Here is a 72,089-nt window from a genome sequence, read left to right on the forward strand (position 1 = left end):
AGAGTTCAGTGTCTGCGTGTTGTGTTGTCAATATCTGTCGAGCTATGGGCATTGCAAAGGATTGTGGGGTGTGTACGTGAGTATTTTATAGTGTTGTGGAAGTGTGCCAGGTGTGTGGGTTACAAACTTGCCAATGTGTGCATTTGTTGTTGAAGGGTCCCATTGCTGGCCGTGGCGGTCTGTACCGCCAGTGGTTGTTCGGCATTCACTGTCCGCCAAGCTGATTTGTGGATCATTATTTAGTGGGCAGAGGATTTGTCTGCATGGCGGTGGCGGGGTAGGGTGTACTGCCTTTCCGCCGTAGTTGGCGCTGGCGGTGGGAGGAGGTTGCAGGATTTTTGGAGGTTTGTCTTTTGGACAGCATTATTCGGCGGTGTGCAATCCACCGCCACTTGGGGTCTTCTGTTCACCGTCAGCATGCCGGTCGGCGGTGATTACCGCCAAGTTCATAATGAGGGCCTATGTCTTTTTTTAAGAAAGTCCTGCACAATCAGGTTGACTTATTGCACTAAACACAGGACCATACAATAGCCACCATCTTCCATTGCCTTGACTAAATCACTGACATTGTATGGCAACAAATCGAATTGTAAGACCTCTGGCTCGCAGCCATTCAAACACCTTACTTTTGAAGTCTTCCTAGATGTTTGCAGCTGTATTAGATTTCTCCATGGTTAACATGGCTACTGTTGCATGCAGACAAACCCCTTAGAAGATTCTTCAGTGCTGAGACCTGTAGATAGCTGTTGCCTAACCCCTGCAAAAGAGATCTATTGTGAAGTGATACACATGTAATCAGTTGCTTGACAACTGGTCCACATGCCTGTCGTCAGGTGGATAGTATGAACATCATTCTGCTGCAAAGCTTGTCCAACCAATTGCAGCACATAGTGATGGAGTGCTGGAACAGCAACTCTGGCAAAATAGGTCTGAATAGGACTGTCATTGTGGGCAGACGGCCACTACAAATTCTTAAAACCCCACTCCGTCCACAAAAATAAAAGGGAAGAGGTCCAGGGCCAACATTTTAGCCAGCTTCCCATTGCACAGACATGCTGTTGACTGGTTATGTTCATAGGGCCCGTCCTGCCTAAACATGCCTGTAATGGTAGCCTGAATTCTTTTCTTTTCTGGTGCGACTGACGCAGGTGAGTTCCGAGAGGTAGGAAGTGGTAGACTCAATGTGCATCTTGGGGCAGTCACTGTATGCTGTAGTGTCTCCTTTTGACTGTTCTGCTATTTTGAGGTTGCTGAGGCAGGTAATGCTGGTGCACTACTGGGGACAGGGCTGCTTTGTGTAACTCTGTCACCCTCTTCTTGCTCATTACTGTAGGAGGCTGGCCTCGCTTATAGTGGGTACCTTGTGGTACTTACACCCTGTGCCAGGTCCAATTATCCCTTATTAGTAGAATAGAGGTGTTTCTAGCAGCTTAGGCTGATATAAGGTAGCTATGGCAAAGCCGCTTAGGCTGAACTAGGAGACATGCAAAGCTCCTACTATACCACTTATATCATATAACACAATATCCTAAGAAAACACAATACTCAGAGTTACTAAAAATAAAGGTACTTTATTTTTATGACAATATGCCAAAAGTATGTCAGTGAGTACCCTCAGTTAGAAGGTAAGTAATATACACAAGTTATATGTACACAAACCCAAAACAGGTAAGTAATAGTAAGAAAATTAATGCAAACAGTGTAGAATTACAATAGGATGCAATAGGTGAACATAGGTCTAGGTGCAACACAAACCATATACTCCAAAAATGGAATGCGAATCACGAATTGACCCCAGACCTGTGGGAGCTTGTAGAGTGTTGCTGGGACTGTAAGAAAACAGTCAGGGTGTCCAAGATACCCCACCCCAAGACCCTGAAAAGTAGGAGTAAAGTACACCTACTACCCCAATAGGACACAAAAGTCGTGATAGGGGGATCCTGCAAGAACCACAAACATCTGCAAAGCACTGAAGACGGATTCCTGGCCCTGAGGACCTGCAAGGCAAGCGGACCAAGTCCAAGAGTCACGATAGTGTCCAGGGGGGGCAGGAGCCCAGGAAACCCCGGATGAAGGTGCAAGGAAGCTGCCTCCGGCTGGAAGAAGCTTAGGATTCTGCAACAACGAAGAGAGCTAGGAACTTCTCCTTTGGATGGAAGATGTCCCACGGTGTGCTGAAGGTTGCAGAAGTGTTCCCACGCAGAAATACCGCAAGCAAGCCTTGCTAGCTGCAAGGGTTGCAGTAGAGGTTTTTGGGTGCTGCTGGGGACCAGGAAGGACCAGGATAACGCCCCTTTGAGTAGACAGAGGAGGCGCTCAGCAACTCAGAGAGCCCTCACAGAAGCTGGCAGCACCCGCAGAAGTACCAGAGCAGGCACTTAGAAGATTTGTGAACCGGAGCTGGCTCAGAGTCACAAAGGAGGGTCCCACGATGTCAGAGTCCAGTTCAGAGGGTTGAGCACTGTAGGACAGAGTGCTGGGGACCCAGGCTAGGATGTGCATGAAGGAATCCTTGGAGAAGTGCACAGAAGCCGGAGCAGCTGCAAATCACGCAGTACACAGGTTTGCAGTCTAGCGTGGGGAGGCAAGAACTTACCTCCACCAAACTTGGGCTGAAGGATCACTGGACTGTGGGAGTCACTTTGGTAGAGTTCCCGTGTTCCAGGGATCACCCTCGTCAGTTTGAGAGGGGACCCAGAGGACCGGTGATGCAGTCTTTTGGTGCCTGCGTTAGCAGGGGGAAGATTCTGTCGACCCATGGGAGATTTCTTCTTGGCTTCCAGTGCAGGGTGAAGGCAGACAGCCCCCAGAGAATGCACCACCAGGAAACAGTCGAGAAAGCCGGCAGGATGAGGCGCTACAATGTTGCTGGTAATCATCTTGCTATTTTGATGCGGTTTTGCAGGCGTCCTGGAGCAGTCAACGGTCGATCCTTGGCGGAAGTCGAATAGGGAAGTGCAGAGGAACTCTGGTGAGCTCTTGCATTCGTTATCTGAAGAATACCCCAGAGGAGAGACCCTAAATAGCCAGAAAAGGAGGTTTGGCTACCAAGAAAGGAGGATTGGCTACCAAGAGAGGTAAGAGCCTATCAGAGGGGGTCTCTGACGTCACCTGCTGGCACTGGCCACTCAGAGCAGTCCAGTGTGCCCCCAACACCTCTGAATTCAAGATGGCAGAGGTCTGGGACTCACTGGAGGAGCTCTGGGCACCTCCCCTGGGAGGTACTGGTCAGGGGAGTGGTCACTCCCCTTTCCTTTGTCCAGTTTCGCGCCACAGCAGGGCTGGGGGATCCCTGAACCGGTGTAGACTGGCTTATGCAGAGATGGGCACCATCTGTGCCCATCAAAGCATTTCCAGAGGCTGGAGGAGGCTACTCCTCCCCAGCCCTTCACACCTATTTCCAAAGGGAGAGGGTGTAACACCATCTCTCAGAGAAAATCCTTTGTTCTTCCTTCCTGGGCTGAGGCTGCCCTGACCCCAGGAGGGCAGAATCCTGTCTGAGGGGTTGGCAGCAGCAGCAGCTGCAGTGGAAACCCCGTAAAGGCAGTTTTTCAGCACCCGGGTTCTGTGCTAGAGACCCGGGGGATCATGGAATTGTCCCCTCAATACCAAAATGGGGTGACAATTCCATGATCTTAGACATGTTACATGGCCATGTTCGGAGTTACCATTGTGACGCTATACATAGGTAGTGACCTATGTACAGTGCACGCGTGTAATGGTGTCCCCGCACTCACAAAGTCCGGGGAATTTGCCCTGAACGATGTGGGGGCACCTTGGCTAGAGCCAGGGTGCCCACACACTAAGTAACTTGGCACCCAACCTTCACTAAGTGAGGGTTAGACATATAGGTGACTTATAAGTTACTTATGTGCAGTGAAAAATGGCTGTGAAATAACGTGGACGTTATTTCACTCAGGCTGCAGTGGCAGGCCTGTGTAAGAATTGTCTGAGCTCCCTATGGGTGGCAAAAGAAATGCTGCAGCCCATAGGGATCTCCTGGAACCCTAATACCCTGGGTACCTAAGTACCATATACAAGGGAATTATATGGGTGTACCAGTGTGCCAATGAGAATTGGTAAAATTTGTCACTAGCCTGCAGTGACAATTTTAGAAAGCAGAGAGAGCATAAACACTGAGTTCCTGGTTAGCAGAGCCTCAGTGATACAGTTAGGCACCACACAGGGAACACATACAGGGCACATACTATGAACACTGGGGTCCTGCCTAGCAGGATTCCAGTGACACAAGTGACACAAGGGCTAAAACAACATACATACAGTGAAAAATGGGGGTAACATGCCAGGCAAGATGGTACTTTCCTACAATTACCTTCATCTCCCGCCATGAAAAAGCTGATTCACCATTCTCATCACCACCTGTAGCAATTTTTCTAAGGTGCTCCTCCCTCCGGATTTCATGATGTTTTTTTCAGATGGGCCATTTGGCCTCTAGTACCATAATGTGGACCAGGCTTACCTCGACAAACACTAGCATGGCAAATGGAGTATTGTGCAATGTTATCTTCCTGCTTGCTAATCATAAAGAAGTCCCAAGCTGGGGAGAAGAATATTTTTAGCGGGCCAACAAAGAACACATGTAGGCCTATGGACACTGACTAAACAAAATGCCCCCCGGCCACATGGGATGGAGAAGGAACAAAGACAAATTGTAGGATATGGCACATACACACACACACACACCCTGGCCATACAAAGAAGGCATGGTAACAATGAAAAAAACACTGCCATTAATTCAGCAATGCTGAAAACAAAAATGAAGTGAGCTATAAACATTTTACAACACACATCCTCCCAGGACATCAAATATTACCCCATCAAAAAACACTTTTTGCAGAAAGAAAGTTGAAATACACAAAAACCCACATTTTAATGACATCCCTGGCCTAAGGGATGTTTTAAAACAACATATACCACAGAAACAGCTGTTTTGTGTACAAGTACAGGCTGGATGGCCTATGGGCAGATTTGTCCACATAGTAAAATAAATGAATAGTACAAATTTAACAAACATGGAGAAAACGCACTGAACTGTGCAACCTTTTTCCTTTACAAATGATGAAAAAAAACTAGCCCCTTACCGAAACTCCAGGCCGCCACCACAACCACAATTAAACTAAAAAATCAAATAAAAGCACAAATAAATATGTGTGCATGCCCTCTATCAAATAAACAACACTCTTTTACAAAGGTTTTTCAACTTACTTGTGATATCCCAAAGTCCTTAAAATTCAATACTATATAAGTAGCAGGAATTCCACAGAGAGTGATCCTCCCACCCGAAAATCCAAGTGAAAAGTTCAGAGGAGATAGACAAAGCACTGGGAGGAGCCTGCTAGACAGGAAGAGGGTTGGAGTCTTGGGGGCTCTTCCTTACTGTTGAAAAAATAAATTATATAAAATAATACTGGATTGTGGCTGAAGCAGCCAAGATAGAGGCGTGTTTTAGTGCCACTCCCGCACCCTCCCTGAATATCCTACTTAATCCGACATCCTGGGTACCTCATCTAGCCCTTGGAGGTGATGCTGTATACCTCTGATGGAGATCAGTGGCAAGGCCCCCAGACTGGCACCTTTGATCGCCTGCGAGATGCTATGATATTGAGGGTGCACTCCATGACTAAAATGGCAGGTACCAGCAGAAGCACTTAAGGAGCCGTGCACTGATGAGGGACATCGGAGGTTCCCGGAGACCTTCTGCAGACTTTAGCCTCCTTTCCTCCCTCCCCTATTAAAATAAACTTTCTCCTTTGAAGGAAACACCTGCGGACAACACATTATTGAGCCTGCCTGCGATGTGACTGACACAGCTGCTGCTTATGTCCCTGATCAACCCATGGCCTGAAGGTGTTCTCTCCCCGCTGACTGGGGCTGTTGGACTAATTGGGGGGGCAGCCTCCAGCACCCTGCATTGGTCCCCATTGACTGTGCAGCCGCGCTCCATGGGCCGATTGGCTCGGGCCTTGCCCTGATGTGTCAGGCTGCCCCAGATAAGGCCACTTGATGTGTCAGGCTGCCCCAGATAAGGCCACCTAAAGACTGATTGGGGCTGCTGTGATGCCTACTAGCTCAAATTGCAGGCACTTACTCTGGGCCCCACTACTGAAGTGACATGAACTTTATTGTGGCCGTTGCTGCTGGGGCCACAGACAGTTAAAGAAGTGAGGAGATTTGGGACCGGTCTGGGGAGACCGTCACTTCTTTGTCCCAGACCGCGTTGTGTTCTTCCCAATGCGTGCACCTCCCTTAATTATTGTGGGCCCCAGTGCCACCAGATACTATATCTGTGACAGGACCTGGAACCCTGAAGTCGCAGCAATCCTGCAGCTGAAACTGCACACCCCTTGGCCGCTTCCCGCACTGCGGCCTATACACACTAAATAACTTTTACTAGCAGGTGAGGAACACAGGAATATACATTTACAGCCTATTCTTGGACCCTGCTCTGGTCACCAGGTGGGACCTATTTGTAACCCTGCTCGACCTGACCCTCCTCCTGGTGCTAAGCGGGATATGGTTGCGACATTGCAGAGCTGCAGCGAACCACTGGGAACACTTTTGTGAGCTTGCAGTAACCTTGTCATCCCTGAAATTTTGGGAATATCTGACGCTAATAGGCAGTGGCTATGGGAGGACCAATGACTCTTGGCCTGGGACTCTCGATACATGGCTGTGGCCACCCCTTCCACTGCTTTGCCCGACTGCTCATCCTGCCCTACCTAGGGCGAGCAGGTCGTGGATCAGCATTCACACACTCCTGTGAGCTGGTGTCTTCTGGCCTACAGCTAAGGAGAGGCTGCCTGTACCCCCTTGCCCATTTATTTCTGCCCTCTTCATCCTTGTGAGCTCCTGCGTGCTGCAGTGGATCCTACTTTGTCTTGAATTCTCTTCCCCTCCACCCCTGTGAAAGCATGGGTAAAGACAGACCCCCTGCCTCCATCTCTCAATCTAAAATAGATAGATTTACCATCAGTGCTCCTGAAATGGTTACAAAACTGTCTGATGGAGACCTCAATCTGGCGCCCCCTGCGTCCTCTGATGTACATCATCATCCAAACAATCCAGATGTCCTAGGAGGCCCTTGAATCCAAAATTGGTCTGGTTAAGGTTGCCAAACTGTGACACAATGTCAGATCAGTGGCAGGCCGAGTGATGGACGTCGAAGGCCATGTCTCTATGCTAGAAGATGAATTCTCCAACCTCAAGTCCTTCTCTGTTGATGAAGGTCCACAGCCTAGAGGCCAGAGCAGAAAACACAGAGAAACGGTCCTGGAGAAGTAACCTCTACCTGGTGGACTTCCCAGAGGGAGTCGAATCCCCCAGCTCACAACCTTTGTGGAGATGTGCCTTAGTTCCTAAATGCCTGAATGATCACTACTACCCTGCTTCATGCTTAAGGGGGTGCACTGCACAGTGTCACAGCAGACACCCCTGCCGGCCCATCCACGGCCATTCACCATTAAGCTCCCAAACTTTCAAGATTGAGACTCGGTACTCAGGGAGGCCAAAACTCACAATGAGCTCCTCCAACAATCCTCTCATATTATGATCTTTACAGACTACACCAACGCAACACAAGCCCAAAGTAAATCACTCAATGCTGGTAAACAGAAAGTCAGAGCGTTGTCCGTTCCCCATGCACTGCCCTTCCCCGTGAAACTCTGTGTTGTACACAATTCATGCTCATCATTCTTTGATATCCCTGAGGCTGCTTGGGAGTGTGCCACTGAACGATGAGGACTTTGTAAGCATGACCCCCCCCCAAAGGTAGACCTGCAACCTATAACCACGATTCCAAAACCAACTGGTGTTCGATCCCAGTCTTGACATCGTTCAAAATACAGAAACAGGAGGAGGGAGCAGGATAAGTCTCCAGCAACCTTGGTGACTGAACATTACAACTCTCAACCTCAATCTACAGATGGAACCACACCTCCACCTTCCCAGGCTTCAGCCGAGTGTGGGAGTGATGCATCTACAACTGATACAGCTCTCCTTTTGGGATCACCAACACTATAACTAACTTAAATACTTGCCAACAGACCATACCTTTGACTCAGGGTGCCCAATAAATATGTGCATCCTCTTAATGCAATGGTTGATGATGGGAAGATTATTCTTGAATGCCCCAATTTATGTGTTCATTTGTTATTGATGGGTGTTTTGTGGGCAAAAGATGTTTCTTGGTAGAACATGGGGTGGGGGAGGAGGGGACTGTTCTACTGGGTGTTATGTTTGTTTCTTGTTTGTTTTCATTAGTTTTTACTACAAAAGCATGCTCAACTGACCATCCTGTCTACTCCGTGACCCACCGCTATTGCTCCCATCAGATGTCTCCACTTGCTTGCCAACATTTCTAACATGGAGTTTACCCTTATCTTATGGATTGTAAATGGTCTGTTGGACTGCATTAAGCACACTACTGTTCTTAAATCCCTTCAGTGCCACGATCATGGGGTAGCTCTGTTGCAAGAGACCCATCTCCTCAGCCCTTGCTGCACCTTTCTCTGTAGTTTTGGATACAACCAAGTATTTCATTCCGGTTTCACCAGAGAATCTAGAGGTGTGGCGATACTGCATCATAAGTCCTTTTCTTTCGCGATCACCCAAATATTTCATGACCCACTCTGGGTGAGCCCCTTATAACTGAGGAGGTTCGGGGGGCTATCCTGGGCCTGAAACCTGTGAAACATCAGGGCCCAGATTGCCTTCCCCTTCAGTACTATTCATCCGTCTGCAGTATAATATCCCCTTACCTGCTTCAACTATATACAGAAGAACTACAAATAGGGTCGTTCCCATGGGAGTTTGATCTGGCGACTATCGCTGTCAATCCCAAGACCGACCAATTGAGCCACTGACTGCGGGGAGTACTGCCCGATTTCTTTAATTAATACCAATATTAAACTCTTCACAAAAATGTTAGTGCCAAGACTCCAGATGGTTTTTGGATCCCTAATCTTCCTAGACCAATGCGGTTTTATGCCAGGGCAAAGTACTCAAAGTACGCAATGCTGTATACGGAACCTACAGGTTTCTCTCGCTCTTATGGACAAATTCCATACAGATGCTGCCCAACTACTTGTTGATTTTGTAAAAGCATTCAACACAGTCGATTGGGAGTATCTGTGGAGAGTACTTTACAGAATGGGTTTGGTGCCCAATTCCTGAAAATTGTATCTCTCCTTTATTCTCACCCGACGATTAGTGGGGCGCTATCTGAATGATTTCCAAATGAACATGGAACCCGTCAGAGCTGCTCCCTCTCCCACCTCCTCTTTGCCCTCGCCATCAAGCCCCTAGCAAGATTGATCAGATGCAATGTGCATATGAGGGCTGGAGGTGGGAAGAAGGCCCTGAGGACAGAATTGCGCTATACGCAGGTGATATTCTCCTATATCTCACAAAGCCCAGTACCTCGGGCCCGTGGGCCTTAGAACTCCTTCAACTGTTTGAGGAAGCTTCTGGCTTCCGCCTCAACAAGGAGAAGTTACTAGTGATCCTGTTACAGGGAGACAGTGTATCGAGCACCTGGCAGATGGGTATCCCCATTTATGTATTAGTTTCAAATACCTGGAAATCCATATTACCACAATGTCCGAACAGGCCAACGTTCACAACCCACAGCCTCTTATGAATAAAACCAAGAGCAGTCTATTGACCTGGCTAAACCTTCTTCTTAATCTGCTGGGTAGGCTTGCCCTGATCAGAATGATGGTGCTGCCCTGGTTCTTATACACCCTTCAAAACTTCCCACATTACATTGTTGATACCTGGTTTTGTGATGGGCTCATTTCTCTGACAAGTTCGTCCTCCCAGGATTGCACACGCTAAATGCCACCGGTCGGTTTTTGATGATGGAATTGCTAAAGCGGATGTCCGCCTCTACTACTGGGCATCCCATCTTCTGGTTATAAATGACTGGCTGAAGGGTGGCTTGGATGATCCAATATATAGATTGGAGCTCAGTGGACTGGTCTAGCTGGGGGTGATACATTTTCTTCAAGGCCAACCACTTCCTCTGGCAATCCCAGAGGTTGACAAGCTAATATTCTTGCTATGGCAGGGGGGCCTCTATTTTATGGGTTGGGACCACCACATAACGGACCAGACCCCTCCTTGGCGAGGTCGCTTGTTAGAACAACTATCACGATTGGAGGGATTCCTCAAGTGGGACCTAATGGAGATTACTACACTTGCTGATGTATGGCGAGGGTCCACCATGTATTCATTCACTGACTTTCTATTCCAGTTCTCACTCTCTCATACACAATTCCATAAATACCTCGAAGTATGACACACTTTTAATTGCTACACTAAACACCTTCTGGACCTCCCAGAATTTAACCCTCTCAAAGCAAAGCTTTTGAGGGGGAGGATGGGGCCAGGTGGTATCTCTTAGCTATACCACACCCTAGTAAAGAATTCCCTGGAAATGCTGGAGTGACTCTGTTGGAAATGGGAGGCTTGGATTGGCGAGCTGGAGAAGATTGAGTGGCATGAAGCATGCATGACGCCCCAGGAACTAGTGATATCAGCTCTCTTGCATCAGATACAACTACACTACTTGCACCAAACGTACATGTTCCCCCAATGCCGATGTGTGGCTTGCATCCTTACTGATTCCACCTGCATGTGCTGCCATGCTCCCATAGTTGATTTCTTTCACATGGTATGGCAATGTCCGAAAAGTGACTAAACTTGGTCTAAAACTGAAAATACGTTCTTGGTCATCTTGGAAATTACAGTCCAGTTGACTCCCCAATTGGTGCTGCTGGGTGTGCTGGAGGATATGGGAGGCACTCGAGGAGATAGGGCCTTGGTGGGTATGGTGACCATTGTGGCCAAACAGGACATAACACATTCCTGGAAGTGCCCTGATCCCATGAAGTAACACCAGTGGCATGCTGTCATGGACTAGTGTGTCAGGCAGGAGAAACCAGTTTACAAGGCTTATGGGTGCCCCAAAAAACTCTCCAAAAGTTGGGGTAAATAGTGGAAATATTACAGTTTAACAGTTAAACTAGATGGTATAATCACTTTGGCTCAATGAACTGTGGGAGATAGAGGGGAGAGGTACTGGACTAGGGTCGGGGATTGTACTCATACACTGGAGTCCTGCTAATCCCATGTTTTCTATTGAATGCTTTCACGCCTTCTTTGTACCTTTTAGCTGAAAACTCAATAAAACCTGTTTATCAAAATGAATACTTTCCGCACTAAAAAGCAACCTGAATGGTCTATTGGAGTAGAATATTCACTCAAAACATATTTTTGAGTAGATTTAACTGCTTCTTAAGTAGCAAATCTGCTCAAGAAACAGCCATGGCTGCTGGCGCTCGCCATCATCAGGAAAATGGCACTGGAAGGCTCTGCGATGACTCAAAACAATGTGAGCGCACTGAAAATCTTGTGTACACTCGCTAGCGACCTGCAAATCTTGTTGAGCTCACCAGCACATGACAAAACAAGTCTTGCCTTGCCAAAACAAGCCTTGTGCACATGAATGGAAAAATAATTCTGCCACAAGTCAGGTGGTGGAAATAAGTGGGAAGACATGTATTGCAGAGTTTGCTGCTTCCATCAACTCTGCGAACAGAATTATAGTTCCACCTAGACCTATTCATTAGGCCATCCTGCCTCTTCTTGGTTTTCATCAATCTTGGCCCATCTGTCCCTGTTCCTTTCTGGTCCCTTTGACTCTGGTCACCTTGTCCTTATACTATCACAAACTCCTTTCTGCTAGTTTTAAAAGTCAGTCTCATCACCATTTATGTACCAATAATGTTCCAATGCTTAAACAACAAGATATCTTGTATTACTGCAACCCATTTATTGTTTTGTTTTCTTTAGCAATCATATCAATCTTGGACTTCACTATGTGACTCATTTGTTTGTGCTGACCCTGATGACTCATTTGTTTGTGCTGACCTTGATGAATCATTTGTTGTTTTCCTTTTACAACACATGAAAATACCATAACAAGCTTAAAGGCAACACCTTCTGTAATGGCTTTTGTATTTAAAGAGTGTGTGTCCTTTCATCCACGCTTGCTATTTGTGTTTGGTTTTTAAAGGAGCTGTCACATCAGGATCCAAACATATGAGAGATCTTCTGGATTCCAGAGAACTGTTCTAGTCTTCATGCAGATCAAAGCTGCATGTGTTTCCTGACACCACTCTCTATGACTCTGTGTGCTTTCAATTCTTGCTCCAACGAGGTACTGCCTTCTGGCACTCAAGCAAGAATCCTTCTGGGACAAAAAGCACTTTGATAAGGTGACAAGTTGAGGGTCATGTTTAGGACTGCACTAGAGGTTGGTGAAGGAAGATCAACCAACCACAGCATGAGAGACACATGCAAACTAACTCCTAGTTCCCCCTAGAGGAAATTTGCTTTTGGATATGCAGACTAGTTTTGGGAACTCAAAATGAACCTTGAAAAGAACTGTTACAGTTTTGTATTCAGGAATTTCAAGAACTTTGTATCATTTATCATAAGGAACTGTAATACTGGACATTGCTCTCTTCGGGGAACAACCAGTGAATTGTAAAAACTGTTGATTATGAAAATAGAGCTAAGACATGTTGGCTAACCTTTTTCTTTCTAGGTCTCCTTCTTTGCAGTAGCCATCCTAATTTCCTTCCCCCCATATGGCCACATCAATAGTATGGTGAAATATAAAACCAGGGTCTCATTTAGGAGGCCCCAGTGGCATACTGCATCACTGGAGAGTCATTTGTTTTGGACACTCTGTTGGTGCAGTGTGCCAACCCATATTTGCAAGCCCACACAAAGCCATCTTGCGTGGCTTTTCATGTCCTTATAAATATGGCCCCGTTTCACACATAACTCTGCATGAAAGGGGGTTCCATAGGTGTTGCTGTGGGTATTCCAACACAACACCCATGGAACCTGAAGGAATCTGACAAATTCCCAAAGTTGGGAATGTGTGAGATTTCTACACCACCTTAGGGGTGGCGTAAAAGTGACGCGATGGGGAGATATACCTTTATTTCTTCCTGTTTTTTCCTCTTTCTATGTGTGTTGCATTGTGCAGCACACATAGAAAGCGGAACATGCATCAGGGGATTGTTTCTGTACAGGAAGGTTTCCCTTCCTGCACAAAAACAATATCATCCCCACAACGCAGGCACCTTTGTACCACGGTGCAAGAGTGCCTGCATTGGTGCATTCAGCAATTTGTGTGCCAGTGCAGGGGGAGAGGACAGAAATTCACTGTATCATGCAGATTAGTGCATTTCTGCCCTTTCCTGGTGGTGCAAGGTGGCGCAGCAAGGCACTTGCTGTGCCACCCTGCACCACAGGCCTTGGAAATGAGGTCTGCAGAATGGGTGCTGCCAGAAGGGGGGGCATCTTGAGAGCATTGCTTCTGAGGAACTAGGCCTGACAGATTCTCCTCACCCTTAACCTCCTAGCCCAGGTACTGCAGGTCCTGATCCTGTTGCCCTTCTTGGTCCATCTGGCATCTTATATCTTGGCCCTCTTAGTCTTCGTCCTCCTGCGTTGGGTTGTCTTGGTCTTCCTAAATCTGTTATGTATCCTCCTAGTCCTACTGATACTGTAGCCACTGTCCCTGTCCCTCTTGATGCCAGTTCTTTTTCCTTTTTAAGGTCCTCCTGAGGCTGGTCAATTTGTTCCTGGTCCTCCTGGTCACAATGGCCAGTCTTCTTGATCTTTCAGACTCTAATTTGCCTGTTTACATCTGATCCTCCTTACCCTGTTCTGCTACTTGAGTTCATTGCTCTGGCTCATTTGGTAATCTGAGTCCTGGCTCCATATTTCCTGATCCTTATGGCTCTTTAAGCCCAGTTTCTGATCCTTCTGGTCATGATCCTTTTAGTCCACTTAGTCCTCATTACTCTGGTCTTCTGGGTGCCCTTGGTACTGGTCTTCCCTTTCCCTGTCCTGCGTATCCTGGTTTGCTGGTCCTACTGGCCTTTGCTCCCAGTTATGACCTTCATAGTCGTCTTCAATCTGGTCCTGACCTTCCAGTCCTAGTCCTGCTGCTCCTTGTCCTCATAGTTCTGTCATGCCCTGGCCCACCACAGATTATCCTAGCCTTTCCTAGTTCTGATGTTTCTTGACCTCTGGTTAATTCTAACCTTAGAACTTTGTGGTCCTGTACTTTCTGGTCCTGGTCTGTCTGGGTGTAAGCCCTATGTACTCCATTCCCTGCTCCTCTGGATCCTAGGTTTCCTATTTCACAGGCTCCCAGTGCTATATCTTTTCATCCTCCTCATCGTAGTTCTCATCCATCAATCTTCTTGGTCCTGCTCCCCTGGTTTATCTAGATCCCAGGTTTTCCTGTTCCTAATCCTTCTGCTTCTGGTCCCAACTGTATATGTAGTGCTGGTCTTAGTTTTGGTATTCCTTTGTCGAGGCCTCCTGTATCAGTTCTTCTGCTACTGGTCTCACTAGCCTTTGTTTCCTTGGCCCTCCTAGTTCCAAAGTCCTGATGCTCTATCCTAGTCCTACTAGTCCTGGTCTCCTAGTTTGCCTGTTCCATCTTGTTCTTGCCTAATACACCCTGGTTCCATCTACCGTGGTTCTCCTAGTAGTGGTCCTCCTTCGTCTGGTCCTCCTAATCTCTGTAGCACCGGTCCTCCTACTTCCCATGTTGCACTTTATCCTGGTTCGTGTAGTCTCAGTAACCCAGGTTTAGGCTGCCCCTCAGTCGGACCCTCAAGGACCTTCTGATCCTGGTCCCCCTGCGCCCCCCCTGACCCTTTATATTCCTCCAGGTCCTGCTGTTTTAGGGTCTCCTGGTCTTGCTAGCCCTAGTCTTTTCCAGTCATGGTCTTCCCGGTCCTGGTCCACTTGATTCTGGATTATTGGTCCTCTTTGATCTGGCCACCGTGGTCTTACTCCTCCAATCTCTGGTCTTACTTTCCATGGGCCTCCCTGGAAAGCTCCTTTTTTTGTCTGTCCACCTGGGCCTGATACTCCTAGCCCTAGTCATCATTGTCCCTCTAGTCCTGGTAGGGGAATTTAGGCCCTCCTTGCCCTCTCCATTATTATGGTCCTGAACCTTCTGTTCGTTCTACCCCTGGATCTTCTGCTCCTTATGATCCTTTTCCATTGGGTTCTGATCCCCCTGTTCCACACCATAATGTCACTCCTGATACTTTTCAACCTGGTCCCAGTGCCCCTAGTCCTTTGTTTCCTTGTCCTTTTTCTCCTCGTCTATTTGCTCCTGGTTATCTCTGGCACTGGTAATTATGGTGTTTGCGAATTAGGCCTCACTTGGCCTAGGTCTTCTTGTCTTGACCACAGGCTTTGGTCGTACCAGCTCTCCAGATGGTACTTTTTCTGGCCTTACTGGTCATTTCCCTCCTCTAACTGGCCTTCCTTCCACAGGCCTCCTCGACAACGACTTGAGTCCGGTACTTACTCTAAGCCTATCACACATATATTTATATTTTTGACTTCCAGACTGATCACCAGAAAATAGGCACTGGATAAATTTATGTTTGTCTGGTGGTAAGAGTGAGAATTCTGCAACTTGAGCCTAATGACTTGGTTTGGAACACAAAAGACAAAACAAAAAATTAACGGGATTTTTTTTAAACACAAAGATCGAAAAAAACCTCTGCGGCTGCCATTATGCAACTTACAAATAATAAAAAAATACAAGATTCATAAATAGTGCACATAAAGCATATTTCATCTTAGTACGCAACTGCCATTTTAGCAAAGATTTTTAGGGGTATATATATATACTATGTTTGCGCCGAATGTGCGTCAAAACTATTGTTGCACATGCGGCGCAAATCTTACACCATATTTATACTACGATGCCCGACCCCGCGAACGTAAAGATTCCTCCGTGTGCGTCAGTTTCTGGATGCGGGAAACCGCCTTGCATTAATGACATGCAAGGTAGGCGTTCCCGTCCCAAAAATGACTTTAAGGCCTGTGCGCCTTATTTATACTCCTGCGTCATTTTGACTCACAGGAGGGGGCGGGCCTTAAAAAATGGCGCCCAGCCTGGTGTGCGCTGTTTTTTAACGCCTGGGTGAGGGCAGGCGTTAAGGGACCTGTGGGCTCATTTCGGAAGCAGTCCACATGTGCCCTTCCCTGCCCCCAGAAACACCCTCTGCCATCCCCACCCACCCCTGGAGGACACCCATGGATGGGGGGACCCATCCCAGGTAAGTACAGGTAAGTTGAGGTAAGTATTTTTTTTTTATTGGCATAAGGGGGCCTAACTTGGGCCCCCCTACATCCCACTGTGCTCAATGGTCATGCCCAGGGGACAGAAGTCCCCTGGGCATGGCCATTGGGCAGCGGGGCATGACTCCTGCCCTTGCTAAGAGAGGAGTCATTTTAATGGGGGTTGTGCGTCAAAAAATGGCGCAAGTCCGGTTAGAGCCATGATTTTTTACTCTAACCTGGCTTACACCATTTTTTGACGCACAACCCTCATTTTCCCCTACGCCGGCGCTGCCTGGTTAGAGTCATTTTTTTTTACTCTGACCAATCCATAATAAGGTACCCGCCTGGTGCGTTGGAATGGCGTTAGCCGGCAGTACATTTTTTGACGCAAACCAGCGCCGGCGCTGGTTTGCTTCAAAAAGTATAAATATGGGCCGTAGTACCTTCAACATGAACCCATAGTACCCATGTCTTCTAAGTGTGATGGACACCAGGTTAAACAAGTTTGATTTTGCATTTTTATTACACCTTTTCTACTATAGTGGAAACTGACACTAAATTAACAGTGTACTTCATAGCAGCATACGTCCTAGTGTTGTAGAAGGTCTACTGCTATATTATTATATCATGTTTTCGTTTCTGTTTTACATATTATTGTAAAATTGTAATTTGTATTTATATTGTGCTTACTGTCTTTGACAGGGCATTGAAGCATTTTGCAGCAAGTAACATGCTACTCCAGAATCTAAGCTTAAAGGTGAATACGTCGTAGGTTAGTAATATGTGCTTCCTTTTCCTAGTGGAATTAGTTGTGTTAAGTTAGTTTCTGAGCCTTGAAAAAGTCTGAGAGGACGAAACACGTGTTGGCTGTTTTCTGTTTTTTCATTTATGGACGTTTATACCTTTTGAATACCACTTCGTTTCTCCGATTACAAAGGATTAAAATATCTCCTGCAACTTGACTTACATTGTCACGACTCACGTGCTGCTTGCGCCTGGAATCTGCAGATCTCGTGGCGTGGATCTTGAGTGTTCGGCTTTGGCCCAAAAAGGGGCGACTCTTTCTGGTAGCTACGGTGCTGTAGGCAATGGAAACGCCAAGAACAGACCGTGACCTTCAGAAAATAGCGCCAGAGGGAAAAAAAAACTTCCAAAAAAGGGGAAAAAACCTCCAACAGAATGACTCCTGAAAACAAGAACAAAAGAACAGGAATCAAAAAGAACTGAATTCAAATAGCACAGAATTGGCGAATTCCAGAACCAAAAGGCAAGGAAATCAGGAGCGAAGACACCATCTGAACAGAAAGTGTTGCAGCGCAAAGAAGAGAAGAAAACACCGCCCTTAAATACCAAAAAACAGGAAGTGACCCACAGGAAGAAAAAGGACACCATTTTAGATAGGGAAAAGTAGATAGAACAGAATAGAGTAGAAACCATAGAGACTAGGGAATGAGGAATGCTGGGAAGAAAAAGGTAACCTGGGAAGGGGGAAAAGACATAAAGGAAAGTGCAGCAAAAACCCAAGAAAGAAGAAAGAAGAAAAAGAAGAAACAAGAACAGGTAAGAGGGGTCAGGAGACCCCAAAAATGCGGAGGGAGAGAGCAGTGTGAGGCCCCATGTAAGGTCTGGGGCCTCGTAAAGAACAGGAAAGACTCGGGGCGCGCCGCGTCTTAGAAACACGATGCGCAGCCCGAGCCGAACGCCCGGCTTGTGCCGAACACTCGGCTCGCGCCGCGCGGTGCGGCGCGACAGTAGGTCCCCCTCCCGAAGGCCCAGGTTTGAGAGGAAATAAACAGTGAAAGCGCTGAATCAGAAGAGGCGCGTGAACAGAAGATGCGTCTTCCCAAGAACATTCACTGAGAGGATAACCCTTCCAATGAATCAGATACTGCAGACGTTTGTGAGAAAGACGAGAGTCACAAATGTCCTGAACCTCATATTCAGGAATATCATCCACTAAGACAGGAGGAGGACAAGGAAACTGACGAGAGTAAGGGTCAGGCACATAAGGTTTAAGCTGGGAGACATGAAAGACTGGATGAATCTTCCACGTACGAGGCAAGTGAAGACGGACAGTGACAGGATTGATCAACTGAAGAATACGGAAAGGCCCGTAGTAGCGAGGTGTGAACTTGTTCTGAGAAAGACGTGAGGGTAAAAATTTGGAAGAAAGCCAATCTTTATCTTGCAGATGGTAGTCCGGAGTGGACCTACGTTTCTTGTCTGCTACTTTCTTCATATATCTCTTGGTGTGTAATAGATTGGATCGAATTAGTCTATGGATTTGTAGAAGTCGTTTGGAGAAATGAGTGATAGCGGGCAGGGGAGAGGTAGACCGAGGAGAAGTAGGAAAAGTGGTAGGATGAAAGCCATAGGAACAGAAAAAAGGAGTGACCTTGGAAGCACTATGGACAGTATTATTGTAGGAAAATTCTGCAATAGGGAGATAAGTGCTCCAGTTGCTTTGGGTAGAATTGCAAAAACAGCGAAGATATTGCTCTAATCCTTGGTTCAGACGCTCGGTCTGTCCATTGGTCTGAGGATGGAAGCCTGATGACAGGGCTCTATTGATATTTAGTGTTTTACAAAAAAATCTCCAAAACCGGGAAATGTACTGAGGTCCTCTATCGGATACAATGGTATGTGGAAGTCCATGAAGACGGAAGATATGATCGATAAATATCTGGCTTAGTTCTTGGGATGTAGGTAGCTTTTTCAGGGCAGTGAAGTGAGCCATTTTAGTAAAGGAATCCACAGTGACTATGATTACCCGGTTTCCTGCTGAAGGTGGTAGCGAACACATAAAATCAGTAGAGATGGTGTGCCATGGAGTTGGCGGGACAGGCAAAGGCTGGAGTAATCCTGCAGGTCTGGTACGGGGAATCTTGGCTTTAGCGCATGTGGGACAAGCCTGAACGTATCTTTCAATATCCAGTTTCCAGGTAGGCCACCAGAAAAATCGCGAAAGAAGTTCTTGTGTGGCCTTTATGCCTCTATGACCCGCAACCGGTGAATCATGGCACATTTGTAATGCTTTTTCTCTTACTCTGTCAGTAGGGAGGAATAACAGATCTTGATATAAATAGTAACCTTGTCTTTTATGTAATAGAGGCCTTAGTTTCTCTACTTCGTGATCATATAAGTTGGAGTATTCCAGTTGTACCTCCTCCAGAAAAGACTGAGCTACTCCAATGATCTTACTAGGTTCCAGTAGATGTTGAGATGGGGCAGGAGTACAATCTGGATAACGGCGAGACAGAGCATCAGCCAGAATGTTTTGGGATCCAGGAATATAAGTAATGTAAAAATCATACTGACTGAAGAAAAAGGCCCAACGAGCTTGGCGACTATTCTGGCATACGAAATTTTGTAAACATTGTAAATTACGGTGATCTGTTCTCACCTCAAAAGGCTCCTTGGAACCCATCAGGAACTGTCTCCATTCTAGGCAGGCTGTTTTCAGGGCCAATAATTCTCTTTCCAGTACTGAGTAATGTTGGTCTGCTATAGAGATTATATGGGACAAGTAGAAAACAGGATGTTCAAGACCATCATCCTCTTGTTGTTGAAGTAAGACGGCTCCAATGGCTCTTTCGGAAGCATCGGTAACTACAATAAATTGTTTGTTGGTATCTGGATGTCTTAAGATGGGAGCTTGAGTGAACGCCTTCTTTAAATCTTGAAAGGCTGTTTCGGCCGCCTTAGTCCAGACAAACCCTTTTGTTAAATTTTCCTTCTTTAAAGTGTGAGTTATATGGCTAGTCTGTTTCGCAAAGTCTAAGATGAATTGCCGATAAAAGTTCGCTAACCCTAGAAAACATTGTGTTTCTTTAATAGAAGATGGGGAAGGCCAATCTAGAATAGCTTGTACTTTTTCTTGATCCATAGCTATGCCAGTGGGACTTAAATGATAACCCAGATATTTAACTTCCGTCTTGTCAAACTCACACTTTTCTGGTTTGCAAAATAGCTGATGTGCCCGGAGTCTTTGAAGGACTTGTTTCACATGGGAAGAATGGAGTTCGGGATTTCTAGAATAAATAAGAATATCATCTAAGTAAATTACAACTGTCTGGTTCAGAAGGTCAGAAAACACTGAGTCCATAAATCTCTGGAAGATTGCGGGGGCATTAGTGAGACCAAAAGGCATTACTTTGTATTCAAAGTGACCAAAAAGGGTCCTAAAAGCTGTTTTCCACTCGTCTCCTTCTTTAATGCGTAAAAGGTGGTAGGCTCCTCGTAGATCTAGTTTGGTAAACCGTTGAGCCCCTCTGACTGCTTCTAGAATATCCCTGATGAGAGGCAAAGGATAATGATCTTTAATAGTTATCTTATTCAGGCCTCGAAAATCCAGGCAAGGGCGAAGATCCTTTGATTTCTTGGGTACAAAAAAGAGAGGAGCCCCGGCCGGAGAAGACGATGGAACAATAAGACCACTCTGAATATTTTCTTCCAGATACTCTTTTAGAACTTCCTTTTCAGGTTCCGTGAGGGAATACATCCTTCCAAAAGGAACAATAGTGCCAGGTTCCAAGGGAATAGCACAATCATAGTCTCGATGTGGAGGTAACACAGGTCTGGATGGATTTTGGAACACATCTTGAAACTCCAAATAATGTTCAGGGACTCATTGGACTGTATTAATGGAAGAACCGGTGGTACCTTCCGTAATTATTGATCTTTTAGGTGACCAATACTTGCCAGAAGAAAAACAGTGCTCGTAACAAAATTGTGAAGACAAGGAAACTGTCCGGGTTGCCCAATTCACATATGGATTATGTCTAATGAACCATGGAATTCCAAGAATGATGGTATGGTTGGGGGATGTTATGAGATCAAAGGCAACGTGTTCTTGATGGTTACCGATCTGTAAATTCAGCAGCAGAGTAGTTGTATCAACTGGACCAGAGGATATCAAGGATCCGTCCACTGTGTGCACTTGTTCGGGAATTTCCTTGGGTTGTGTAGGAACTTGTTGAGTAGTGGCCCACGTCTTATCCATGTAAATACCACTAGCACCACAGTCTAGTAAAGCCATAGTTTTTTCTTGACGGCCGTCAGGAAATTGTAACAGGACTGGTACTATGAACAAGGATGTTGTATTGTCATTAAAGGAACTGATGGAAGGTATAGCTGATAATCCCGTCCCCTCCCTTCTTACAGAGGACGGGAAGTGGCGTTTCCCGATGGCCTTGACGGACGTACAGGACAGGTACGAAGCATATGGCCAGCAGAACCACAGTACAGGCACAACCCTCTCTTTCGCCTGTCTTCCCGCTCGCTAGCGGAGAGAGGGCCTCGAGTAGTATCCACCTGCATGGGTTCTCCTTCGATGTCTCTAGCAGGAAGGCGAGGTTCCTCAGAACGATGCGGATAAACTTGTGAAGTGCTTGGTTGGAAAGACCCTCTACTCCTTCTCTTCTCCGATCTCCGTTCCTGAAGGCGGTATTCAATGGAAAGGGCTTGATCCATCAGGCCACGAAGATCTTCCACTCTGGTGGAATGTACTAATTCATCCTTTATTTCTTCTTTGAGTCCTCTACGAAACAAAGTCACCAGCGTACGTTCCACCCAGGTGGTCTCTGCCGCAAACTGACGAAAACGTGTTATGTATTGTAGGACATCTTGTGAACCTTGTTGAATGTCGCATAAGGCTTCTTCCGCTGAATCATCCAATCCAGGACGACTGAACATTTGTTTGAAGCGATTCTCGAAGGCGGAATAGTCCGACAATACCGGATCGTTGGACGATACCATCGGGGTTGCCCAGGCCAAGGCAGGACCGGATAAGGCACTGATTAGATAACCCACCTTTGTTCTGTCATGGGAGAATTGGGTGGGTCGGAAGGCGAAGTACACCGTTAATGAATCAAGGAACTCACGCAGTTTGGTTGGTTCACCGGAAAAACGATGGGTAGAAGCTGAAAGCGTTGGAACATCACCACTGCGGAAAGCCAAAGCCTGTCATAACGCAGCATTCTCATTGTGTAGTTGTTGTAATACTTGAGCTTGTTGCTGAATCGTCGTCAGGAGAGATTGATCTGGATCTGCAGCAGCCACCACTGTGTCATCCATGGTGTTTGAAGACGTCGGAATGGTTGGGCGCTGCAATCTGTCACGACTCACGTGCTGCTTGCGCCTGGAATCTGCAGATCTCGTGGCGTGGATCTTGAGTGTTCGGCTTTGGCCCAAAAAGGGGCGACTCTTTCTGGTAGCCACGGTGCTGTAGGCAATGGAAACGCCAAGAACAGACCGTGACCTTCAGAAAATAGCGCCAGAGGGAAAAAAAACCTTCCAAAAAAGGGGAAAAAACCTCCAACAGAATGACTCCTGAAAACAAGAACAAAAGAACAGGAATCAAAAAGAACTGAATTCAAATAGCACAGAATTGGCGAATTCCAGAACCAAAAGGCAAGGAAATCAGGAGCGAAGACACCATCTGAACAGAAAGAGTTGCAGCGCAAAGAAGAGAAGAAAACACCGCCCTTAAATACCAAAAAACAGGAAGTGACCCACAGGAAGAAAAAGGACACCATTTTAGATAGGGAAAAGTAGATAGAACAGAATAGATTAGAAATCATAGAGACTAGGGAATGAGGAATGCTGGGAAGAAAAAGGTAACCTGGGAAGGGGGAAAAGACATAAAGGAAAGTGCAGCAAAAACCCAAGAAGGAAGAAAGAAGAAAAAGAAGAAACAAGAACAGGTAAGAGGGGTCAGGAGACCCCAAAAATGCGGAGGGAGAGAGCAGTGCGAGGCCCCATGTAAGGTCTGGGGCCTCGTAAAGAACAGGAAAGGCTCGGGGCGCGCCGCGTCTTAGAAACGCGATGCGCGGCCCGAGCCGAACGCCCGGCTTGTGCCGAACACTCGGTTCGCGCCGCGCGGTGCGGCGCGACATACATGGACTTATTATTGGTTTTGGAGTGCCCTGGTTTGCTCTTTTCCCGTGCATTTTGTAACTAGAACTTGTGGTCCTACTATGCTCTGCTTATGACGTCTCAGATTGCCTCACTCATGACAATATGTATCTGCAACAGTGTCTCAACAAGGAGCCATTCAACAATATAATTAAAAATAAAACATAATGAATCACTTACTCTGTAAGGGAGTACCTAAATGCATAACTGCATTTAGAAAAACACTTTAAATAACAGTAACCACATTTCACAAAATGACAATAGTGATGGTGAATATAGTGAATTAAGTGCTTATGAACTGCAAACATATATTCAATGTATAAAAACATTATAATAATCACAGCAAGTAAGCTATCGTCATGACCGATAATTTTTGTCCAAGGTAAAATCAATATCCTTGATAAATTACTACAACCAATAGTCTGACAAAGATAGCCATGTATAGCTGCAAGACAGTCGATGGTTCAACCCCTATTTAATAAAGGGTCATCTTCAGGACTGGAAACAAAAATATGTGGCACTGTAAAAAAGAAGGAAAATGAAGAACATACGACAGAATTACAAAGAAAAGTAAATGAAACAAAGGGCCCAATTACTGGTCTGAAAATAGTGTCAACGGCTTGGACTTGTTAAATCTTGCTTGGTAGGAAAAAACAACACTCCAGCAAAGGGGTCCTAAAGGCCAAAGGAAGCACAGAGGAAGATAAGACTTAAGGCGCCACACCACATAAAAAATCGAATGATAACCAAAGGGGGGGGGCCTAGTAACCAACCCACAAGATTAGTAGACTATCACTCACCAATCAGATCAATTACTGTTGCAGATACCTTAACGCATCTCATATCCAAGTGACGGATCAAACCAAAATAAATAGAATCACTGATTCGGTTAGTGAAAGAACACGGTTATGCTTTATGCCACTTGCTGTAGCACAATTCGATCTAAAGGTATATTTGCTCTCTAATTGCACTCTGCATGTTGATTTGGTTTCTAGTGGGTCACCTGGACCAGATACAAATTTGACTAGTGGATTGGGATGGCATGTCTTTTCCGAGTGTTTGTGCCCTACCAATACAGCTACATTAGTATGTATTCCTGTTATAGGTTAGACATGATTTGATTTTGGTTTCTTTTAATTTCTTTTTCAGTTTTGCCTGATTAATTCGGCTTGTTCGTATTCCCTGATTGGTTTTGTGGTTTTCGGTTTGATCCGTCCCCTGGATATGAGATGCGTTTATGTATCCGGAACAGTAATTGATCATACCCAGGTCTCAACTGGGTTCTTCCTTGGGTATCCCCTGTGGTAGGTTTCTTCACTCATGACATTGACCTAATTTATTACAACACTGATCATCATTGACATCTTTGATCCCAAAACTGGCCACGGTAGAGGCACGATTCAAGTTAGCTCAATAAACTATAATTGGTGAATTCCAGTGTTTTTTTAGTTTAAAATATTACTTTAACAATTTTACTTAAATGTAATGTCAAGTTGTTTTTTCAATGAATATATATATATATAAATATATATATATTGAAAAAAAAGGTCACATGGACTTTATAGTTAGGTTGATGTTTTACCCATATAAAACCTAGAAATTAGGCAGCTATAGTTATACTTATGTTAAGAATCTATAACTCGCTGCCCAAAGTTACTTTCCAGCAAAAGTTATAGGGCCAGATGTATCAAGATTTTGCTTTGCGAGTCTCAAATAGCGAATTTTAAGAAATCGCTATTTCCGGGACGCAAAATGTAATGTAACAAAATTGCGAGTCGTAAATAGGTATTTCTTTAAAATTGCTAATGCAATTTGTGAGGTCCAAATACCGAATCGCAAACAAAATTGCGATTTGGTATTTGAAAATCGCAAATTGGGGAAACGGTTACCCGGCACAGCCTGATGACATCACAATCAAGAAGTGAGTCAGCCCATGCTGTTTCCAGGTACCACACCCACAGGAGCAGTCAGAGAATCACAGACCAGCCCCAGGGAGGCTATTGTGGGAGCAAGCCAGGACCTAACACCAACATGGTCAATGCTGGCAATGGGAAGGAGAAGGGAGAGAGGAAGAGGAAGCTGAAATTCAGTGAGCAAGAATTGGAGGTGCTCACTGAGGAGGTGGTCAGGAGCCATGACCGGCTCTTTGGGAAGAGCTCACTCCAGGTACAATAGAGTGAGAAGCGGAAACTTTAGGCTGACATTCAGACCAAAATCTGCGCAGTGGGAGTTGCGCAGCACTCGGTGGAAGAGATACGCAAGAGGTGGTACGACCTGCGTTCCCGTGTCAAGGAGAGGGTGGCCAGCAGGCTAAAGGAGGCAAGGAGCACAGGAGGCGGACCATCCACCCAGACACCCTCCACCCCCATGGAAGACCTGGTGGAGTCCACACTGCTTCCAGAAGCTCTCAGTGGGGTCACTGACATTGACACTTCCGGCACACCTAGCATCATCAAAGGTAAGTCAAATACAAATGCCCCTTAGGAAATAGCAATAAGTGCAAAGCATTGTGAGAAGTAGTCCATTCCACATCTTGCATGCGGCACAACAATGCCTTATGGGAGTGGTAGTCCACAACCCTGAGCTGAAAATAGCACATAGATAGCAATTAAGTATACAGACACACTGAAGAACAACACACACAATTCACAGCGATACAATGTTAGTGTACATTTATTACCATTGTGCAACATTTGGTGATACAATCATAAATGACATGCTGCACATTGTTGTTGCAGATGACTCAGGCCCAGCAGCAGCAGAATGTGTCAATGTGGGGGATGCAGAAACACAGCCACTGTCCGACTCAAACACCAGTGAGTCATTGTGTATAGCACCAATCAGACGCAGGGCAAAGGTGTTACCTCTCCACGAGTTGAACCTGGACTCCGATGAAATTCCGGATGAAGGCCACACACCACCCCCAGAAGCTAGATCCACAGGAATGCAGCAGTCCCTGCCCCAGCGTTACTCAACTCCCCGCAGGAGGCCTTACAATGCAGGCACACAGCACACAGATGAAGGCGAGGGCCCATCAATCTTCGGTGACCTTGAAGCGTCCATGCTCAAAGTGCAGCGCCTGCAATGCAAAAACATGAGGGCAATGCACAGGCAGTTGTAGTCACACAATGCCAATATGGGAGGACTGCACAAGCAGTTGGAGTCTCTGAATGCAAACATCTGCAAGCTGCATGAGGGACAGCAAACAGCTGCAGATAACACGAAGGAACTGACAAATGCCATTAAGGAACTCTGTACTGAGATCAGGCATGAGCGTGTGAGCCACTGCAGGCGCCAACGGCAGTTCATGGGAATGTTCCATGGTTTTTGCAAATTGGCTCGCTACATCAACTGCCCTGATATCACGGCGTGCTGTGGCAGCACAGGTGGCAGCACAGGTGGAGGCAGCACATAGCAGTAGGGACGTTGCACAGGGATTGGTGCAAATAACCAACGTTCTGGATACTATGCAGACAGCACGCAGTGCTACACCCAGCGAACTGGGTGTTGGGGATACTGAGGAGTCATCTAGCCTCAGCAGTCTTGCAGTCCCCGTGATGGATCCTAGGCGTCTCAGTGACAGGCACAGTACTGCCTGTGAGCCTGATACAAGAGATGCCAGCGAGGCCACTGCGCACTCAAGTGGAATGCGTGGTTGTAAGAAGTGACATTGAGGGTTACAGGGGACTACCTTCACATGTAGCAATACAGTACAACTATGATGATAATAGTGTGACACTGTTAATGGCTCATGTCTGCCTATTGTGCATTGCTTTGTCCTAGTGACACATATGTTACCTGGAGTCAAGGTAATAAAGGTGCTAACTACCGGAATACATGTCAGTGAGGTGGTGTTGTCATTACTTACATCTGAAATGGTTGTGCGTGATGTCAGCACGCCTTTGCCCGCCCTCTGCTGCACAGGTCCTGTCTGCTGGCTGTAGGGGTGGTATGGGATCATCCTCCTCATCTGAGTCTGGCTCCGATATTTCCACAGGTATGCCCCTGGTGGTAGCTATATTGTGCAAGATCGCACATGTGGCCACTATTCTACAGGTCCTGTCTGGGCTGTACTGTAGTGCCCCTCCACTTTTGTGGATGCACCGGAAGCAACTCTTCAGCTGGCCAAAGGTGCGCTCAACCACATTGTGGGTTGCCCTGTGTGCCGAATTGTATCTCCGCTCTGCTGGTGTTGCAGGATTTAGGTAGGGCGTCATCATGTAGGTGCGCACTGCGTAGGCACTGTCTCCTGGAAGGAACAGAGGGTATAATGAGAAGCTGTGCCATCTGACGTCACACTGCCATCAATGCAACATTGTAAAGTTGGAAATTACCTAGTAGATATCCTTCACCAAATTCCCCAGCTAGCAGTCTTGTGTGAATCCCGCTGTGGCGAAAGATGTACGAATCATGTGTGCTCCCTGGGTACCTGGCCACAAGATTAGTTATGATGTAGGAGGCATTGCATAACACCTGTATGTTCATTGAATGTTGGTTTTTACAGTTGCAGTATACATACTCTGTGGTCGATGGTGGACAGATAGCAACATGTGTCCCATCTATGGCACCTAGGACATGAGGGAACTGTGCTATCTGGTAGAAATCGATTTTTGTCTGCTGTATTTCCTGTGGGGTGTGGGGGAATCTGATGTACTGGTGTATCCTGCTCAGCATGGCATTTAGAAATGCATTGAAAAATCTAGAGAGGGCACTCTGTGATACCCCTCCAGCTGCTGCTATGACCCCTTGATAGCTCCCTGAGGCAAGTAGGTGCAGGGTGCATATGCTATTGGTCCTGTGTGTTGTGTGTTGCAGTATGGGTTGTAGCCCAGCAATCAGGTCAAGTATCATGGCTGAGCTCAACCTGTGCTTCTCATAAATCTCCTCCTCAGTCTGGTCAAAAAGGGTTATGCGCACTCTGAAAATGTGCTCCTGTCTCCTCCTCCCTCTCCTCAAACCTGCCAAGATCCTCATTCTCCTCGCCATGACATAGAGTGCAGCCATTGTGGAAATGAAGCTGAGGCATTCTGGGCCTCTTGATATAGGTTGCACCTGCTTACTACCTGGTTTCAATCCTTGGTAAATTACATGTGCAAAAGGCCATTCTGCGAATATTCGCAATTTGCGATTTTTTGATGCATTGCATAGCGACATGGTTTTGCATGTCGCAATCTGCGTATCGTAATTTGCGACAAGAAATACTGAATCTCTATTTGCGAGTCGCTATTCGAGCTCGCAAGTTGCGAAATGCAAATAGCGATTCGGTTTTTCATTTCGCAAATTGCGATACGCAGATTGCGACACGCAAAACCATATCGCTTCGCAAAAATTCGAAATGTTTGCGATTCCTTGTTTTTGACCTGCGAATGCCTTTCATACATCGCAAAACCAGTTTTTGCATTCGCAAACGGCTGATTTCTGCGATTCGCACCGTTTGCGAATGCTAAAATGTTTGATACATCTGGCCCATAGTTTCTTCAGATAAGCAGAAGTATGGGTAAAACGTCAACCTAGCTATAAAGTCCCTGTAACCTTTGGTGTATGTGTGTATATGTGTGTGTGTATGTGTGTATATCTATACATATATCTATATCTGTATATCTATATATATTCACTGAAAAAACAAAGATTAGAATAATGTTATAGATAGGTGACTATGTCAGTGACAACATTAACAAGTTGAACTAAAAAACACAGAAATTCACCAGTTATAGTTAGCAGAGATAGGTACAATTTGCGGCCCCACCATATACTGCTTGTGATCTCACATATCATATCACTCATGACATGCTCTATGACATCACTGATGACATCTCAAATGGCATCACTGATCATATCACCCAATGAGTGTGTTAGTTTGTTTTATAGATTACATAGTGGCAGGTAGCTACCATATTACTTTTCTACCCAATTTTGTACAGCCCTTGCCCGAGCTGTAGGAAGCTGGCTCTGTATATACTGTATCAAAATTAGACAGAGTGCACAGAGTCCAGGGGTTCCCCAGAGGCTTAACTGAGGCTAAAGTAAATAATATTAATGCTCTCTTTTGTGGTAGTGTAGTCGAGCAGTTAGGCTTATCAGAGGGTAGTGCAAAGCATTTGTTGTACACACACACAGACAATAGAAGAAGCACACACTCAATGACTTAACTCCAGACCAATGTTTTTTATGTACTAAAAATATATTTTCTTAATTTATTTAGAGAACCACAAGTTTCAAGTTGCAGATAAGTACTTCAATAGATTTGTATTTCATTTACGTATCAATAGTACTTTGTTTGAAATCGATAAGTTATACAGTTTTTGAAATATTGGCAATTATCTGTTTTAAAAGTTGACACTGTGCAATTTTTATAAACAGTTCCTGGATGGAAGAAAAGTTAGCACGTTATGTTAACGGCGTGAACTCTCAGAGCCAGGATTCAAGAAGTCTACAGCGTTTGAGCTCTCCACACACTCAGGTATACCTACAACACTCCATGAGCACCCTTCGATGTCTTCACATTTGCACTCAAACACCTGGACCCTGTCAGTGAGTGACTGCATTTGATGGCGGAGAGCCGATGTGGCAGGTTGAAGTCCTACTACCGTCTTCTGTGATTGGGACACTCTCTGTGCCAGCTTAGGAGGATCATCACACAGGGCTTGATATTAATAGTAATGAGTCAATTTTAGATTCTTGGAGAGTTTTTGCGATTTTACCGCCACTCAGTAGAACTTGATCAAGTTTGTCATGATCAGCAGGGGCAGGGCTAGAGTATGAATCCAACATGTCTGCTTTTGTTGTATAATGAGTTGACCGTTCTGACAAAATTCCTGTGAAATGGTATGGGTCACTTTGGTGCATTTGGGATTGTGAAATCTGTGTGCATTTAATAAAATTTTCCTTATTGTGTCAATTAGCTTTCTAGATTCTGCTTCTGTAGTATCTTTTTAGCTTTTTGCTTTTGTCTTTTTTGATTGTTGACTCCAAGGTTACAATCTGTTATGTCTGTGTACGTGTATTTTGTCTTGATGTTTGTTTTAAGCCAGTTAAATATCTTTTATGAATCTGCATGTATCCAAGGAAATTGTTTTTTGTGTTTTTTGTTATGCTTTGATGCTTATTGTGAGAATAATATATCAATAGCTTCAGGGAGCCATCCATGGAGTTTTTGAAATGTTTGTGTCCAGATCTGTGTTGAAAGTAAGCTGGGTTTGTAGGTCCCCCAAATTCAGGTTGTTTCAAAGTTGATCTATAGTTGCAGCTAACTGAGCTTAGCTGGATTGAGTTGTGCTGTCTTGTGTTGGAAAGCAACCAGGTGGTGGTCTGACCACATAAATGCAATCACCCTTTGAAATTTGATTTGATTAGGTCTGGCTTGCCAAAATTTACATCTATGATGTGTTGCGCAATTTGAGTGAGTTTGAGAATGTGCAGTTATGATGGCCTCGTCTAGGCCAGTGAGGATTGTTCTGGAGTGTGGCATATTAGTTTGTTAAAACATAAGTTCAGGTCACCAAGATGCATAGGTTTGAGTATTTTGTAAGTAGGCTTGAAACTTTATCTAGAATTAGGTTTGAGTATTTTTTTAAGTAGGCTTGAAAGTCTAGAAAGGAGTCAGGGAATGTTCCATTTTTAGGCGGTTTTCTTTAAAGAATAAGACAATTCGTGGAATATGTTGGTGTAGGGTTGCATTTGACAATGAAGGTCTCACAACCTTGTAACATAACATTGTAACATCCTCAGATTTGGTCAGAGTTGGTGTTTCCGTATATCTGACTGCTAAGCAAGCGCCTCATTTGCTTATGCAATTTTGTGTGACAGATTGATGGCCTGGTGGATCTGCTTCATGCAATATTGGGACCATGTATTCCCCTAGCCATGATTGATTGATGAAGAATAAATCAGGTTGTATCATTAGAAACAAATCCCAATCCCCAGGCAACCTTCTCTTCTCCTCCAAGCTCATAAATCTCTTTCTCCACACATCCACACAAAAATGTAAGACCAAAGGGTGATATTACATAATTTATTTTTCATTGCATTGTAAAGTATCATATTATGTTTCACAAAATTCACAACTTGTTGAAACAAACATTAACAATTGTCACTTGATATTTTCAAATCAGGTCTACATTGGGGACACCGTTGTTTTGTTTAAAAGCACATCCACTCCGTACTCATTCACTGACGGGTAACTTACAATCAAACACACTCATCAACATTATGCCTCCTTGAAACAATTATCATACCACTAACTTAACATAGGTCTAGTACACAGGCATACAATAATTCACAGTTTGAGCTTTTAACAAAATTTTAGAATATATTTATCCTTTATGTATGTTAATACATGTAATGGCGTCAGCACTCCACAATTTTTCTTTATTATTTCCTAGTTGTGGCTTAGATCCAATCTCTTTAATGCGTGTTTTACTGAAAATGCCTTCTTCAGGAATCCCACAACACCAGAGCCAATGGGTTTACTGTGACCTGTAACACAACAACATAATCCCTATTGAGCCGCACATTTAAAACTGTATGCATTTCTCACAAACTATATATGGAGTGCTGTGGTGCCATGGATTTTCAGTGTTCCAACTTAAAGAATGGGAGGTTTCAACTTATCTCCCTACACCATCAACCATCACCCGTACTGCACTCATCCTTTCTTGTGGTTTGTCACACCCTTTGTGCTCTGATGCGTTATTAATTTAATGTGCTGCTTTACCAAACCAAGATGGGGCAAACCAATAATTTCAGTCTCCTCGATACAAAAAATCAGACAAGGTCTCCAACCGTAAGTCACAACATAGGCACCAGCCGGGGTACTCACGAGAAAACAATGCATAGGGCGAACGAGGGCTGTTCCCAAAAAACACGTTAGGTACACTTAAATCCTGTGAGGTGGACGCTACCTGAGGGATGCTTTAGATAATAATATAGATGTATGTCAGAATCTCCTTGATTGATTTGGAGCCCTCATCCTTCAATTTGATATACAACTCCACAGTCTGCTAGTCAGTGAAAATTAATAAGGAGCATTACATTTCTGTGTCTTCACTGCCGACCTGCATTCAGTAAGTCTAGTGGACAGGCAGCGCTTGTTTCACCCATATAGCTATGTCCGCAAGGACATACAAGTAAATAAATGACATTCTTAATCTTGCAGTTAGTAAAAGTATTGAGGCAGATGTTAAACCCATTGAGCAAATAAGTATGTGTTTCAATTGCACTGTTACAGGATATACATTGACCGCACTTATAGTTACCCTTTATAGGCTGTTTCCCATCAATAGTTTTCTGGATAAATCCTGTCTCAAGGGAAGACGTGTTCTCGCCACCATGCCCTTCAGGTTTTTGGTCTTTTCATGTGCAAACATGCGGTTTTCTAGCTTCACAGTATAATTTGGATCACTATTTAGGATATACCAGTTCAAATTAATGACCTGGTGTACCCTCTTATTCAGGACCGAATCTCCAGAGACACACACTAATTTTGAATTGTTTTGGTGATGTTTACTATATAGCAGATGTTCTCTAGCATAGAATCTAGCAGGTATACATGCTTCTTTCACCAACCTTCTTGGGTATCCCTGTTTAATGAATTTTTCTTTCACAGTGGCAGATTTGCAAATATAGTCACTGAGGTTGGTGCAATTCCGCCTTAACCTAAGGAACTGACTGAACAAGATACTCTGTTTCTGGCTTCTAGGATGGAAATTATTAAAATGGAGGAGGGTATTCCATGCTGTACGTTTGCCAAATAGATCCACTTTGAGTTTGCCTGATCTGTGACGGATCCATATGACCAGGAATTTCAACTTTTTTCTTAATGATATTTGCTGTAAACTTCAGATTTTGTTCGACTAGATTCTGCTATTCAATAAATGTCCCTAGGTCTTCTTTTTCACCTGTCCAGAAAAAAAAGTCATCAATGTAACATGTCCACCTTTTAACTGATTCGTAGAATGGTGCAAGATCATTATGAGTTTGCTTGTCCTCAAAATTGCTAATTTGCTACACTTGGGGTGCAAGAAGCACCCCTGCTGACACCCTTAATTAGTTGGTAAATTGCACCACCCACATTCAAATGTGCCCCAGGAACCAGAAAGAGAAGCAAGGGGCACTGTTCTAATGATCAATAAGTCAAGTTGTTCATCAGGCAATATTTCAAAGTTGTGGTTCTTGATTTTGGACATGTAAAGAACATTTCTTAATTGACAGTTTAAAGAGGGTGTTTTGTAGGAGGTTTGATTTTGTACTGTGGGATGGTGAACAATATTCTTGGAATTTGTAGGTGGTGTGCTATTGCTGGTTGAGCTTGTTTTAGCAGGACATACATTGAGTGTTTTTAGTTATCATATCCTCATCCATTTGGCTTGGATGGCATTTGATAGGGTATCTGTGTTTGTGAGACTAGTTAAAATTGAGTAAGGAGCTGCGTGGTTCTCTTTAAATAATCAAGTTGGTGTATCAAAGACAAGGGATGGCAAAGTTATAAAGAGTGGTTCGCAGTGGTTTTGTTTTGCAAATGTTGAAGGTTGAAGGGGTATGAGTGAGAGGTGGTAGTGGAGTATGAAGGTCTTGTATTATGCCTTGCATTGTGCAGCAGATAATAGACGGTGAGTGAGTCATATTGCTATGTATTTTTGGACTGAATGGTTGGTGTTCTTGTTCCATGGAAACTGTAAGGGTGACAATATGCATTATTTGTATTGGCATTAGGTGCAGAGTGGATGCGTCCTATTGTTGTGGGATGGATGGAAGTTTAGGAATGTCTTAATTGTTTTACTCAGTAAGGTTGTGCTGGTGATTGGGTTTGTTCTGGTTGATTAATATTCTATGAAATTGGTGTAGTGACAAGATGTACAGTTTTAATGTATAGGATTGTGGTGGAATGGAGGTTGAAGAAGAAGGGGGTAAGGTTGGTAAAAGAGAGTCTCTGGGGAGTTCGAAAGGGTATAAACAGGGGGTTAGGAGGTTTAGTTGTTGGGTGAGTTTGGGAAAGAGGTAGGTTTATAGTTGGAGAAGTGCGTTGAAAGAATGTAATGTTGTCCTGTATTTTGAGTGGCAAGAAAAGAATGGTTGTGTAACAGAAGGGATGAGACAACTGGCATGGAAACTATCTTAAGATGGCTGGGGGTGGTAGAAGGATTTACTGAGAAAAGAAAGAGAGTGTGTTAAATTGACGAGAGTCTGGATATGTACTGTGTGGGGTAGAGGCATAATAAGGAAATGTGTTTTGGATTGGGGTTTAGCCTTGAATCATGGTTTGTGTAGAAGTGAAGGGGCACTTGTGGGGCTAGAGTGGTTCAATAGTATGTAGTATTGTTTGGTGGAGCTTGATATTGTTTAGTGAGTGAGGATTGGTTGGACTGATCTTGTTTGCTGGGAGTTATAGGGGAGTGATAGGTGTATGTTTGTTGAGCGATTGTATGCACAGTGGTTGCTGTGGAGGACTTCATTATCAGTAGCGAAACAGGCAGCATTTCCAGCCCTAAATCCCAAACAGGCCCAAAAAGGGAGGTTGCCCAGAAATGGTAAAACTGGCAAAAGCTGTATGAAAGACAGTTTACTATTATAAATCTCTCAGAATCATATTTGTAGGGTGCCTCAGTTGTGAGAGTCAGATCAGTTCAGTCCTTCTAACGTACACTTAGGGTTTACCACTTACCACTGACCTCTGGATTCTCACTAGCTAGTTGCAATACTAGTTAATGTGCATTACTTCACGTCATGTGAGGTAACTTCTTGGTGAGGGCTTTGTGAATAGCCAACACTGTCAACAGCACCAACTGTGAAAGGTGGCAGGGGGGGGAGGACAAAGAAAGTGAATTCCAAAAAGATGATATTGCTCTTGAGACCAGTCACTGAGATCAAACTCACCATATGTCTAGAAAGATGAACAAGATTTGGTTTAACACTTCTTCACAGCACGGGTTCACTGTTCTTGTATACCATGCCAACACAACTAAGAATCTGAGATGGTGTCCTCAGATTCTGCAAATGGCCTAAGACTTCAAGAAATGGCCTGGAAGCGAACAGGGAAAATGGGCTCTAAACGAGCTCCCACTGCAACACACACCAAATCCTTTGATAGCTACCTGAAATAAAAGCCTCTTTCTTGTAAAGATGGCTTGGGTCTGCCATCCCAAATCTGGGTCCTCCTCGTATGAATTGGGAGCAGAGGTGAGAGATCTTTGAGGAACAGAGAGGTAGTGGTGGTAATAACACAACATAGCAGAGGTGATCCCTAAGGATTAAGAATTCTGCAGGTGGTGGAGTTACTTTTCTGGAGACTGCATCACTGCTTGTTCAGCAGTAGTGATAAATCAGTGTGGGATGGGCCATCCAGAATATTGCCATACTACGAGGGGCTCTACAGTTAGATCTATGTGAGGGCACTGTCCCTATGAACTGTGCTATCTACAGTGAAGATCAGAGCAGCATCAAACTTATCACAGTTCCTCTTCTGTTGTGTGACACAACTGGGATATCTGTGAGATCCGGGACCTTCCAGAACCCCCCTTAAATTTCATGATGGTGAAGGATAAACAAGCTCATTTGCATGTCCAAACTGATATGCACCAGTTTATGGAACACAGCCCGGGCATAGCGGCATAGCCGCTGGCGCCTCTGACACAGCGTAAGGCCTAACTTCAAGCATACTCCTCTATTGTTACAGTGCTACAGGCCACACAGGAATCACACTACCAACTGGAGCCTCTGGCAAGATCAGTGCAATGTTATTAAAAGAATCAACCTCAGATATGCAAGATAAATCCTGGAAACCATGGTTACAGCTAGCTAGCTAGCTAATGTTTGCCCATTGACCATCAGCACACAGGAGTTAGACTTGGGTGAACCCAGGAAATGGCAATTAAGATCACATACTAATTGCCGCACAAAAGATTGCATATACGTGATTACGTGCCCTTGTGACCTTAAATACATAGGTATGACAACTAGAATGGTAAAAATACGAATCAATGAACACCGCAGTACCATCAGGTGTAAGAGATCTTCAACGAAATTGACCAGCCACTACATAGAGAAACACCACACTCCCGGTGACCTCCGGTGGGTTATTCTGGAAACCATTAGAGACAATAGAGACTGTGCAACTAGGCTATTTGAGAAAGAACAATGGTGGGTTTTCAGGTTGAAGACCCATATATCTGGACTCAACGATGAGATTCCTTGGACCAATTTTATCCATAAATAATTAGGCCCTGCTGATCTCGTCAGGATGCTTCCTGTATATCTTCTGCCATACTATGGTCTTGATACAATCCACGTTCTGCCGCTCTCTCTTCTCTATGGAATATATTTCTCCATATTCCATTTGTAGAAATGAACACCCTTTGCATTTCTGATAAATTATCTTCATGTACTAACCTCTCCTGATATTACTTTGCTGCAGTTCGATATTCCCTTTACATATGGCCAAATTTGCCTTCTTTTCTCTTTGTGTTCCTTACTCTTCCTTGGTTACAGTCTCATTTCTGTTTCCTTGTATTTACCTTTATAAACTCCTCCTACTGATCACCTCTTATCGTTCTGGGAATATTCAGAGCGATGTAGGATTGCCACTGCTTGCTGATCTACTGAGAGTAAGTGCCTCATTAGGGGTGTTATGGACTGTTTCTTTTATTTTATTTCTTTACTCGTATTCCTTTTATATTCTGGCAACAGACGCGGGCTGCCTAACGCGCGCTCGCGTCAAGTAGCAAAGTTTGCTACTTTTTGTATTCTCTTTAAATTAATTTTTACCGGCAGCGCGCTAGCTTTCCTGTACGCGTGCTGCTGCAAGCAGTGTCTGATAACGGTCCATTAACAATGGACCCTCAAGAGGAGGCTGGACGCGTTAGCAACCTCGCGCGCCTTCCTCTACGACTATCTATTTTTCGAGTACTTCGGCAGTATGCGGGAGCTCTCCCGTTCTGCTCCTTATTACGGCTGATACCGGCAACGATTTTCATTCCTGTTCTGGCTAGCGTACACTTCCTTTTTCAATTTGACTTCAGCTCGTACAATTTGCCTTAGCGTTTGAGCATTATCGTACTTCAGGATGTGTTTACTATGACACCGCTTTGAGCTTTGCCCATAAGCTGGGCATATGTTTCATTCTCCTTTACATTTATTCCTTCCCCGGTCTGAGTTCACGACCTTAAGTGGTCATTGCTGTGTCAAGTTGCAAGTTTTCTTGCCAGCCACGCCTGACTTTACCACTAATTCCTGTTATGCCCAAGCATTTCCGTAGGACATTATCCAATACACTCATAACTATAGAGATGAGTATATGTGTATATATGTGCGTTGTTTCTGGTTTTGATATTCCCCCATGGCTTTGTCGTCATGTTTAGATCAACTTGCACACTTTATATTGCGACATTACGCCCTAATTTGTTGTTATTTAAGGTATTCTTTCTTTATGCGTATTTAGACCATAGTGGACCACTCAAGCCTGATGTTTTCCCAGATGGGGCCCATCCTTTAGTATATGGAGGGTAAGAATTGTGATACCTTCGCCATGTTGGTCCTCTTTTCTTTCACTGTTGTACCTTTGTCACATGTCACCTAAGGGATTTCTCACGAGTGTATGGGTTTTAAACTGAGGATATTGTGTACACATTGTTATCTGATACAAAGACATTCTTTGACGATTGTTTCTTTCTTCTATATTTTATAGGTTCCTGTTAATCTGATTTCCCCTATTATGGGTCCCTAATTGCCTAAGGATTAGGTACGTGTCAAGGTCCTGACGAATCGCACTAGATCATTTTCTGACTAAACAGCGAGAAACATGTTGACCTATTATGCAGAGTAACACAGGGGATCCTGTGTGCACCTTCACTATCCTCCATTGAGAGATTTAGTGATTACATTATTTCCTTTCATTTGGGGAGTTTAGACATCATTTTATTATCTCCCCACGTGACGTTTTTAATCATGTCAGAGGTATCAGTATCATAATAAATTGTAATCTTTACCTATAGTCATTTTTAACTACCTTTATACCAATCCTAATTTTTTGACCGGTTGTTTATCATTCACAAAAGATCTCCAGCAAAGAGCCCCCGTGTGGGGCCCGTCAGGCATTGCAGCGCTGGCCTGACGAGCAGCATAGCCCTATGATGAAGCATGTCACTGTAAGGTGAGTGAGGGCACTTGCTTCAAACAAATTGATTTTTCATCAACCTCAATATAGAACTATCATTCTGAAAGAAACCCTCCCTTGTTTTTGGAACTGTGTATATATACTATTTTGATTTACAGCTAGCTAACTACTGCCCAACTACTTGAATACAGGGTTAAGGATGCAAAAAGCTGCCCTCTGTGAAATATCTTTCATATAGTCTGGATTCTGGAGGGAGCTGATGGTCAGGCACCACAACGCTTCATTAGGCAATGGTTTCTGTCATGGGCACCTGAAAATGAACTCTACTTATTTTATTATACATGGGGGGCAGAGGGCACCTACGGCATGTCCCTTTCCTGACATCTTCCCTCGGACATTCATTGTGAAACTTCTGAATTATCTTGATGGAGATTTTATCCTATATACAAAGAGCACCAAGAGAGACATATTCTATGATGCATCATGAGTAATGATTTTTTCTGATTATATGAAGGAAAATCAATAGAAGAAGAGTACTTTTACGCAAGTTATGGCAAAATTCTGCCATTACCCTCAAGTACAGACTAAAGTTCTTTGCCAAGTTGAAAGCTATTCAGCAGGACAAGGTCTATTTTCTTGAAAGTCCAGGGTTGGCGCAGACTTGGACAGAGCCACAACTGACTTTACGCCCACATGGTACACTTCCCGGTGTTGGAGGCCCGGTGCTCGTGGAGCGGCATTGTTTGAGATGAGAAAATAGGACATGGAGGAATGAAAGAAACACGTCAAAGCATGCTTCCCTTCACCAACAATTCAGGCCCAATAATAGAGTAATCAGAAGATAAAGAATAGGATCTGAATTGAAGCCTGGGTCCTACCCAAGCCATAGACTGAGAAGGAGACAAGATCTTCCTATATTGTGACACTATGATAAGAGGCAAATATCCCAGTTGAAATGTAATCATTAACTTTTAGATTCCTAATGGATTCATCCCTGGTAGGATTACCTTTCTCAACCTAAGAAGATTATTCATGGTTATGGACTGTGCAAAGACCTCTGGCACTGACTACCAGGTCGCCTTTCTGGGCATAGAGAAAGCCTTTGACACCCTTTGGTGGGTATACCTTCATACAGTCCTCTCTAGAATGGGTATAAGACCTAACTTCCTACAATGGGTGTCTCTTCTCTATAATCAATCTCTGGCCAGAGTGAAGACATGCTGCACTATATGCGATCCATTCCCAATTGCGCGAGGCACACCTCAGGGATGTCTGCTTTCTCCAATAATATTTGCATTAGCAATGGTGCCTCTTGAATGCCCTACGTCAACGTGCACCTGAATGGGGTATTAATGTGGATGACATTATCCCTCCATGCTGACAACAACCTGATTTACCTACGTCATGAGACCGCAATACTTCCCCAACTTATGAACTTCCTAGAAGGATTTGGTCAAACATCGGGACTGCGAGTGCATTGGGATAAGCCCCAGTTGTTTCCCCTGTCGGAGCTGACGGAGACCGAGCAAAAGGAACTACCAGCTCCCCTGCTCCCCTGCTCCCATACCACCATTAAATATCTAGGGGTGCAAGAATACCATTCAAATAAGGACCTCATAGAGGGGAATTAAGACAAATCTCTGGCGCAGGCAAGGTCCTCGCTCCAGTTCTGGACGTAGTTACCACTCTCTGCAGTTGAGAGGGTATCCATCTCCAAGATTCTGATACTCCCTAGATTTCTTTATTTTTTCTCTGGTATACCATTGTGGCTACCCGTTAGGATCATTAAGGACATGGGCACTCTTCTTTCCACATTAATCTGGGGTACGGGACATATGAAGGTGGCGTTATCCAAATGATATGCCCCTCTTGAACGTGGTGGGCTGGGGGCTTCAAACTTTGAATATTACTATGCAGCAGCATAACTTCAATGGCCTATGTGCTGGATAGCTGGTCAGAATAGAACAGAATTGGGACCCTGGTTCAGGGGACCAATATCACCTTGAATACTAAACTGGCTGCTGGGATCAGAGGCTCTTATACCCAGAAATGGTGTAAATGCTCTGATGAAAGTGTCCAAATTCTGTAGGACAAAATACTTACAGAAGTCAAAAGGAGACCCTCCCTATGCCCCTGAGCTTCCCCTATGGGTGCTGCCTTGCTTTCAAGTCATGCATGCACGCCCTGACACAATTGCATGGACGGAAGCAGGTATTACTGCAAGGGATGATATGTTCATGTACAACATACTCAACACAGTTGACAATTTAGTGGATGACTACAGAATCCCACACAGGTCCTTGCTGCTATATGCTACCATCACTCATCTTTCTCTTCTCCATGCATTCTGGCAAAAAACCCATGATGAGCCAGACACATCCCAACCCCTTCAAATTATGCTGACGCAGTAGGACAGGGCGAGGGAGGGTTACCCATATTTATAGAGCAAAAACAGAGAACCACTGACTTCTCTACACGATTATTTGGATGAGACCATGAATTAAATACATTAAATTAAATATCCCCACAACTGATATAAACAATGTAGATAATGCCTGGAGACTCCTAAACTGATTTCCATACACTCTAGATTCAAATACATACAATTCAACTTCCTACATCATACATACTTCACCACAGAACAATTGTTGAAGATGTACTCTGGAACGCCGGATCAATGCCCCCGCTGTCACACACCTACCACAAACTTCATTCATATGACATGGGATTGCCCGCTAATAATGAGATAATGGGACGATGTGACACGGTTCATCACAGATACGGTGGGCACCAAGATCCCAACAGATATTGGGCATTTCTCATTAGGACTAACCTCCCCAACAGCTGCTCACAAACCAATTAACAAATTTATTGATCTAGCAATGGTATTGGCTAAAAAAAAAAAGGATCGCCATGTGCTGGAAATCCTCGACATCCACCCCAGCTCATACATGGCTCAGGGACCTGTGCAGCAGCATAGTGACTGAACAATAAATATACCTTACGGTTCTACAACTCGGGTAATGTAGCTAGTGCCAATCCACCAGACTGGCAAAGCTATTTGGAAAAAGTTGAAGCCAAGTCGGACGATAGACCCCCTTGAATATTACACTGATGCACGATTATTGAAGGAGGTCCACAGTCTACTTCCTCGTTAACTTATTAACTGCTAGTAATGCTTCTGGATTCCACTGCTTAATATAAGAATCTATGAGGACCACAACTTTGTTATTCTTACCCATACAGCAGAAACGCATACTCATCGCAAATTTGAACTGCTCCCACAGTAACAAAGGAATTAAGGGGGTCATTACGACCCTGGCGGTCGGTGGTAAAGTGGTGGTAAGACCGCAAACAGGCCGGCGGAAAAAAATATGGAATTATGACCCTGGTGGTTACCGCCGCGGTCATCCGCCACTTCACCATTCCGACCGCCATGGCGGTGAAGACCGCTGGGCTGGAGATTGCGGTCTCCAGCCCGGCGGTCGTCACTAGACCCCGATGGTATCAGGACCCTGCATACCGCCATGGATCTCGGGTGGTTGGGAACTGCAATGAGATCCTTTGTGGTAGGCAGTATCAGTGACAGGGAATTCCTTCCCTGGCACTGATAGGGGTCTCCCTCACCCCGCTACCCCCTACAAATCCTCCCCCCACACCCCTTTCCCCCCTGCTGCCCTCCGAAGGTGGCACAACCCCCTCCCCACCCGACCCCGAACATGCACATATACACACCCCTACACGCACAAACCCCCAACATGCACATATACACACCCCTACACGCACACATACACCCCGACAACACATACCCGCACACATACAAACAGACATGCACACCGTCCGACCCGCACACATTTCCCATACACACAACACCCCCCGCATGCATACACTCACTCACTCACTCACCCACTCTACACTCTCACACGCACACTCCCATGCACGCAGACAACACCCCTCAACCCCCTCCCCTAACGGACGATCAACTTACCTTGTCCGTTGATCCTCCAGGAGGGGACGGGATCCATGGGGGCAGCTCCACCACCAGAACACCGTCACCAGAACACCACCACACCAAATCTTGGGACGTGATTCAGTGGGCGGTGTTCTGTTGACGTGGCGGTGGAGGTTGAGCAACCTCCACTTTCCCGGCATCCGCCAGTATGGCTGCTGGCGGCTTTCCGTACGAAAAAGGACAGCGGGCTGCCAGCGGTCATAATACGCAGCGCGGAAGACCACCACCACTGGCGGTCTTCAGCACGGCGGTACTTCGGCGGTCTTGCGAAAAGACCGCTGAGGTCGTAATGACCCCCTAAGTCTTTCCCCCAAGAAGGACGCCCTCCCCTAGATACCGCCCCTCATGCATAAACCCCTCCCCACATTAGTCACAAGACCCCTGACTGGAAACAGCACCCAGCATCCACTATAATAGTTTATTCATTTTGAATGAGAGTGATGTTATAATTCCTACAAATGCTTTTATTTTTCCCATGTTCTTTTTCACCCCCTGTTGAGGAGTGACTGTAAGTATGACATATGGGAATTTGATGGTCCATCTCTTAATCTGAAGGTGCTGTTCGAGTAATTTGTTGAATTTCATCTGTTTTTTCATCAATAAAACCACAATAAAGAAAAATTGAAAAAAAAAAACTTTTGGATTCCTGGGAACAGTTTTTGTTTGTTTTTGAAGGAGATTTCCAGAGGGGTGGGCAGTGGTCTGTACATTTGGTGTTTCAAGCTATACTTCCGAGGTGGTGATTTGGGCATGAGTGAGCAGGGCGACCCCCTGTGGGGGCAATACTTTTATTGAATAGTTGTATGGTTTCCCTGGGGGCCACTATGGCCCCCAATAGAAACCATACAGCTATTAAAAAATATATATATCTATATATAGACATATCTAGATGTCTATATATAGAGGTATATATATATATATATATATATATATATATATACTGGAAGAAGCAGGATCACAAGAAAACAACAGCCAGCCAGGGCAAAAATCTGGATCCCAAAGGATACAATGAGTCACAAGAAAATCTAATGTCCAAGTAAGAAGTGACTCAAACAGATGATCTCACTAAAGAACAAAAATATATATTTCTACTACAACGTTTCAGCTTCCGCCTTCCTCAGGTAGTACAAGATTGTTTGCTCAGTGGCTGCACAGCTGACACTGGTGGATTTTCAAAAAGCATCATGAGTGAAGATTCCAATTGGAATGTGGAATCAATGCAGTCCTGAGAACTCTTCAGATATGCAGAATTCAAGTGGTATTGTCAGTGATGTTCAGTCCATCTGGATGCAGTGATTTTAAACAGTACATCCAGAAATTTTCTCTGATGTCCAGTAGTTCTTCCTTTAAAACATGTTCCACAAGGAAAATCTTCAAATCTGATAGTAAATGGTCCACAAGGTTAAAGTGGTTGACTACAGGCTGGTCAAGTTTCTTGTTAATTATTGCTGATTTATGGTTCCTGAATCGTGTACGGAGGTCATTCACAGTTTGACCTACATATTGTTTTTTACAGCTTTGATGTTGGCACTGAATCACATAAATAATGCATGTTGAGCGACATGTAAGATGCTGTCTTATTCCATAGGTCCTTTTTGTAACAGAGCTAGTTACTGATGATGTTTGTAAAAGGTATTCACATGTGATGCACCTTTTGGAATCACAGCAATGAACTCCTGCATTTGTTACAGCTTGCTTAAGTTCGGCTCTCCCAAAAAGTGATCGTAAATTGGGAGCTCTGCGGTAAGCAATGACTGGCGGTTTTGGAAAAAGCTTTTGCAATTTTTCACAAGTAGATAGTAAGGGAAAAGTTGTTTGTATTATATTTCTGTAGTTGGGAGCTGATGGATGATAGTCAACCACAAAAGGGATTCTGTCACTTTTGTTTCTTCTGTTGTTATTCCAAATAAGTGCTTCCCTGGGTAACTGCAAAGACTTGTCAATTTGTTGCAGAATGATATGCAGAGGATAGCCTCGCTTTTTAAATAATCTAACAAGCTCCTGCAGATGGCCTTTACAAGTGTCTTCATTGTGCAGATGCATCTAATTCTGAGTGCTTGGCTGTAGATGATGCTGAGTTTAGTGTGGCGTGGGTGACATGAGGTCCAGTTTAGATACAAATGAGCATCTGTATGCTTGTGGTACAGATCAGTTATACTTTTTTGTTCATGAATGGTGAGTAACACATCCAGAAAAGGGAGATGACTCTTCTGTTTAGTATTGCTGCCAGTGAATTTGATGGTAGGATGGATACTGTTGATAAAAGCTGTAAATTGCTCAAGTGTTCTGCTTCCTGCATTCCATATTATAAATATGTCATCAATGTATCGTAGCCATACCAGTGGTTTTATGTTAGAACTCGCAAGTATATAGTCCTCCAGTTTTCCCATGAAGATATTTGCATAGGAAGGAGCATCCGAGTGCCCATTGATGTCCCTTGTATCTGCAAATAGTGTTTATCATTGAAGGTAAAATTGTTGGATTTAAGGATAACTCTTGCAAAGTTGGTAAGCACATTTTTTGATGTTTTTTTCACAGTTCTTTTATTAAGAGCTTCAGATAATGCCATAAGCCCATCATCATGTGGTATATTGGTGTATAATGATGTAACATCAAATGTAGCCAGAAGAGTGCCATCATCAAATGTATAGGTTTGGTTTAATTTTTCAATAATCTGAAGAAAGTGACTGGTGTCCTTAGCAAATGATGGAAGTTGTTGGACAATGGGTTAGAGGTGCAGGTCAACAAATAAAGATAGTCTCTCAGTGGCCGTATCATTGCCAGAGATGATGGGGCGGCCAGGATTGTTCATTTTGTGAATTTTGGGAAGCATATAAATTCTTCCAGGTCTTGGTTTGGGGTGGACAAGTATATCTGTTGTTTCATCAATGAGGTTTAAGCTCCTGTACCTTGCAACCATGTTCTTGATTTCTTTGTTCAAGTCTTCTGTGGGATCAGTTTCTCAAGGTTTGTAAGTGTTGGTATCCATCAGTTGTCTCATTCCCTCCTCAATATAATCACATCCTTTCATGGCAACCACTGCACCACCTTTGTCTGCCGGTTTTATAATGACATCTGTTCTCTGTTGAAGGTGGTAGAGGGCTTGTCTTTCCTCTCTGGTAATGCTATCAAAAATCCTTTTAGGTGTTGATTCTTTGATGAATTTGTTAATGGATAAAATGTATGTATCAAGAACGGAATTTCTACCACATTGAGGGGTCCATGACTTGGGATGGCGGAACTTCTTAAATGGATCTGGAAGGTAGCTTGGCAGATCAACATTAGAATTATTGTTAAAGTATTCTGCAAATCTGCATCTTCTCTCAAAGGATTTTAGGTCTCTCTTCATGTTGGCTGTATTATGGTCCTTAGGTACAGGACAGAAATAGAGGCCTTTGCTCAAGAGGTTTAATTTGCCTGGTGATAGCAGCCCTCCAATTAAGTCAACAACTGTATCTGATGTCTGGAAGGAAGGGTTGTAGCTGGCTGGTGCTATGCAGTCTTTTTTGTCTTAGAAATCTTCTGGTTTTTTTATGCGGTTTACCCACAGGACATACACTGACAAGTGAATCTCCGAAAACAGAATGATTTATGAAGTGGTGATTTGGGAGAGGAGGTATATGAAATCTTAACATGTCTCTTTTCAGTTTTGCAGATTTAATTTTAAAAGCATTCCTTGCTGTGATCTTTTTTACTTCTGCAATCCTCTGCAGTATGTGTGCCACTTCAGAGTAACTTTTTGTGTTCTTTAAAAGTTCCAATTCTTTTTGTAGCTTGGTTTTAAGCATCTGCATTTTTTGAATGGTTACTTTAACATGTATTGATAGTAGGGCCATTGATGTGTTATGCAGCAAAATATTCCATGAAGCAGACCATTCACAGTTACTTAGTTTAATAGATGGTTTAGATTTAATCTCCAACCCCATGGGATAGATGTTAAGTTTCTTATAGATTTGTAAATGTGCTATTGTAAATTGGCGCTTACAGATTTTCTCCTGGATGAACAGTGCATATCTGGGATGTAGATTTGTTCTTGACATGGTGGTTGCTTCTGGCTTGAGAATCGGATCCAAGGGGGATACAGGTTTGTGATCCCCAAAACAGTACACTGGAAGATGCAGGATCACAAGAAAACAACAGCCAGCCAGGGCAAAAATCTGGATCCCAAAGGATACAATGAGCCACAAGAAAATGTAATATCCAAGAAAGAAGTGACTCAAACAGATGATCTCACTAAAGAACAAAAATATAAATTTCTACTACAACGTTTCAGCTTCCGCTTTCCTCAGGTAGTACAAGATTGTTTGCTCAGTGGCTGCACAGCTGACACTGGTGGATTTTCAAAAAGCATCATGAGTGAAGATTCCAATTGGAATGTGGAATCAATGCAGTCCTGAGAACTCTTCAGATATGCAGAAATCAAGTGGTATTGTCAGTGATGTTCAGTCCATCTGGATGCAGTGATTTTAAACAGTACATCCAGAAATTTTCTCTGATGTCCAGTAGTTCTTCCTTTAAAACATGTTCCACAGGGAAAATCTTCAAATCTGATAGTAAATGGTCCACAAGGTTAAAATGGTTGGCTACAGGCTGGTCAAGTTTCTTATTAATTATTGCTGATTTGTGGTTCCTGACAAAACAACCTGGTTTCTGGAAACTAGACATCTGGGGGAGTCCACAGAGGTGACTCTTTTGTGGATTCCCCAACGTTTTCATACCCAGAATACTCTGCAAAGGTGAAATGTTGAATAAAAACTCTAATTTTTCTTGCATTTCTGCCACAAAATTCCTACCACCCAGTGTTTTCCCACCTGTCCTGATAAAAACACTACCCCACTTGAGTGCCTGCACCTATTGCCTGCATCAGGAATGGATCACCCCAGGGTCAACAGTTGCCCTCACGTCAGGACCAACATTGACCATTCTGTGATTTATTCCTGTCGCGGGCACTAGGCCTACCCACACAAGTGAGGTACCATTTTTATCGGGAGACTTTGGGGAATGCTGAGTGCAAAGAAATGTGTGGCTCCTCTGAGATTGTGAGGAACAGTGTTTTTTGGCCAAATATTGAGGTTTGCAAAGGATTCTGGGTTACAGAACCTGGTGAGAGCGCCACAAGTTACCCCATCCTGGGTTACCCTAGGTGTCTAGTTTAAAAAAATGCACAGGTTTGGTAGGTTTTCCTGGGTACCGGCTGAGCTAAAAAACAAAATCCACAGCTAGGCACTTTCCGTCAGTTTTCTTCGGAAAAATGTGATGTGTCCATGTTGTGTTTTGGAGCATTTCCTGTTGCGGGCACTAGGCCTACCCACGCAAGTGAGTTACCATTTTTATTGAAAGACTTGGGGGAATATAGAACAGCAGAACAAGTGTTATTACCCCTTGTTTTTTCTACGTTTTTTCATGCCAAATGGAAGCCAGTGTATAAAAAAGACGTCTATTTGAGAAATGCCCTGTAATTCACATGCTATTATGGGCACCCCAGAATTCAGAGATGTGCTAATAACCACTGCTTCTCAACACATTATCTTGTGCCCATTTTGGAAATACAAAGGTTTCCTTGATACCTATTTTTCTCTCTTTATATTTCACCAAATAAATTGCTGTATACCCGGCATACAAAAAAGGTCCAGCTCCTTTATTGGCTATTGGTGAACCTACAAGCCCTATATATCCCCACAACCAGAATAGTCCAGCAGATGTAACGGTATATTACTTTTGAAAATATACAGTTGCAGGAAAAAATTACAGAGTAAAATGTGGAGAAAAATGGCTGTTTTTTTCAACTCAATTTCAATATTCTTTTATTTCATCTGTTATTTTCTGTATGAAAACCTTGTAGGATATACACAAATGACCCCTTTCTGAATTCAGAATGTTGTCTACTTTTCAGAAATGTTTAGCTGTCCAGCATTGGTTTCACACACATTTCTGTCACTAACTGGAAAGAGGCTAAAATCACACAAAATTGTACAAATGGGGAAGGTCCAAGTAAAATGCCAAAATTGTGTTGAAAAGTGTGGTTTTATGATTCAAGTCTACCTGTTGCTGAAAGCTGGGATGATTGTGATTTTAGCACTGCAAACCCTTTGTTGATGCCATTTTCAGGGAAAAAAACACATGCTTTCTTCTGCAGCCCTTTTTCCCCGTTTTTCTGAAGAAAAATAAAATTTGAGCTGTATTTTGGCTAATTTCTTGGTCTCCTCCAGGGGAACCCTCAAACTCTGGGTCCTTTTAGAATTGCTAGGAAAAAAAGGACACAAATTTGGCATGGATAGCTCATGTGGAAAAAAAGTTATGAAAGCCTAAGCGCAAACTACCCCAAATAGCCAAAAAAGGTCTCAGCACGGGTGGGGGGCAGCAGCTAAGGGGTTAATAGAAGAATTTGAAAGTCATCTGAATTGTAAATATTGTTAAAGTACATGGTAATGTACAGATTATGATGGTGATGTATAATACATGATGTACAATAAAATTGATTTGATTGTTAAATATAAAGCACACACATATGGGGAAAACTGTTTTGTAGAACCTATGTAATTTGGAATATGTTTTCCTTTTTCTTCTGAATTGTCTTACATTAGTTATAAGTCAGTTATGAGAAAATACAGAGTTTTAAATATTGTGCTACAAAAATGTTGTAGAGGGAATATTGACTACAAACGTATTATTTCGGATGTAAGTATATATATAGGCTTAGATACACTCTACTTAACTTAAATCTATCTATCTATCTATCTATCTATCTATCTATCTATCTATCTATCTTTCTATCTATCTATTTATCTATCTATCTATCTATCTATCTATCTATCTATCTATCTATCTATCTATCTATCTATCTATCTGTTTATTCACTTAAAAACCAAAGGTTACAAGGATGTTATAATTAGGCTCCCATTTTAAATGTAGAAAACCATAGAAATTCACCAGTTACAGTTAGAGTTATCCCAAGTAACTATAACTTGTACCCTAAGGTAACTATAACTCGTGCCCCTGCCATGCACAGTTTTTTCGTCACAAATATTACATTGATATAATCAATGATGCTATCAAAGATGTCATGAGTGCCGCAATTTGTGGGGTAATTAGAAGTGCATGGCGAGGGTGCTTTTTCAGAGAATTTCTATGTTTTTTTTAACGTGTAGTAATTTTTATTACTGCACGTTAATCCAACCACCACCGCACACAGCCTTCAGCTGTGCGCAGCTGGGGTTGGCTGCAAGGCCTAGAATGTGGCCAGTCCCTGTGGCCAACCTGTATAACCACCCAGCCCCAAGCTGAGCATGGCCTTTGCCACCCAATCTGCACACGACCTTTGGGCATGCGCAACGGTCCCTGCTGCTAACTCCTATAACAACCCAACCCTGCATGGCCCCCCATCCTCAGGCCGATATCAGCCCCGGGGACCCCATCTGCCAGGGCCCAGCATAAATATTTAATTTTTTTTGGGGGGGGCGGCTCAGAGGACGATCTTGGCCTAATTTTATTTTTAGAGAGGGGGGCTCAGTGGTCCCCTCCCTAGACCGAACTGGGCCCGGAGATCCCGTCCCCGAGGCACAGCCTAATTGTTTTTTGGGGGGGGGAGTCCTGGGTGCCCCCAGGGTACCCAGGTTACTGTTAGGGACCATGGGGGAGCCTGAAGGCCCCTCGATTCCAGCTGTCTCCCTGCCTTCTGTGGGAGACAGCATTGCTGTAACAGAGACGGAGTTCCCTCGTAAAATTTTCTGCCACCACTAGACCACTGGTATGGAATCAGCTCCACTCACGTAGGATGCAAGTAGTAGAAGCTTTGTACATAGATAGATCACTTGCCTATTTGAACCTGAAAAAAGGAGAGTGGACGGGATAGCTCTATGACTATCTCTCCAATAGTCGAATGTTTTAATTTCCTTCTCTGAATAGGACTTCCTGAGGCCTTGATTTTAATTATGAGTGTTTTAATGGGGATGTGTATTTATTTGGCAGACCTTTACAGTCAGTTGCTAGCCTAAATTGAGGTGTGCTGAATGATGCCTTTTTGAGAGGCTGTAAGCACAGGGCTTGCAGATCATGTCATGTCCACACTGCATTTCTGGAAAATATGTCTGGGATTTTCAAATATGTATTAAAAGAAAAGCTCTTAAACTGCCGTCAGTAAACAGAATGGCAGAATTGTGAGGAGGACTAATTGACTGAGGGGTGCTTGGCATGTGCACATGAGGGTTCTTTCATGAGAGGCAGAAGTGCTCCTATAAATCTTAATGTATCATGGAAATCACATTGATATTATCGAGATATGCATACTGTTACAGAATTTAATCTAACATTTTCAAAAAACATATAGGTGGTCATTACAACCTCGGCGGTCTTTTAAGAAGACCGCAGAGGGACCGCCGTGCGGAAGACCGCCAATAGTGGCGGTTTGCCGCGCGGCGTATTATGACCGTTGGCTGCCCTCCATCGTTTTTCCGACGGAGAGCCGCCAACAGCCATACTTGCTGGCGGCGGGGAAGTGGAGGTTGCTCCACCTCCACACCAACAGAACACCGCCGAGCTAATCACGTCCTGTGATTCGGCGCGGCGGTGTTCTGTTGGCGGTGTGGTGTTGGCGGAGCTGCCCCCATGGCTCCCGTCCCCTCCCGGAGGATCGACGGAACAGGTAATTCGATCGTCTGTTAGGGGAGGGATGGGGGGTGTTGTGTGTTGTGTGGGTGCATGGGAGTGTGCGTCTGTGTATGTAGGGGGGGGGTGTGTGTGCATGTATGCTTGCGGGGGTGATGCGTGTTTCGGAAATGTGTGCGTGTCTGTCTGTATGTATGTCTGTGGGGGTGTGTGTGTGAATGTGTGAATGTGGGTGTAAGTGTCTGAGTGTGTGTGTGGATGTTGGCATGTATGTCGGTGTGTGTGCGTGTATGTGTGTTGGTGGTGCCTGTGTGCGTGTCGGGTGTGGGTCAGTAATGTTATGTTGGGGGTCGGGGTGGGGAGGGGGGCCCTGCCACCTTTGGGGGGTGGCAGGGGTGATGGGGGGTGTAGGAGAGGGAGTCGGGGTGGGGGTGGGGGGAGACCCCTATCAGTGCCAGGGAAGGAATTCCCTGGCACTGATAGTGCTTACCGCCATGGATTTCATGCATGGCGGTTCCTACCGCTGGAAATCCACGGCGGTAAGCCGGGTCACAATACCGGCGGTGGTATTGTCACGGCTGCCGGGCTGGAGACCCAGGTCTCCAGCCCAGTGGTCGTCTCCGCCCTGGCGGGCGGAACGGGGAAGCGGCGGATGACCATGGCAGTAACCGCCATGGTCATGATACTCAAAAAAAGACCGCCAGCCTGTTGGCGGTCTTACCGCCGCTTTAACACCGTCCGCCAGGGTTGTAATGACCCCCATAAACTTTACATATGCTTTTTATTTTCCATCTGTCTTTCAAACAATCACTTAATCCAGCAGCTAAGCAAATCTCATTCATTAATTCACAGATCTGTCCACACAACTGATCCTTTCACTAGACTTTAACTCCCTCTATCATTCAAGCCATCCCTACAGCCACCATGTGTCTACATGCACTAAGGAGGTAACCTCACATCCTTCATGAGGAATTGGACTGATGCTGACAAGTCGGTCAGTTGAATTCTTTGACCAGACCTGCTTCCACAATAAACCAGAGCTACCACTGAACTAATTAGTTATGTGTGTGTTCACAGCTCTAAGACACCTGCAGTCTCAGACCTTCTATGTGACAGTGCAGCTACCATCAGGCCTGAATGTCACCTACAATGACTCCAGCTCATCTGGCTCCAGAACAAGATTCAGTCTTGGAACCAGATTGTCAGGATGAGGGGTGTGAAGGGGAAATTACTAACTATTTACCTGATGCACCCCCATGCAGCCCTTTCAATTTGAGGTCCGTCATAGGAAAGCAACATTGGAATGCTGACTTCCTTTCCAGATTGCCCCTTTTCCCCAATCTGGAAAATCCTGGGATAGACATGTGGCAGGATGAAGGGTATGAAGGGAAAATGACTAACGACTTAATGGATATGCCCCCTGTTAGAAATGGGGTATTTGGTTGGCATGCAGGTTATCCCCTGTCCAAGCTAGGACCCTCACTCTAGTCGGGGTAAGTCACACACTGTCCAAATTATCCTGTGCCCACCCTCTGGTAGCTTGGCACCGAGCAGTCAGGCTTACCTAAGAAGGCAATGTGTAAAGTATTTGTGCAATAAATCATACAACAAGACAGTATAGCACCACAAAAATACACCACACAGTGTTTAGAAAAATATATAATATTTATCTGGATAAATGCAGGTCAAAACTATTAAAATGCAATAAGTATATGTTGAGATATCACTAAAAAAGAGACGTAAAGGGGGTCATTCCAACCCTGGCGGTCGGTGTTAAAGCGGCAGCCAACCCGCCAACAGGCAGGCGGTAAAAAAAATGGAATTCTGACCCTGGCGGGAACCACCAACACAGCCCGCCACTTTAACACTCCGACCGCCACGGCGGGACAAACAAACAGCGCGGTGGTCACCGCCAACAGACAGGCGGCAGACAATGTACCGCCCACCCTATCACGACCCACCAATCCGCCACCTTTTCCGGTGCGGCAGCCCCGCCGATAAAAACACGGCAGAAACAGACTACGAATGGGAAAACGCTCACCTCTATACACTCCACGAGGAATCTGGACAGCATGGAACTCGAATTAAACATCCTACCAGCTATTGTCTACCTGCTCCTCTACCAGGAGCACGAACGCCGGCGCAGACGACAACGGTGAGTACTGCACCTACGACACAGGGGAGGGGGGAGGAGAAAAGGTTACGGGCACTCACATACGCGACACACCCACCCCCCCCCCCCCCCCCCCCCAAATCCCTACACACCAATGCAGAGCAACAAGTCAGAGTGACACCCCCCAAACCCCCCGGAAGAATGCAAAGACAAAATAAATTGATCATGAAAATTGGAGTATATTATAGCATATTTGAAGTTAAGTGAAATATGAAATATTGAAATAAAATATATTACAACATGAACAATATATACATAGCCCAAAAGTCCGGCACATATTGGCTACCTTCCATTGTTCGTGGGCCAATGTGCATAAACACATGGGCAAAGCCCACACACGAGACCCGATTCCATTGGAGAGAACACTGCTGGGGCATTAGATAATAAAACTACAGGCACCTCAGGGGGAAGGGAAGGGGGGCACCTCAGCCACATGAGTCCACGACGCCAGATCCACGAGGGGCCTCCATGCCCACTGTACCATCCTGGGGAGTGCAAAGCCACAGTCTCTCAAGTCTCTACAGTGGGTGGATTGCCCACTGTACCATCCTGGGGAGTGCAAAGCCACAGTCTCTCAAGTCTCTACAGTGGGTGGGTTGCCCACTGTCACATCCTGGGAAGTGCAAAGCCACAGTCCATCAGGTGGATTACAGACTCCATTGGTTATGGAGGAGGCATGTTGGCCAGAGTGCTTCGTGAAGCCCTGCCCGACACAGATCCGGCCCTGCCAATGTGCCAGCGGTGCTTGAGATGAAGGGCCCATCGGAGCGGTGCTTGACAGGAAGGGCCCCGCAGAGCAGTTCAGAGACGGCGGTGCCCAGCGGAGCGGTGCTTGACAGGAAGGGCCCAGCGGAGCGGTGCTTGACAGGAAGGGCCCAGCGGAGCGGTGCTTGACTGGAAGGGCCCAGCGGAGCGGTGCTTGACAGGAAGGACCCAGCGGAGCGGTGCTTGACAGGAAGGGCCCAGCGGAGCAGTGCTTGAGTTGAAGGGCCCAGCGGAGCGGTGCTTGAGTTGAAGGGCCCAGCGGAGAGGTGCTTGAGATGAAGGGCCCAGCGGAGCGGTGCTTGACAGGAAGGGCCCAGTGGAGCGGTGCTTGACAGAAAGGGCCCAGCGGAGCGGTGCTTGACTGGAAGGGCCCAGCGGAGCGGTGCTTGACAGGAAGGGCCCAGCGGAGCAGTTCAGAGACGGCGGTGCCCAGCGGAGCGGTGCTTGACAGGAAGGGCCCAGCGGAGCGGTGCTTGAGTTGAAGGGCCCAGCGGAGTGGTGCTTGAGTTGAAGGGCCCAGCGGAGCGGTGCTTGAGTTGAAGGGCCCAGCGGAGCGGTGCTTGAGTTGAAGGGCCCAGCGGAGCGGTGCTTGACAGGAAGGGCCCAGCGGAGCGGTGCTTGACTAGAAGGGCCCAGCGGAGCGGTGCTTGACAGGAAGGGCCCAGCGGAGCAGTTCAGAGACGGCGGTGCCCAGCGGAGCGGTGCTTGACAGGAAGGGCCCAGCGGAGCGGTGCTTGAGTTGAAGGGCCCAGCAGAGCGGTGCTTGAGTTTAAGGGCCCAGCGGAGCGGTGCTTGAGTTGAAGGGCCCAGCGGACCGGTGCTTGACTGGAAGGGCCCAGCGGAGCGGTGCTTGACAGGAAGGGCCCAGCGGAGCAGTTCAGAGACGGCGGTGCCCAGCGGAGTGGTGCTTGACAGGAAGGGCCCTGTTCAGCGGTGCTTGTCACGGTGGGGCCCTGTTCAGCGGTGCTTGTCACGGCGGGCCTTGTTCAGCGGTTCTTGAGACGGGGGGCCCTGTTCAGCGGTGCTTGTCACGGCGGGGCCCTGTTCAGCGGTTCTTGAGACGGTGGGGCCCTGTTCAGCGGTGCTTGTCACGGCGGGGCCCTGTTCAGCGGTTCTTGAGACGGCTGGGCCCTGTTCAGCGGTGCTTGTCACGGCGGGGCCCTGTTCAGCGGTGCTTGTCACGGCGGGGCCCTGTTCAGCGGTTCTTGAGACGGCGGGGCCCTGTTCAGCGGTGCTTGTCACGGCGGGGCCCTGTTCAGCGGTTCTTGAGACGGCGGGGCCCTGTTCAGCGGTGCTTGTCACGGCGGGGCCCTGTTCAGCGGTTCTTGAGACAGCGGGGCCCTGTTCAGCGGTGCTTGTCACGGCGGGGCCCTGTTCAGCGGTTCTTGAGACGGCGGGCCCTGTTCAGCGGTTCTTGAGACGGCGGGGCCCTGTTCAGCGGTGCTTGTCACGGCGTGGCCCTGTTCAGCGGTGCTTGTCTTGTGTTCCTGGGGAACCGGATCTGGCCAATAATTCCCGCTCAGTCGCCATCCGACCTTTCGCTAGCGGGGCCCTCCTGTGCTGGAGTCCTGGGCCCGTGGGTGTCCTCCGTCACACCCGAAATGGGGCTGGTGGGGCCCTCCTGGGCAGCTCGCCTGCTGCCGGACTTGTCCGCCCTGCTGCCCTTGCCCTCCTTCGCCGAATCTCTGGGGCCCTTGCCTCCCTTTGTGGATGTGCCAGGTGACGGTGCAAGGGTAGTGTCCTTGGGGGCAGCCGTCTCAGGCCTGTCGCGCCGGCCCTTCCCTTTTTTGGTTCTTTTCCCAGGGGGTGGGCTGGCTGTCCCCTTGCTGCTGGCCGATGTTCCGGCCCTAGGAGCTGGTGGACTCCAATAGCCCTGAACTATGGTCCTAGTAGGTGCAGGGCTTGTGGTGGCTGAGGTGCTGTTTGGACTCTTACGAGATGGAGGGGGTGGGTCAGGTGATGCAAAGAGGTTAATTTTGGAGAGGAAAAACTTTTTAGGAGCAATGGGAAGGGTAGGTGCAGTGGGTATGAGAGTGGAGGAAGAGGATGTGGTTGTAGGAGAGTCAAGTGTGCTGTCTATGGGTGTAGGTGCTTGTGACGGAGGCTGTCGTGAGGTGGATGGCTGTTGGGTGGGTGGCTGCCTGCGTTTGTGTGGTTTGGAAGAGGGGGTGACAGACACACTGGGAGAGGACACAGGGGACGTGTAAATGGCAGTGGGGGTGGTGACTGCACGTGTGCGGAGTGTTCTGGTGGGTGTGCTGGTGATGGACGTAGTGGCTGATGATGTTGTGCATGCATGTGTGAGTGGAGACGTCACAGGGAGGGAGGAGGGAGACGAGGAGGAGGGGGACACAGAGGAAGCAGTGGCTGTTGGCATGTCTGCATGTGGATGTTGCTTGGGTGAATGCTTGTGTGATCTGTGGTGCTTATGTCTGGATGAGCTGCCCTTGGGTGTTGATGTGTGTGCAGGCTGGTCTGTAGGTGTGTCTGGGATAGGCAGAGGAACAGGGGAGTGGGACTGGGTGGAGGGAGTTGGAGGAGGGAGGAGGGAGGCTGGAGACAGGGACAATGGCTGCCGTCAGTGCTGAGGCCAGAGCGTTGAACGATCGCTGATGGGCAGCCTGACCCGAATGAATGCCCTCCAGGTATGCATTGCTCCGATGCACCTCCCTTTCCACCCCCTGGATGGCATTCAAAAGGGTGGACTGCCCAACAATGAGCATCTGGAGGAGGTCAATGATCTCCGCACTGAGGGCAGCAGGGGTAACTGGGGCAGGGCCTGAGGAGCCTGGGGCGAAGGAGATGCCCGGCTTCCTGGCCGAGCGGGCACGGGGCGAACGCTGAGGGCTGCTGGGAGGGCGAAGCTGGTGCGCTGGGTGGCGGCTGTACCTGTTGTTGCGGTGGGCACGGATGTTGCCGCCACCACAAGGGAGCTCCCTTCCGAGGACGTGTCGGTGTCGCTGACGTCTCCACGGGTCCCCGTTGTGGGGCTCCCCTCGCCCTCCGTCTCACTGGTGAACTCGGAATCGGTTGCAGGGTCCTCCGGGCCATGTGAGATGCAGCTCCCTCGTGCGCCGATGCCACTTCTCCTCCGCCTGATGATGCTAATGCACACATGAACAGGAAACCCCCAAAAAAGGGGGGGGATAAGAAAGAAAGACATGTTGAGTGCATGCATTGGCGGCACTGTTGGCGGAGAGGACAGACACAGAAGCCCCCTGCACTACGCTGCGCACTCGGGGTACACTACTCAATTATTGTGACTTGGCCTACAAGTCTATGGAGGACAACTGCACACATAGGTGAGCCTGGGCCATGGATAGCTGTACTTAGCACCCTACAGAGGTGGGGGGTGGAGGCACAGGGCCATGCCTAATGGAGGGGCCTAGCCTACAGAAACAGCCCTGGCCTAGAGATAGCCACAGCCCTCCTCCACCACCCAGACACCTCCACTGTGTGCTGATATAGCAGAATGTGCTGAGACTCACCCCCTTGTGTCTGCTGTGATGTCCTCACGCGCCCATCCAAATCGGGGTAGGCCACCGCCAGGATCCAGGACATCAGGGGGGTCAATTGCCGTGTGGCACCCCTCCTAGGTTGGGAGGCCATCCCCAGCAGAGCCTCGGCGGTCTTTCTGCTCCCGCGGCGGATGTCCTCCCACCTCTTGCGGCAGTGGGTGCCCCGTCTATTGTGGACCCCCAGGGCCCGGACGTCCTTGGCGATGGCACACCAAATGTCGATCTTCTGATGGGCGCTGACCTATGTGACATGGACAGGGTGGGAAAAGAAATATCATCACTTTTCTGCATGGTCGATGTGAGTGGCCCCCCCTCCCCAACCTTGCCATGTGGCACATGCTCTCATCTGTCGTGCGTTGCATTCCTCATTCGCTCCCCTCCCCACCATCTTACATCCACCCCACTCAACACAGGCATAGCCCATACAACGTGCTCCCTGTGTACTTACCTGTTGGTCTGGAGGACCGTAGAGTAGCGCATACTGGGGGAGGACCCCATCAACAAGTTTCTCCAATTCCTCAGATGTGAAGGCAGGGGCCCTTTCCCCAGTCGCAGCAGCCATTGTCTCTTCCAGACCGAGGTCACAGCAGCACTTGCAGTATAGGTCCTCTCCTGTGGATGATCAGGTCTCGAGTGATTAAGCAGATAGAAAATGGCGGTCACGCCCGCGCCGGTGCGTACCGCGTCCGCCGGCGCACATCGTCATTGGCTCCTGAGACCCATAGGGTTCAATGTTAACCAATGCTGCTTTGCGCCTCGGTCTTCGACCGCCTACCGCCATGGTGTGCCACGCCAGCGCATTGACTTCACATCCCATTGTCACACTTCACAGGTCAGGCAGCCGCCATTTCAAGGGCCCACATGGCTTAATTTCTACAGCGTCACACAGGCCTAGGCCTTGCATTGCCAATCATACAAGCCATTCAATGCATAGCGAATCGTGTACTGTGCAAGCTGTGGTTACGTACCTGTGGGTTGCTTGACTCTGTGCTCCATGTTGTCCTTCCTAGGCACCGTCCGCTGGGACTTGCGAGGAGATGGAGGAATCCTCCTGTGTACAGACCACTGGTGGACCTGTCGACAATGGAAGAAAGACATGTCATACTGACATACAGGCTTGACAGAGCCACTATACAGGAACTGTTTGCCCAGCTGGAGCCAGACCTGATGTCCCCCATTCGCCAACCCACAGGGATTCCCCCTCTGGTGCAGGTTCTGTCAGTACTCCATTTTTTGGCAAGTGGATCATTCCAAACAACAGTGGCCATATCATCAGGGATGTCTCAGCCTATGTTTTCTAAGGTTTTGTCCAGAGTGTTGTCTGCCCTGATGAAATACATGCGGAGCTACATTGTTTTCCCTGAGGTAGGCGATTTGGCTACAGTGAAGGGTGATTTCTATGCCCTTGGCCATATCCCCAACATCATTGGCGCCATTGATGGGACTCATGTGGCTTTGGTTCCCCCCAGTGAAAGTGAGCAGGTGTACAGGAACAGAAAAAGTTATCATTCGATGAATGTCCAGGTGGTCTGTTTGGCTGACCAGTACATCTCCCATGTAAATGCCAAGTTCCCTGCGTCATTGCATGACGCGTACATCATGCGAAATAGCAGCATCCCTTATGTGATGGAACAGCTACGGAGACACCGTGTGTGGCTAATAGGTGACTCTGGTTACCCCAACCTGTCATGGCTACTTACCCCAGTGAGGAATCCCAGGACAAGGGCAGAGGAACGCTACAATGAGGCCCATGGGCGAACTAGGAGGATTATAGAAAGAACCTTCGGCCTCCTGAAGGCCAGGTTTAGGTGCCTGCATATGACCGGTGGATCCCTAATGTACTCACCAAAGAAGGTGTGCCATATCATCGTGGCCTGCTGTATGCTTCACAACCTGGCTTTGCGACGCCAGGTGCCTTTCCTGCAGGAGGATGGTCCAGATGGTGGTGTTGTAGCAGCTGTGGAGCCTGTGGAGAGTGAAGAGGAGGAAGACGACGGGGACAACACAGACAACAGGGACACTGTGATACAACAGTAATTTCAGTAGCACACAGGTACGAATCAACCACGCCATTTTACATTTACTTAAAGTCTCCTGCCTCTCTACTGTCTGAGTTTCCCCCCAGTTCCTGTTAACTGAGTTGTGACTTTCACTTCCGTTTTCAGAGCTGTGGGCCCCACTGCGTGACCTCTGCTTTGTTTGCCCATGGACTACAGCTGTGTGACAGTGGTATGTTGTTATCACAATGTGACTGAACATTATTGCACCGTTATGTCTAATACATTTGTTCAAAATACAAGCAGACTCCAGATTTTTTAAGTGCAATAAGTGATTTTATTAAAGTGCTACATTTAGGAACATGATTGTGAAACGGTGATGGGTGATGGTGGAGTAATGTCCATGGCAGAGTCCAGTTTTCAGTCTCACAGGTGCATTGTCCATATGCCTGTGGAAGGATGGAGCAGGGGCAGTTCAAGGTTGGACAGGGTGACAATGTGGGACAGTGGGATGACATCAGGGGGTATCCTTTGCTGGCGGGGGTCTTGGCATCCTACTCTGTCTTCTTGTGAGATCTCAGGTGCCGCTTGCGGGGTGGTTCTTCTTCTGCAGGAGGTGTGGTTCTGGTGGCCTGTCGTTGTGTGGGGGCCTCCTGTCCACTAGCGCCGGCGGAGGGGTTAGGCTGTTCCTGGTCCAGGCTAGTGACAGGGGCCCTTTGTGGTGCCACATGGTCCCGCAATGTGGTGACTATCTGGTTAAGGGCCACGACGATGGTCCCATTGTGGAACTAATGTTCCTCAGTTCCTCTCTGAACCCCATGTACTGTTCCTCCTGCAGTACCTGGATCTCCTGGAACCTGGCCAGTACCGTAGCCATCATCTCCTGGGAGTGGTGGTATGCTCCCATGATGGAGGAGAGGGCCTCTTGGAGAGTCGGTTCCCTGGGCCTGTCCCCCCCCTGTCGCACAGCAGCCCTCCCAGTTCCCCTGTTTCCCTGGGCCTCTGTCCCCTGGACGGTGTGCCCACTACCACTGCCCCCAGGTCCCTGTTGTTGTTGGGGTGGTGGGTCAACCTGGGTGCCCTGTAGTGGTGGATACACCGCTGATTGACGTGTCCTGGAGACAGAGGCATGGGCCCGCTGGGTGGGAGCTGTGCTGGTGTTTCCAGAGGGGGTTAGGTCTGGTGTTGCCTGTGGCTGTCTGTGGGGAACCGACTGTCCCGAGGTCCCCGATGGGCCGGGCTGGTCATCTGGGTCCAGGGAGACAGAGCTGCTGTCATCACTGGGGGCCTCTTCTGGGGGTGGGATGGACATCTCTGGACCCTCCGTGGCGGTGTGGTGGCATTCGGGTCCTGCAGGGGTATAAGAGTATGGTTATTGCTTCTGTGTGTGGCATTTCGTGTAATGGGTGGGTGGCCGTGAACCCCAGTGCTGGCATTCCCTTGTGGGGGCTTTTGTGACGGTGGCTTGTGGGGGTGATGGGTGTGTGCAGTGGGCATGCTTTGGTGATGGGTGTCCATGCTTTGGGGAGGCATGCAGGACTAGGTTTTGGGATGGGTGGGTTGTGATGGTGAGCCATTTGCAAGGAGTTGGTGTGATGGGGGTGGGGGTATGATTTGGCATGCAGGTGGGGTGGGGGGAATGAAGTAGTGGAGATTTGCCTTACCAGAGTCCATTCCTCCGCCCACTCCTGCGATGCCCTCAGGATGCAGGATGTGCAAGACTTCCTCCTCCCATGCTGTGAATTCTGGGGGAGTAGGTGGGGGTCCGCTGCCAGTCCGCTGTACCGCGATGTTGTGCCTTGATACCATGGAACGCACCTTCCCCCGTAGGTCGTTCCACCACTTCCTGATGTCGTCCCAATTGCGTGGATGCTGTCCCACAGCGTTGGCCCTGTCCACTATTCTGCTCCATAGCTCCATCTTCCTGGCAATGGTGGTGTGCTGCATCTGTGCACCGAAGACCTGGGGCTCTACACGAACTATTTCCTCCACCATGACCCTGAGTTCTGCGTCAGAGAACCTGGGGTGTCTTTGGGGTGCCATGGGCTGGTGTGGATGAGGTGAGGGGTGGTGTATGTGTTGTAGTGTGTGGTGAGTGTGGTGGTGTATGGTGTTTTGTGCGTGGAAATTGTGTGGGTGATGTTGTGATTTGCCTCTGTGTGATGGTCCTTCAGTCGCAATTGTGGTCGTAAGGGTTTGTGGGTGATGTGGGTGTGTGTTTTATATTTAATTGGGTGTGTGGGAGTGGTGTGTGTATGTGTCTCAGGTGTGTGTATTTTGATTTGTCTAATGTGGTAGTGTTTTGTAAAGGTGTGTGTATTTTGAGCGCGGCGGTGTGTACCGCCAATGGTATACCGCGGTTGAAAGACCGCTGCGGGGATTTGTGGGTCGGAATGGCATGGGCGTATTTCTGTTGGCGTGACAGTGGAGGTTTGGTCGTCGCCTGTTTTGCGCTGCCCGTTGGTGTGGCGGACTTTTGTGGATGTCAGGTTTTTGGCGGTTTGCCAGTTGCGGGTCAGAATGACCGTGGCGGTTTACCGCGACCGCGGCGGTGTTATGGCGGTCTTCTGACCGGCAGTAAGCGCCTTTTACCGCCGAGGTCAGAATGACCCCCAAAGTGTCTTATGTCTTTTAAAAGCAATCAAAGTCTCTTTCAAGCACAAAGAACCGCAGAGGAGGAGATGCGTTGAAACAAAGGGGTGTGCGTCGATTTCTCAGGCCGCACATGGCGATGCACCGTTTAGTTTTCACACAGGGACAGCTGTGCGTCGATTTCTGGTGCTCGGTCATGGATCCTCCTAGGGTTGCAGGGTTTTTGGACGCACCGGGGACGATGTGTGGATTTTCTGCATTGGTAGGATGAAGTCACAGGAACTGCGGCGATTCGGTGGGCGTTGCGTTGAATTTTCTACTGCGCGGCAGACGCTGCATCGATTCCTTTCTGGAAGTCGGGCTGCATCGTTCAGGCTCAGCTGTGCGTCGATCCGGTGGGCCGTGCGATGAATTTCCGGTCACTACGCTGCTGCTGCATCGATCTTCTCGATGGGAAGTCGGGCTGCGTCATTCTGGTTCGGCATGCGATTAATTTTTCACCACGGTGCAGGCTGTGCATTGTTCCTGGTAGGCTGTGCATCAAATTTTGCCACACAAGGAGTCCTTCTTGTAGAGATGAAGTCTTTTTGGCCCTACGGCTTCAGGGAACAGGAGGCAAGCTCTATCCAAGCCCTTGGAGAGTACTTCTTCAGCTCAGCCAAAGAGCAGCAAGGCAGCAGGGCAACAGCAAGGCAGTAGTCCTTCAGAGAAAGCAGACAGGTGAGTCCTTTGGGCAGCCAGGCAGTTCTTCTTGGCAGGATACAGGTTCTGGTTCAAGTTGCTTCTCCAGGAAGTGTCTGAGTTGGTAGGGGCAGAGGCCCTGTTTAAATACCCAAGTGTGCCTTGCAAGTGGGGGAGACTTCAACGAGGGCTTAGAAGTGCACAAGGTCCCCTTTCAGTTCAATCCTGTCTGCCAGGTTCCCAGTAGGGTGTGTGGCAGACCTTTGTGTGAGGGAAAGCTACTGTCCTTTGACATGCAAGTGTCAGGTCCTCCACCCTCCCAGCCCAGGAAGACCCATTCAAAATGCAGATTTATGCAAGTGAGGCTGAGTATCTTGTGTTTCGGGTGTGTCTGAGTGAATGCACAAGGGAGCTGTCAACTAAACCCAGCCAGATGTGGATTGTAAGGCACAGAAGGATTTAAGTGCAGAGAAATGCTCACTTTCTAAAAGTGGTGTTTCAAAAATAATAATATTAAATCCAACTTCGCCAGTCAGCAGGATTTTTTTGTATTACCATTCTGGCCATACTAAATATGACCTTCCTACTCCCTTCAGATCAGCAGCTACCACTCAAACAATATATGAGGGCAGCACCAATGTTAGCCCATGAAGGGAGAGGGCATATGCACTTTAGCACTGGTTAGCAGTGGTAAAGTGTGCAGAGTCTTAAAACCAGCAAAGACAGTATCTAAAAAGTGGAGGGAGGCAGGCAAAAAGTTAGGGGTGACCACCCTAAGGCTGTCAGGTCTAACATGTGCCCCCCCCCAGCTGAAAGTGGGAAGAGCTACCCAACCTCCTAGGAGCTCTCATTGCTAAGGCAGAAGTATCTGGAGAGACCCTCAGCGTTGGCATGGTCAGTCCCCGGGCGATGCTCCACCGTGAAGTCCATCCCCTGTAGGGAAATGGACCACCTCAAGAATTTATGATTCTCACCCCTCATCTGCATGAGCCATCTGAGGGGCCTGTGGTCTGTCTGAACCCGGAAGTGAGCCCAGACAGGTATGGTCTCAGCTTCTTCAGTGCCCAGACTACAGCAAATGCTTCTCTTTCAATAGCACTCCACCTCTGTTCCTGTGGTAATAGTCTTCTGCTAATAAAGACTACTGGCTGGTCTAGGCCCTCCTCATTTACCTGTGCTAAAACAGCCCCTATGCCATGCTCTGAAGCATCTGTCTGCACAATAAATTCCTGGGGGTAGTCATGGGCCTTGAGCATGGGGGCCATACACATAGATTCCTTCAGGGAGTCAAAGGCTTTCTGACAAGCCTCTGTCCAATTCACCAACCTAGGTTGCTTTTTGGAAGTAAGTTCTATCAAGGGTGTCACAATGGATCCATAGCCCTTGACAAGCCTACGGTAGTATCTTGTGAGGCCTAAGGAGGCTCTCACTTCTGTCTGAGTTGTAGGTGGTTGCCAGGCCTTGATAGTTTCAATCTTGGCCTGGAGTGGCTGCACCTTGCCACCACCTACTAGGTGTCCCAAGTACACCACGGAACCCTTCCCAATATGGCACTTACTACCCTTGATGGTCAGGTTTGCCTGTTGTACAGCCTGAAGCACCTCCTTAAGGTGGAGCAGGTGTTACTCCCAGCTGGAACTATAGACGGCTATGTCGTCCAGGTAGGCTGCGCAGAAGGCATCCTTGCCAGCTAGGACCCCATTGACCAACCGTTGGAAGGAAGCAGGGGCATTTCTCAACCCAAAGTGCATCACCCGGAACTGGTAATGGCCATCAAGTGTGAAAAATGCGGATCTCTCTTTAGCTGTCGAGACGGGGCCACTCACCTGAAAAGCAGGATGTCTGCAGGGGCGATGCCCCGACCTCCTGGAACACCTCTCAGCGCTTCCTGGCAGACACAGAAACCCCGGCAGGTGTCCCAAAAGGAAAGGGGGGGGTGAAAGAGAAAGAGACAAAACACTGCCACGTCTTGCCAGTCCAACCAGGCACCCTGTATCTTCGGGGGGCAGGTCATTGTTGACAGAGTGATAGTAGAGTTAGTACACTCAACTTCCTTGAAACCGGATCTCTCTTTCTGATCTGGGCATGGGAGCGGTAGAAGAACACTGGGATGCTCCAGCACTTTTCTTGGATAATAATAACTGATGGCCCAATAACTAACACTTCATTACCAAAAACCCAAACTGAGTACCATAACAATAAGTACTGCGATACTAGGGTTAACTTCACAGAGATTCACTGTTGCACACTACAATTAGAACTGTGGTTGCACTTATCATGCACCAGAAAGACAAACAAGGGCATTCATTATATCACATATGACTTTCCTGCATGCAAAGGTTTAAGCTAAAAGGAACAAAAACAATCCAAGAAATACAAATGTCCACTCTGGGTTTAGGGTGGCAGAGTTTGGTTTGGTTTCACTGTGTGTGTGAAAAACCCTTCAAAAGCAAATTCCTCAAACCTGAAACACAGGCATGAATGACACAATTTAAATCCAAGAGTTATGCTTTTAGAGAAAGAAAAGTCACGTAAATGCTCTTTTAAAATTGCACTGTCACTTTTTGTAGTACTTGAGCTCAAGCAGATTTCCTGAAGCACATTTAGGCACGTAATTACAATAATAATGTAGAATGTTCAGAAATGCATTTGTCTCTTCAATTTAAGCACTCTGACAAAATACGAGGTCTGAAATACACCAGCTGTTCTAGGAAAGCGCGTCGCTCAAAGAACAAACTCCCTGGAGAATACTAATCACTTATCTGCAGGCTTTTCCGGAGTGCTGGAGGAGTGCCTGGTGACAGCTGATATGGGAACAAAGAAAAGAATTGCCTCAAAAGTCCTGAATATGAGGATGACAGTAGAGGCTGGACTGCCAGATCAGATGCTGAGATCAGGAAGCAAAACAAAGCCAAGCAGGGAGGCATGCTTCACTCTGCTATTTATAGCCAATCAGGAAAGCAGTTAAGTTCCACATGTGGATGAGTCACTACACCTAATTAGAAGCACATGTATACACCAAACCGAATTAGAAGCACCTGCTCACATTAGCAAACAAGCATTGGTAAAACAAGCATTGATAAAACCAATTGTGTAACACAGGACATTATGGCCCTCATTCCAACCCTGGCGGTCTCTGACCGCCAGGGCGGAGGGCAGCGGAAGCACCGCCAACAGGCTGGCGGTGCTTCCAGGGCTATTCTGACGGCGGCGGTAAAGCCGCGGTCAGAAAAGGGGAACCGGCGGTTTCCCGCCGGTTTTCCCCTGGCCCAGGGAATCCTCCATGGCGGTGCTGCTTGCAGCGCCGCCATGGGGATTCCGACCCCCTTCCCGCCAGCCTGTTTCTGGCAGTTTTCACCGCCAGAACAAGGATGGCGGGAACAGGTGTCGTGGGGCCCCTGGGGGCCCCTGCACTGCCCATGCCACTGGCATGGGCAGTGCAGGGGCCCCCTAACAGGGCCCCATACAGATTTTCACTGTCTGCTTTGCAGACAGTAAAAATCGCGATGGGTGCCACTGCACCCGTCGCACCCCTGCAACTCTGCCGGCTCCATTCGGAGCCGGCTTCCTCGTTGCAGGGGCTTTCCCGCTGGGCCGGCGGGCAGCCTTTTGGCAGTCGCCTGCCAGACCAGCGGGAAAGCCAGAATGGCCGCCGCGGTCTCCTGACCGCGGAGCGGCCATTCAGCGGTAACCGCATGGCGGGCGGCGACTGTCGCCCGCCGCGGTCAGAATGACCGCCTATGTTTTCTTAGAAACATGAAGGTTTAACCAAGAACAGAGATATGATTTAACCCTAATCCCTGGGGATGCTGACAGAAAATGCAGGAGGCACCTTGGGGATTCCTGACATTAGCCCCCTCAGTCAAGGCGATCTGCCAGTACCCTGATGTGAGATCAAAAGTACTGAGAAATTTGACAGTGCCTAGGCTGTCTACGAGCTCATCAGCTCGGGGGATGGGGTGAGCGTCAGTCTGTGTGACTGAGTTGAGACCCCAGTAGTCCACACAGAACCGGAGTTCTGCCTTGGCACTGGGTGCAGCTGCCTTAGGCACCAGCACCACAAGGCTGGCCCAGGGACTGTTGGACTTCTCAATAACCCCTAGGGCCAACATCTTGGAGACCTCCTCCTTGATGCTGGCCTACACCTTATCTGACAACCTGTACATTTTGTTCTTTACAGGGGGACAGTCTCCAGTGTGAATATCATGGACACACAAGTGGGTGAGTCCAGAAGTAAAGAAAACCAGGGAAGAGAATTGCTCAAACAACTCATAGCAGTCTCCTCTCTGATTCAGAGTCAGGGAGTCAGAGAGATTTACACCCTCCACTGACCCATCACCTTCTTTGTCAGCGAGGAGGTCGGGGAGAGGTTCTCTCTCCTCTTACATGCCCTCTTCTGTCACAAGGAGCATACTGACCTTAGACCTCTCAAAATGAGGCTTGAGTCAGTTATGGTGCAGAACCCTTAGGGGGTGTCTAGGGGTCTTGAGGTCCACTAGATAAGTGGCCTCCCCCTTCTGCTCCTTGATTTTAAATGGGCCAGACCAACGGTTCTGGAGAGCTCTATGCTCTACTGGTTCCATTACCCAAACCTTGTCTCCAGGTGAGAACTTAACCAGAGTGGCCTTCCGGTCATTCCACTCCTTCATCACCTCTTGACTGGCCTCAAGGTTACTCTTGGCCTACTTCCAAAAGCCTTTGGGTTTGGTTGCGGAGGGACAGCATGCAGCTGACAACATCATGGGGAGGTGTCTTGGGAGCTTTCTCCCAGCCCTCTTTAACTATGCTTCATGGTCCCCTGACAGGGTGACCATCGAGAAGCTCAAAGGGGCTGAACCCCACCCTTTTCTGGGGCACCTCCTTATAAGCAAAGAGCAGGCATGGCAAGAGGACATCCCACTTATGCCTCATGGCCTCAGGTAGGCCAGTGATCATGCCTTTAAGGGTCTTGTTGAATCTCTCAACAAGCCCATTGGACTGAGGATGATAAGGGGTGGTAAACCGATAGTTCACCCCACATTCATCCCACATGGACTTCACGAACGCAGACATGAAGTTTGTGCCTCTGTCAGACACAACTTCCTTAGGGAATCCCACACGGGTAAATATTCGCATTAGAGCTCTGGTCACCACTGGTGCAGTCACTGTTCTCAGAAGGATTGCCTCTGGGTAGCGGGTGGTATGTTCCACCAAAACCAGGATAAACCTGTTGCCCAAGGCAGTTTTGAGGTCCAATGGACCAATGACATCTATGCCCACCCTTTCAAAGGGGGTGCCTATGACGGGGAGTGGAATCAGGGGGACTTTAAGCCTTTTCCCTGTCTTCCCACTAGCCTGGCTAGTGGGGCAGGCCCTGCAGAAATTATCTGAGGCTACCCGCATTCTAGGCCAATGGAAGTGGGTGACAAGCCTGGAAAAGGTCTTGTCTTGGCCCAAATGTCCTGCCAGGGGTATGTTGTGAGCCAGACCCAGTAGGAAGGCCAGGTAACACTGGGGGATCACCAACACACGTGATGCCCCAATGGCCGAATCCTTATGCTAACTGTAAAGCAGATAATTCTCCCAGTAGATGTAATGATCGTTAGAGGCTTCACCAGCTGCTTGGGCTGAGGCCTGTTGCCTCAGACCCTCAAGGGTGGGGCATTCCTTCCGCGTCTTGCAGAATTCTTCCCTGGTTGGCCCACCCTCTACTTGCCAGCCAGCAAGTTCAGGTAGGTTGCCCATGTCAACAATGTCATCTCTGGTTGGCTCAGGGTCCCCGTCCACCACTGTGGGAACATCGGAGGCAGGTTTCCCGTGCCTCTTGCCTTCGTCTTTGCAGCTGTTTTGACCATTGTTCCAGGCTCCAGACGCCCTTGACTCCTTTCCTGGGCAGCCATGGACCTTGTGGTTATGAAGACCCAGTCAGGCAAAACTAACATCTCCAGGTAGGATCTGAGCTCTACCTCCTTCCAGGCAGTATGCTCAAGATCATTGCCTAACAGACAATCGACAGGAATGGCAGAACTCACAGCTACTTTCAGAGTACCAGAGACCCCCCCCCACTTAAAGGGAACCAGAGTCACCGGTAGGTGACTCTCACTATTGTCAGCGACTATGACCTGGTGGAATGTATTAGGGACTTTCTGCCTTGCTGACACCAGCTGACTCTTGACAGTAGTCATACTGGCTCCTGTGTCACGCAGAGCCTCCATCCTTTGCCCATCAATGGTGACCCACTGCTTATACTTTGAAGTATTGCCAGGCATGTGGGCTTTAGGCACCATCTCCTTATCTCCCAGGGATGCTAGGGACATCTATGTCTGCCCTCCAAAGCTAACTGGAACTATCTCCCCCCTGAGCGCTACACTAGCCAACCCTGGTGTCTGTTCTCCAGTGGTGGACTGTGCTCTCTTGGAACACTGGGTGTCGCCCTTAGAGTGTCCATGCTGGTAGCACTCTAGCATTTGGGGATGAACTTCCCTACCTTCTTGTCGAAGTACCCTGGTTTCTTCCCAAACCTAGAAGAGGAATGATTACCACTCCCCTCCCCCTTGGGAATTGTTTTGGGGGCCTTTTGAGAATTCCTTATCTTTAAGTTTTTCTCCCCCCTCTTTCTTCGGTTAGGAACTCTGACCACCTTTGTGGGTGCTCCCCCAGATGCCTTTTTGGACACTCTGCTGCTAACCCAGAGGTCCGCCTCCTCAGCAAGCTTCCTGGGATCAGTTAGCTTACTATCTGCCAAATGGTGGCGCAACTCTGTAAAAGAAATACTGAGCGTATGAGCATCAAAGGTGACCACAAGGTTTTACTGGACACTATTAAAAAACAGGCTGACCATTTCAGTAAACTTGAGCAAGATCAGCTACAAGTAACTTCAGGCGAAGCCATGGGTAGAGGACCCTCTTCCTTAGGTCCGACCATAACATTGTAAAATCTGTTAACTGGAGAGGATCTAAATTCATTTTTTTAACTTTGAAAGAGCAGCTACGGCAAGCGCCTGGCCTATGGAAAGATGGCTGTTTTATTTAGCCCCACTCTTAACTGGGGAGGCCCAAGCAGCCTACCGGATCCCTAACCCAAAGGGTGACACATCCTATGAGGAGGTGAAGAAAGTCATTCTCAATAGAGTGGGGTTAGATGAAGAGGCATATTGAAAACAATTCTGAGGGGAGAGAGGTGCATCTGAGGATATCCCGAAAACATTGTTTTTCAAGTTAAAAAGTGCATCCCATAAATGGCTTAGGCTGCAAGAGAACAGTAGAGAGGATATCATGAATAAAATTTACTTGATACAATTCCTAGGGGCTCTACTAGTCCACACCCAAAAGTGGCTGGGACAGTCTTTAGGCTTAACTATTGACCAGGCAATGGAGATAGCAACCACTTTTTACAGAGCACCATCATGCTTTCATCAAGGTGAAAATGACGAGGGATTTAAGTTCCCTCCAAGTCTGGGTTCTAATCGTTACAAAAGGAAGACCTAGATGAGTGCTAATGATAACTTGAAAGTTTGTAGCACAAAATCACAGAAACCTCTCCCTTGGTCAACCACAATGTGTTGAATGTGTGGAGTGGGAACACATTTCTCAGTTCTGCAAAACCAAGAAAGCTGTGGAAGTGCCTAAGGAAGTAAATTATGTACCAAATTCCATCTTCTTCACATAAGAAATGGGCCCACGTTTCTATGTTAGTCTACAGGTCAGTCAAAAGTGGGTGACCACATTATTAGATTTAGGAAGTAGGCAATCAGTAGTACAGGAGACCTCATACACCCCCTTCTCAAATCATCCAGGGTAAATACATAGGTATTAGGTGCATTCATGGAGATGTGACTACTACTGCCGGGCAAAACATAGAAATAGAGGTAGGAATCCTCCAAAATCTCCTTCCCAGAAAATGTAATCCTGGGAACTGATAGCCTACAATTTCTTGACATGCCATTAAAACCATAGGAGAAAATTTTGAGCCACCTATGGGAGGTACTCCACCAAAAGAGATGACCCAGGAGACATTTCCCACTCATGGTGCATTTTTAGCTCCCAAACCTTGGACAACAGACTGCAATTTGAGGGTAACACAAATACATGAAGCCATTACAATATGCTTGGGGCAATGCCAAAATAAATTAGGTAAACCCCAGTCCTACTTATGCATACTTTCAGGTTAGAAATGATCTACTTTACTGAATAGGTGGAATCAATGAATCCCCACAACTGTTAGTTCCCCAAGAATTTAGAGACCAGGGACCTGATTTAGATCTTGGCATTATTACAGCCAAGCTGCATCAGCGGTGGGCCCAAAAAGACAGTCAAGTCAGCGGTCTTCAGGCCGCCGTATTTGAATATATTGTGGGTAGGCCAAAGACTGCAACATCAGAGTGCTCTCTGTCACACCAGCTGCATCCCTCAGCCGAGGAAGTAGACTCCAGTGCTGATGAGTAAGCTCGCTGTTGCCATCTTGATGTTGGCATCCCCCTAAACCTATTTAGATTACATAGCTGTGCTGGTGGTGTTTCAGCGGCGGGCCCATGACGGCAGGGGTCAATCGCAGGACCCGTGCAGTATAGCACCATGGCTCTGGCCATTGGTTGGATGGAAGTAGGCCACACCTGTTGTATAGTGGATGATTGTGAACACCTGCAAAGCACACTATAAAACCCAGTCCATTCCAGACCATGATCCTTTGCCATTCCATTGCAGCACACCATTCAGGCACCAGAACTTTCAAGCCAGGAAACAGGTTTTTTCTTTGTTTTGTTTTTCTCTCCCTCTGTGTTATTTTTTGTTCAATTTGACTTAATTTCATTACTCTTTTTTTTGGTGCAATATAAATTTTGGTTTGTTAAAAATCACAATTGCAGGGAGGAGAAATCCCCATTTCACAGAGGAAAAGCTGACTGTTATGGTGGATAAAATAATTAAAGTAGAGCCACAATTGTTTGGAGCTCAAGTACAACATACTACCATTTCCCAGAAAAGACAAATGTGGTCCAGAATAGTGGACAGAGTGAATTCTGTAGCTAACAAACCGTACACACGAGGTGATTAGGAAGAGGTGGAATGACCTGCAAGGAAAAGTCTGTTCCCTGGCCTCCAAGTATCACCTGGATAGCCGGAGGACTGGTGGTCTTTCTCCCAGTCCCCCTTTACAACTATTTACCTGGGAGGAGAAGGTCTTGCAGATCCTACATCCTGAATGCTTGACTGGAATCCCTGGTGGAGTGGGGTCTAGTAAGTTGCACTTAGCAATGCCTCTACAATCACCAATTGAGTTCTGTCATTAAGTTAGACATATATAATGGTTCAAAACTCTTAGCAGAACAGACATACCTTGACTTGACTACACAAAATAACTTCTTTCATACCAGTTTTTAGCTTCATGTCTCAACCTCTCTCATTACCAATGTACAATATGTGTAATTGGATTGCCCCCATGGATCATTCCTTGCAGTTGCTCCGTCCCTTGTGTGATATCAGGGTATGTTGTTCTCCCACAAATAGGCCATAAACTCCATCCAGTTGCACAGGAAGCTAAAGTATCTTTA

The sequence above is a fragment of the Pleurodeles waltl genome, chromosome 1_2, assembly GCF_031143425.1.
Source record: "Pleurodeles waltl isolate 20211129_DDA chromosome 1_2, aPleWal1.hap1.20221129, whole genome shotgun sequence".
In the NCBI taxonomy this organism is placed as follows: Eukaryota; Metazoa; Chordata; class Amphibia; order Caudata; family Salamandridae; genus Pleurodeles; species Pleurodeles waltl.